Raw genomic sequence first — 71,178 nt, 5'->3', positions numbered from 1 at the left:
GATATACTTATGAAATACTTCTGGAAATATCTTTACAGTGTAACTCCCATCTGCCTAAATATCTAGACTAGATATCTCCTGTCCTTAATTAAAGTCATCAAATTGTAAACTGCTGTTGAAATGTAAAAAAAAAAAAAAAAAAAAAAAAAATAAGGAAAACTTAATATATTGAATGTGAAACCTGTACTAGGCTGGCTCTTTTAGCCTCAACAAGTGTAGCTGCTGTCTGCTGTCTACTATTGTGTGTGTGTGTGTGTGTGTGTGTGTGTTTCTATTTCCCGCCCTTTATCCCCATCTCTCCCCCCTCAATTCATTGCTTAAATCTAGGAAAATCATGGTCAGACACTGAGAATATTCTAAAAGCAGTTCTGCTTCCTTACATCTGGTATAAAATAAAAACACATTCTTGTAATATATCTGTTCTTTAAAAAGCCAGAATACCCTTCCGGTCCGACCAGCACCAGGGTAGCTAGGGTGCAGAGTCAGCTGACACCGGCCAGCTACCCAGGACACCTGCCATGGGAACTTAAGACTTCTGGTGAGTGGAACACAGCCTCTGCTCCAATCCAATACCGCGGGACCTGAGACTGCATTAGTTAGGGAAGCAGAAAACCGGCCTGAGTAGGGGCACAAGCCCCTTCCAGTCTGACTAGCACCAGAGTAGCTAGGGCAAAGAGTCAGCTGACACCCGCCAGCTAACCAGGACACCTGCCATGGGATCTTAAGACTTCTGGTGAGTGGAACACAGCCTCTACTCCAATCCAATCCCACGGGACCTGAGACTGCATTAGTTAGGGAAGCAGAAAACCGGCCTGAGTAGGGGCACAAGCCCCTTCCAGTCTGACTAGCACCAGAGTAGCTAGGGCAAAGAGTCAGCTGACACCCGCCAGCTAACCAGGACACCTGCCATGGGATCTTAAGACTTCTGGTGAGTGGAACACAGCCTCTACTCCAATCCAATCCCACGGGACCTGAGACTGCATTAGTTAGGGAAGCAGAAAACCGGCCTGTGTAGGGGCACAAGCCCCTTCCGGTTCGACCAGCACCGGGATAGCTAGGGCGCAGAGTCTGCTGACACCCGCCAGCTACCCAGGACACCCCCCAAGGGATCTTAAGACTTCTGGTGAGTGGAACACAGCGTCTGCTCCAATCTCTAAATAGAGACAACTATAACAACTAACTCCAGCGATTACCAGATGGCGAAAGGTAAATGTAATACCTTACTAACAGAAACCAAGACCACTTACCATCATCAGAACCCAGCACTCCCACTTCGCCCATTCAAGGGCACCCCAATACACCGGAAAAGCTAGACCTGGATCTAAAAGCGTATCTCATGATAATGGTAGAGGACATCAAAAAGGACTTAATAACACACTTAAAGAAATACAGGAGAACACTGCTAAACAGGTAGAAGACATTAAAGAGGAAGCATAAAAATCCCTTAAAGAATTGCAGGAAAACCAGACCAAACAGGTGATGGAATTGAATAAAACCATCCAAGACCTAAAAAGGGAAGTAGACACAATAAAGAAAACCCAAATTGAGGCAACACTGGAGATAGAAACCCTAGGAAAGAAATCTGGAACCATAGATCCGAGCATCAGCAACAGAATACAAGAGATGGAAGAGAAAATCTCAGGTGCAGAAGACTCCATAGAGAACATCGGCACAACAATCAAAGAAAATACAAAATCCAAAAAGATCCTAACTCAAAACATCCAGGAAATCCAGGACACAATGAGAAGACCAATCCTACGGATAATAGGAGTAGATGAGAATGAAGATTTCCAACTCAAAGGACCGGCAAATTTTTTCCACAAATTCATAGAAGAAAACTTCCCAAACCTAAAGAAAGAGATGACCATGAACATACAAGAAGCCTACAGAACTCCAAATAGACTGGACCAGAAAATAAATTTCTCCCCACACATAATAATCAGAACAACGAATGCACTAAATAAAGATAGAATACTAGGGCTGTCGAGATGGCTCAGTGGTTAAGAGTGCCGACTGCTCTTCCGAAGGTCCCGAGTTCAAATCCCAGCAACCACATGGTGGCTCATAACCATCCCTAACGAAATCTGATGCCCTCTTCTGGAGTGTCTGAAGACAGCTACAGTGTACTAACATATAATAAATAAATAAATCTTAAAAAAAAAAGAATACTTAAGATAGAATACTAAAAGCAATAAGGGAAAAAGGTCAAGTAACATATAAAGGCAAGCCTATCAGAATTACACCAGATTTGTCACCAGAGACTATGAAAGCCAGAAGGGCCTGGGCAGATGTTATACAGAAACTAAGAGAACACAAATTCCAGCCCAGGCTACTATACGCAGCCAAACTCTCAATTACCATAAATGGAGAAACCAAAGGATTCCACGACAAAACCAATTTCACACATTATCTTTCCACAAATCCAGCCCTTCAAAGGATAATAACAGAAAAAAAAAAAAAAACAATACAAAGACAGAAACCACGTCCTAGAAAAAGCAAGAAGGTAATCCCTTAACAAACCTAAAAGAAGACTGCCACAAGAACAGAATGACAACTTTAACAACAAAAATAAAAGGAAGCAACAAATACTTCTCCCTAATATCTCTTAATATCAATGGACTCAACTTCCCAATAAAAAGACATAGACTAATAGACTGGCTACCCAAACAGGACCCAACATTTTGCTGCTTACAGGAAACTCATTTCGGAGAAAAAGATAGACACTACCTCAGAATGAAAGGCTAGAAAACAATTTTCCAACCAATGGTAGGAAGAAACAAGCTGGAGTAGCCATCCTAATATCTTATAAAATCGACTTCCAAACAAAAGTCATCAAAAAAGAAAAGGAAGTGCACTTCATACTCATCAAAGGTAAAATCCCCCCAGAAGAGCTATCAATTCTGAATATCTATGCTCCAAATACAAGAGCAGCCACATTCATTAAAGATACTTTGGTAAAACTCAAAGCACACATTGCACCTCACACAATAATAGTGGGAGACTTCAACATACCACTTTCACCAATAGACAGATCATGGAAGCAGAAATTAAAAAGAGACACAATGAAACTAACAGAGGTTATGAAACAAATGGATCTGACAGATATCTACACAATATTTTATCCTAAAAAAAAAAAAGGATATACCTTCTTCTCAGCACCTCACGGTACCTTCTCCAAAAAGGACCACATAATTGGTCACAAAACAAGCCTCAACAGATACAAAAATATTGAAATTGTCCCATGCATCCTATCAGATCACCATGGACTAAGGTTGATCTTCAATAACAAAATAAATAATAGAAAGCCAACACACACGTGGAAACTAAACAATACTCTTCTCAATGATAACTTGGTCAAGGAAGGAATAAAGAAAGAAATTAAGGACTTTTTGGAGTTTAATGAAAATTAAGCCACAACATACCCAAACTTATGGGACGCAATGAAAGCATTTCTAAGAGGAAAACTCATAGCTCTGAGTGCCTCCAAAAAGAAACTAGAGAGAGCACACATTAGCAGCTTGACAACACACCTAAAAGCTCTAGAACAAAAGGAAGCAAATTCACCCAAGAGGAGTAGACGGCAGGAAATAATCAAACTCAGGGGTGAAATCAACCAAGTGGAAACAAGAACTATTCAAAGAATCAACCAATCGAGGAGCTGGTTCTTTGAGAAAATCAACAAGATAGATAAACCCTTAGCCAGACTCACTAGAGGGCATAGGGAAAGTATTCTAATTAACAAATTCAGAAATAAAAAAGGAGATATAACAACAGATCCTGAAGAAATCCAAAACACCATGAGATCCTTCTACAAAAGGCTATACTCAAAACTGGAGAACCTAGATGAAATGGGCAACTTTCTAGACATATACCAGGTACCAAAGTTAAATCAAGATCAGGTTAATGATCTAAATAGTCCCATATCCCATAAAGAAATAGAAGCAGTCATTAATACTCTCCCAACCAAAAAAAGCCCAGAACCAGATGGGTTTAGTGCAGAGTCTATCAGACCTTCAAAGAAGATCTAATCCCAGTTCTTCACAAACTATTCCACAAAATAGAAACAGAATGTACTCTACCCAACTCATTCTATGAAGCCACAATTACTCTGATACCTAAACCACAAAAAGATCCAACAAAGATAGAGAACTTTAGACCAATTTTCCTTATGAATATCAATGCAAAAATCCTCAATAAAATTCTCACTAATCGAATCCAAGAACACATCAAAACAATCATCCATCCTGTACAAGTAGGTTTCATCCAAGGGATGCAAGGATGGTTCAATATACGGAAATCCATCAATGTAATCCAGTATATAAACAAACTCAAAAATAAAAACTACATGATCATCTCGTTAGATGAGGAGAAAGCATTTGACATGATCCAACACCCATTTTTGATAAAAGTCTTGGAAATATCAGGAATTCAAGGCCCATACCTAAACATGATAAAAGCAATCTACAGCAAACCAGTAGCCAACATCAAAGTAAATGGTGAGAAGCTGGAAGAAATCCCACTAAAATCAGGGACTAGACAAGGCTGTCCACTCTCTCCCTACCTATTCAACATTGTACTTGAAATCTTAGCCAGAGCAATTAGACAACAAAAGGAGATCAAGGGGATACAAATTCGAAAAGAAGAAGTCAAAATATCACTCTTTGCAGATGATATGATAGTATACATAAGTGACCCTAAAAATTCCACCAGAGAACTCCTAAGCCTGATAAACAGCTTCAATGAAGTAGCTGGATATAAAATTAACTCAAGCAAGTCAATGGCCTTTTTGTACACAAAGGATAAACAGGCTGAGAAAGAAATTAGGGAAACAACACCCTTCTCAATAGTCACAAACAATATAAAATACCTTGGCGTGGCTCTAACTAAGGAAGTGAAAGATCTGTATGACAAGAACTTCAAGTCTCTGAAGAAAGAAATTAAAAAAGATCTCAGAAGATGGAAAGACCTCCCATGCTCTTGGATTGGCAGGATCAACATTGTAAAAATGGCTATCTTGCCAAAAGCAATCTACAGATTCAATGCAATCCCCATCAAAATTCCAACTCAATTCTTCAAGGAATTAGAAAGGGCAATCTGCAAGTTCATCTGGAACAACAAAAAACCTAGGATAGCAAAAACTCTTCTCAAGGATAAAAGAACCTCTGGTGGAATCACCATGCCTGACCTAAAGCTGTACTACAGAGCAATTGTGATAAAAACTGCATGGTTCTGGTATAACAACAGACAAGTAGAGCAATGGAACAGACTTGAAGACCCTGAGATGAACCCACAAACGTATGGTCACTTGATCTTCCACAAGGGAGCTAAAACCATCCAGTGGAAAAAAGACAGCATTTTCAACAAATGGTGCTGGCACAACTGGTGGTTATCATGTAGAAGAATGCGAATTGATCCATTCCTAACTCCTTGTACTAAGGTCAAATCTAAGTGGATTAAGGAACTCCACATAAAACCAGAGACACTGAAACTTATAGAGGATAAAGTAGGGAAAAGCCTCGAAGATATGGGTACAGGGGAAAAATTCCTGAATAGAATAGCAAAGGCTTGTGCTGTAAGATTGAGAATCGATAAACGGGACCTCATAAAGTTGCAAAGCTTCTGTAAGGCAAAAGACACTGTCAATAAGACAAAAAGACCACCAACAGATTGGGAAAGGATCTTTACCTATCCTAAATCAGATAGGGGACTAATATCCAATATATATAAAGAACTCAAGAAGGTGGACACCAGAAAATCAAATAACCCCATTAAAAAATGGGGCTCATAACGGAACAAAGAATTCTTACCTGAAGAATACCGAATGGCAGAGAAGCACCTGAAAAAATGTTCAACATCCTTAATCATCAGGGAAATGCAAATCAAAACAACCCTGAGATTCGACCTCACACCAGTCAGAATGGTTAAGATAAAAAATTCAGGTGACAGCAGATGATGGCGAGGATGTGGAGAAAGAGGGACATTCCTTCATTGTTGGTGGGATTGCAAGGTTGTACAACCACTCTGGAAATCAGTTTGGCAGTTCCTCAGAGAATTGGACATAATATTATCAGAGAATCCAGCAATACCTCTCCTGGGCATATATCCAGAAGATGTTCCAACCAGTAATAAGGACACATGCTCCACTATGTTCATAGCAGCCTTATTTATAAGAGCCAGAAGCTGGAAAGAACCCAGATGCCCCTCAACAGAGGAATGGATACAGAAAATGTGGTACATCTACACAATGGAGTACTACTCAGCTATTAAAAGGAATGAATTTATGAAATTCCTAGGCAAATTGATGGACCTGGAAGGCATCATCCTGAGTGAGGTAACACAATCACAAAGGAAATCACACAATATGTACTCACTGATAAGTGGATATTAGCCCAAAAACTTAGGATACCCAAGATATAAGATACAATTTGTTAAACACATGAAATTCAAGAAGAACTCAAAGTGTGGACACTGTGCCCCTTCTTAGAATTGGGAACAAAACACCCATGGAAAGTATTACAGAGATAAATTTTGGAGCTGTGACGAAAGGATGGACCATCTAAAGACTGCCATATCCAGGGATCCATCCCATAATCAGCTTCCAAACGCTGACACCATTGCATACACTAGCAAGATTTTGCTGAAAGGACCCAGATATAGCTGTCTCTTGTGAGACAATGCCAGGGGCTAGTAATCACAGAAGTGGATGAAAACACATGAATGAAAACACATGGATAGGGCTTGGTGCCCATTGCCCCTGGTATCCATGTGTTTTCATTCAACAATGGCTTCCGTGGTTGTTTTAAAACAGAATGTTGTGCCCCATGTTCACCAAAACGTCTATGTGTTACTACTCCACTCTTGTGCCTTATTTGTCTAGATACTGAGGCCTAGTGAGGAAGCCTGAGCCTTTTCTCAAGTTTAGAGACCTGTCTCATTCACTTCCATATTGGAGTGACTCAGAACAACCTGCCTAAGCCTGCCTTGGCCTAGCTACCACTGATGAAGATTAACTTTATTGGCCCTGTCAGTCACCCCATACCCTCCATCAACCTTCCCCATCCCGTATGTCAGCTCACCTCACCAAAATTCCCCACTTCCTTCCTCAACTCTATATAAACAAAATGAGTTCCTGATTTGATAGACTCCCAGCCCAGGTATGTTTGTTTTAGGCCGTGACACTCACCATCCTGTTCAACCGCGGAAGAAAAGACCTATGCTGGACTGGGTTCTGTCCTCTTGCCTAGACCTGCTGCCAGAGAGAGGACACTCACCTTTAGGGTTACCCAGGGCCCATGAAGGGAGCTTGAGCCCTAATGCCTCCATTCATCTAATTCTTCTAATTCCAAAGTCTTTGGGCCCTCTCTACAAATTTTGTTGGACATCTATGCTTCCAACAGCCTTTTTTTTTTTTTTTTTTTTTTTTTTTTTGCAGTAGGCATATTGGATCCTCTCCAGCTGATCCTTTTTGGATAGAGGACAAGTCTCCCTATTAATGGAAAGTGACTTACATCTGCCTTTCCTGTAAGCTAGATCTTTCAACTTTCTTTCATTGAAAGAGCTGCAGGTTGTGGAGACAATTAGCACTTTTGCTGGTCCTCTGGTCTTTCGATCCTCAAGGATCTCCTAGTTGTTGAAAAGCTTCTCAGCTATAGCTACTAACTAAGTCCGTTTCTGATCAGCAAAAACATCCCTGATATATATCAGGCTCATTTTGGTTAACATAAGCTATATTCACTGCTGACTGACTTTTTCTTGCTTCTAGGTCAAAGGCAGTGTATGCCTTTAACCTTCAATGCCTTTGTAGATATTCTCTAGGGCTCTCCTTCTTTACCTGCATCACCTGGCTATCCTTAAATAAATTTTTGGGCAGTGTAGCAGCTTCTCGGGGTCTCTCATCAGACTCTGGCAGTAGAACCAGAGCCTCTCCCTACATCCAGTAGTGTTTGATTGGGTCAAAGAAAACTGTCAATATCTGCCTGGATTTGGGTGGACATCCCATTCCTTCTCAGAATCAATTTTCAGGTATCTATCAGGATTCTTACTTTTCTCGATTGTGAAGAAGTCCTGGAGCCATAGCTGACAGTCATCAGGTGAGTTGGTGAGTCAGCATGATGGAATCTAGATCCATAAGAACTGAGGTTCTTTCTGAAAATGGGGGGAGGGAGGGGAGTTGCAGTTTCCAATGATAAAGGTCATTACTGGCAAATGGTACGTAGGGCATAATCTGTCTTCCCTATACCCTGGGAATTCTGCAGACCAAAGGGATAATGTTATACTAGAGTCAGCTCTGTGGGAAATATGAGCTCAAGTGTGAGGTGGACTCTAAGTGAAATCAGGAGAGTCAAGAGAGTCATTGGCAGCTCCCTTTTCTGCCAGTGCCAGTTGGGCAGAGTCAGTGGTGGCAGAAGCAGAGATAGAAGGAGGTGGTCTAAAAACCTCCTTGGGTTCAGAGAAGCTAGGCAGCAGTAGAAGCCAACCTTCCTTCAGAGGAATTAGAGCAGGGTCTATTACAAAAAGGCAGGTCACAAAAAGGGTTTCAATAGGGGACTTTTCTACCAGGTACTGCCATGTGATGATATAAGGCACTTGCTCCTCTTAGACAATAACTTTCATCTTGTAAGTTGTAGGGAGATAAAAAGTTCCCTCCTCAGGCCATTGTACATTAAAAATGGGCCATTCATTCCTACAAAAGATGTTTGCTGGGATGAATAACCAGACCTGAGTCTTTTTTAGACTTGGTGGATGTCCTTGAAAGGATTTAGGACCAAACCTAGTAGGGTACTCTGAGCCTATCCCATTTTAGAGATCTAAGAATCTTATACACAGGGCCAAACCAAAGAAAACAAAACAAAAACATGAAAAATATTCACAGAGACAGAAAAAAAGAACTTGTACACTAAACCAAAAGTCACAGAATAAGTGCTCATGGACAGACACAGAATGTTGATCCCAGGAAAGCATAACCAGAAAGAAAAAGTTATCTCAGATATTCTTTCTTCTTGTGCATGGAAGACCCACAGACCCACAGCCAATCCAGAAATCACATGAGAACTAGCACGTTCTCCCAGATGGGGTTCAGGAGAATCCTCCATAGTCCCAGGTTGGGTGGCAGAATATGCTTCTGAGTCTCCAGATTGTACCAAAACAAGAAAACAAAGAAGTGACTATTGATAAAACAAGAAATAGACACCGGGCACCTAGACTTACAGATTTAAAAAGAAAAGGTACTCAAATATTTTGGTCAGATGTCTTCAGCAAATCCCAGATGAACCCCCAAATGTAAGGGTCTATGATTTGCCAAAGAATGATTCTCCTGACTCCGAGTATATAACAGCAAAGAGCCTTTATTCTGCAAAGAACCAGGGCACAGGTGTCTACCATATGTCAGGATGGAAGAGAGAGGTGTGTGCATGCAATGTTAATTTAAAGTCTATTAGTGAAGGAGTGAATGAATTTGATCTCTCTTTACCTTGATTGGTTGTTTCTATCTCCAGGGTTATGGATGGCCTTGTGATTGATTGGTTAAGGCTCTGGGGGATTTGGGAGACTTCTTTGGATTAAATATACTTGGCTAAGGCTAGGTAATGGGTCAGCTCCTGACATCTCTGGATAGCCTGCCCATGATGGGTGACTCAGACTAGGTGATGGGGCAACTCCTGATAGCTCTTGATTGGCTGCCCATGAGAGGCGATTTTTCCTGGAACTGACTTGTTTAGTTCTGGGGAAAAGATACTTAGTTGTAGTCTCCCAAATTGCCAGTTTGCAGCCTGTCATGGAGTTTGCCTGGTCTGGCTAACTCAGTCCTCTCAACAGGGAACATGAATTTTGACGTGAAATTAAGTAGATAACTTGGAAATGAGGAATGCTACAGGACTATTGACTTTTCCAATGTGCAAAATTAGATTATTATTTTGGGTGGACACATATTGTTCTACAGATATGAATGTATCATTGAAGAAATATTTGAAACACTTAAAGTCAATAGGAAGAACATAGTCCACTGACTGTTTTTAGTTTGAAAGAGCATGGTTCAATTATTTTGCTTGTGTATGAGTGCTGTAGGAATTTTCAGGCTTTCTCTTATCATGGAAACCTCTGGTGTAGACTGTTTTCATCAGCTGAAGTTGTTTTCGTGGGAAAAGTATCTGGAATCAAACTTGGCCAAAACACCCCATTTGGGATGTTGATCCCTGAGGTCTTGCTGTCTGTTTTCTCAGCTGAAATCATTGTGCCTGTGGCTAGAAAAGACAATCTAAAACATATTTTTCAACTTGTTTTTAAGCAGAACACAGGGCATCAGGTGCAGAGCCTAAGGGCAGAGTTTCAGAATTCTCAATGACAGTAAAGGTGGGACCAGTTAGAGCTTGAGGTAAATAGTGAGACAATTACACTCATTAAAAAACTTAGGAGCACAGGTTTTAATAAATATTTGAGCTGAACATAGACCTGATGAATATCATTAGATATGTATACACTAGTCTTATGACAGGATATACACATATATTAAGATGTTCTGGATTTTGATTTTTGGGCTCTTGTATATTCCTAATGTCGTTTGTGCCATTACTAACGATAACTGCTATACAGCAATCAAGGACAATTTTCATGTTAAAGGAGATGTGAAGATTGGTGCATTTTTTTCGCTTCATATTTACTACACTGGCAATAATATTCCTGATACAATAGCCCCATACTATTTCAAGGATTTGCACTTACAGTAAGTACAATTATTACTTTTTAACTTCAGATAATTTTTAAATTAAAGTCTGTATGGATTAAAACTTCACCACATTCCCTCTTCCCCCTGCCTCAGAGAGGGTACTCCCCCACCCTATCTCTCAATTCCAGCTGCATCTCTCTTTGCTGGGGCATCACGTTTCCAGAGCATTAAACACACTCTCTCCTGCTGAGGCTAAACAAGGCAAGTCCTCTGCTACAAGTGTGCCCTGGTTCCCAGAGGCACTCCATGTATGCTCCTTGGTTTTGGGCTTAATCTCTGGGAGCTCTGAGGGTTCCAGGCAAGTTGATAGTGTTGTTTTTCCTATGGGGTTGCAATCCCCTTTAGCTCCTTTAGCTCTTCTCCTAACTCTAACATATGAGTCCCCAACCTCAATCCAATGGATGACTTTATGTATCTGCATTTGTCTCAGTCTGTTTCTCATAGAACTTCTAAGAGGACAGACATTCCAGGAACCTATCTGCAAGGACAATATGGCATCAGTAATAGTTTCTGGGTTTGGTATGCAGGTATGACATGGATCCTATGTTGGTCCAGTCACTGGGTGGCCTTTCTTTTAGTTTTTGCTCCATTTTTCTGTCCCTGCATTTCCTTGAGACAGAAACAATTCTGGGTTAAATTGTTTGAAGATGGATGGGTAGCCCCCTGCTTCAACAGGGACAATGTCTATATAAGGGAGGTGTTCTCTTTAGGTTCCATCTCCCCACTGGTAGGTACATCAGCTAATATTCTCTCAACAGAGTCCTGGTAGCTTCTCACATCCCAGGTCTCTGGGACTTTCTAGAGGTTCCTCTTGCCCTCTACTCCTCATTGCTGCATATTTCTATTCATTCTCCTGGCCCTCGGTATTTCCTGTCTGCCCCATACCTGATCCTGCCCCCTTCCCTGTCCCCCCAGGTTGCTTTCTCCTTCTGCCTTCCCATGATTATTTTGTTCCCCCTTTTAACTGGGATTGAGGTATCAAAACTTTGGTGTTCCTTCTTATTAAGCTTCCTACTATCTGTGAATTGTATCATTGATATTCTGACCTTTTTGTCTAATATTGACTGATCAGTGAGTACATACCATGGATGTTTTTTTGGATCTGGCTGAGTTACATCACCCAGTATCATATTTTCTATTTCCATCCATTCGTCTGCAAAATTCATGATGTCTTCATTTTTGATAACTGAATAGTACTCCCTTTTGTAAATGAACCACATTTTCTGTATCCATTCTTCCACTGAGGGATATCTGTGTTATTTACAACTTCATGCCATTACTAACATGGCTGCTATGAACATAGTGGAGTACTTGTCATTTTGGTAGGGTGGAAAATCTTTTGGTTATAGTCACAGGGTATAGCATGATCTTCATATAAAAGTATTTCCAACTTTCTGAGTAATTGCCAGGTTAATTTTTAGAATGCTTGTACTAGTTTGTACCAACATTGGAGAAGTGTTCCTCTTTCTCCACATCCTTGTCAGTGTACTGTCACTTCAGTTTTTTATTTTAGCCATTCTGATTGGTGTGAGGTGTAATCTCAGGGTCTCTTTGACTTACATTTCCCTGATGACTAAATGATGTTGAACATTTCTTTAAGTACTTCTTAGACACTTGAAATTCCTTTCTTGATAATTTTTAGTTTAGCTCTATACCCATTTTTAATTGGATTATTGGGTTTTTTGGAGTATAACTTCTTGGATTCATTATGTAGTTTGGATATTAGCCTTCTATCAGATGTAGAGTTAGTGAAGATATTTCCTACTCGGTAAATTGTCATTTTGTCCTATTGACAGTTTTCTGGGGTAGTCATTCTAATAATCAATAAAATAGAGTTTCAACCAAATTTATCAAAATAGGTGGCGAAGGACCCTTCATAATCATCAAAGGAACAATACTCCAAGAAGAAATCTCTTTTTTTTCTTATTTTTAATGAGATATTTTCTTTACTTACATTTAAAATGTTATCACATTTCTTTATTTCTCTTCCTAAAAAGCCCCTATCCCATCTCCCCACCCCGTGTTCACTAACCTACTTACTCCCATTTCCCTGTTGTGGCATTTCCCTATTCTGGGGTATCACTCCTTCACAGGATCAAAGACCTCTCCTCTCATTGATGTCCCACAAGTCCATCCTCTGCTACATATGCAGCTGGGGCCATGGGTCCCTCCATGAGGACTCGTTGTTTGGTGTTTTAGTCCCTGGGAGCTCTGGGGGTACTGGTTGGTTCATACTGTTGTTCCTCCTATGGAGCTGCAAACTCCTTCAGCAACTTGGATCCTTTCTCTAGCTCCTCTTTTGAGGACCCTGTGCTCAGTCCAATGAATGACTGTGAGCCTCCACTTCTGTATTTGTCAGGCACTGGCAGAACCTCTCAGGAGACAGCTGTATCAGGCACCAGTCAGCAAGCACTTGTTGGCATCCACAATAGTGTCTTGGTTTGGGAACTGTATATGGGATGAATCCCCAGGTGGGACAGTTACCTCATGGCCTTTCCTTCAGTTTTTGTTCCACATTTTGTCTCTGTATCACCTTCCATGCTTATGTTGATCCCCCTTCTAAAAAGTACCAAAGTATCCACACTTTGGTCTTCTTTCTTCTTGAGCTTCATGTGATCTGTGAATTGTATCTTCGTTATTTCCAACTTCTGAGCTAATATCCACTTATCAGAGAGAAAATATGTGTGTTCTTTTGTGATTGGGTTACCTCACTCAGGATGATATTTTCTAGTTCCATCCATTTTTCTGGGAATTTCATGAAATCATTGTTTTTAATAGCTGAGTAGTACTCCATTGTGTAAATGTACCACCTTTTCTGTATTCATTCCTATGTTGAGAGACATCTGGGTTCTTTCCAGATTCTGGCTATTGTAAATAAATCTGCTCCAGATATCAACAGAGGAATGGATACAGAAAATGTGGTACATTTACACAATGGAGTAGTACTCAGCTGTTACAAACAATGAATTTATGCAATTCTTAGGCAAAAGGATGGATCTGGAGGATATCATTCTGAGTGAGGTAACCCAATCACAAAACAACTCACATGATATGCACTCAATGATAAGTGGATATTAGCCCAGAAACTTAGAATGCCCAAAATACAATTTGTAAAACACATGAAACTCAAGAAGAAGGAAGACCAAAGTATGGATACTTCTTCCCTCTTTAGAATGGGAAACAAAATACCCATGGAACGAGTTACAGAGACAAAGTTTGGAGCTGAGATGGTAGGAACGACCATGCAGAGACTGCCTCACCCAGTGATCCATCCCATAATCAGCCACCAAACGCAGACACTATTGCATATGCCAACAAGATTTTGCTGACATGACCCTGATATAGCTGTGAGGCATTGCCAGTACCTGGCAAATACAGAGGTGGATTCTCACAGTAGTCTATTTGATGGAACACAAGGTCCCAACTGGAGGAGCTGGAGAAAGTACTCAAGGAGCTGAAGGGGTCTGTAACCCTATAGGAGGAACAACACTATGAACTAAACAGTACCCCCTGAGTTCTTGTCTCTAACTGCATATGTAGCAGACGATGGCCTATTTAGCCATCACTGGGAGGAGAGGCCCTTGGTCTTGCAACGATTATATGCCCCAGTACAGGGAAAGGCAAAGGCCAGGAAGTGGGAGTGGGTGGGTTAGGGAGCAGGGCAGGGGTAAGGTATAGGGGACTTTTGGGTTAGCATTTAAAATGTAAATGAAGAAAATATCTAATAAAAACTTTTTAAAAAGATACAACATCTGCTAAATAAAAAATAAAAAATAAGTAAGTAAGTAAGTAAGTAAATAAATAAATAAATAAGGCTGCTATGAACATAGTGAAGCATGTGCTCTTATTACATGTTGGAGCATCTTTTGGGTATATGCCCAGGAGTGGTTTAGCAGGGTCCTCAGGTAATAATATGTCCAATTTTTGGAGGAATCGCCAAACTGATTTTCAGAGTGGTTGTAACAGCTTGCAATCTCACCAGCAATGGAAGCGTGTTACTATTTTTTCACATCCTATCCACCATTAAAGGCATGTTCTCCCATTTCCAGCTAAATGTTTTACTCTCTCTAATTCTCTCTTCTCTTTCATTCTTTTGTCCTTCCTTTCTTTCCTTGAGTTAGGGTTTTCTTGTATAGCCCTGGATATCATGAAACTCTCAATTATGTTAGGCTTTGTTAAATCCCTGAGTGCTGGGATTAATGCTGAGCCCCATGATACATGTCTTCCCTGTTTTTTTTGTATGTTTTCTTAATAATAATGATTTGCTAACTTATACATTTTTAACTGATTGTATTCTAAAGACAGAGAGAGGAGTGTGGCATGAATTTTGAGGGAGAGAGATGTAGAAGTAAAAATTTTAAAAAATTAAAAATATTTTGTTTATAAAAGAAAGATATTAAACATGCTCATACACAGGCTATGGAAAGTAGAATACAAACCCACTGTATGAACACAATATGGAAGAATCAAATAAAACTGTATTCAATTTGAACTACAAATTTTTACTATAGTATAGGAATTGTCCATTTTATGACATACTATGTGTTGTCAAAACATGAATCTAAAAAATGGATGAAATCTCCATTATAAAGTTTCCATCTCCAACATTGCTTTGTGTTTGGAAGGTTGGAGTCCTTCTTCGGGTTTATCATGAAATATGTAGTAATAATAGCACCCCAAATTGTTTGTAAACCTTTGTTTATATGCTTAAAGTTGTCAAAATGATACTCACCATTATAAATATATATATATATATATATATGGATAGATAGATAGATATGCATTTGAGTGTATACTATCCAATGGCCAAAACTGTATTTATTTTTCGTATTTTTCAAAATTCTGATAAATGACTTATTTATTAGAAATAAATTTTGTTGTATTTTGGCATTTTAAATTATTTTATTAATTCTCTAAAAATTTCGTCCAAAATATTTTGAGCATATGCATGTACACTGACACCTCCTCCTATAACCACTCTTTCTGCCTTTACCTCTCTACCCAACTATTTGCACTTCTTTTATTTTTTCCAATTTATTGCAGTTTATGTTCGCTAAGTATATTGTAATTGGTGACATCCCTTGAGTGTTGTTTACCTCCTTGGGGGTCACAAGAGTGAAGAAAGTGAATATCTTTCTCCCAATAGCTATCAAATCTTGATAGCATCTCAGATAGGGGTGAGATTTTGTGCCCTCCTCCTTCTCCATACTTCTATTTTATTTTCTGTGGCCACACATGGTCTTGTGCATCCTTTTATAATCATTGTATTCAAATGTGCAACTACCCTGCTGTGGACAGGAAATATGGTTTCCTCAAGGTTATCTTAGCCAGCCTTTGGACCTTACATTCTTTTAAGTTCTTTTTAGCTGTGGTCTCTCAGCCTTGTTGGGAGGGGTGTTATGCACAAGCTCTGTTTATGACCAGGCACTTCATAGTCTACTACTCTCTATGTTATGATCACTCATTGCTTTCTTTGTTATTTGCCATTTATTGGGGAAACAAACTTATAAGGGCTGAGGAATGCAGTCAATCCACAGCCATAGCAATAAGTCACTAGGGGTTAATTTTATACTGAATCCATTTAGAAGAATAAGATTACTAAGTTCACTGCTTGGATCTATGTCTCATCTAGTCACAGAGACTTGGCCATTTTTATAGTGATGAGCATGTGTTCCATACCATGGAGGGACCCTTATATCAAATTGGACAAAGGTTGGTTCCACATACGCAAGTGTCTATTTTTGTTACAAAGGGCATATTGTAGAAGACCATTCATTACTTTATCTCTCATGTATCAAAGATTAGTGAGAGTAGTGGTTACTTTAATTTTATTTTCCTTGATATCATGCATAGCACCTTTTCAGCACCATGAGTCTAGCCAAGAAAAAATAGAAAGCCCATTTGAATAGCAGCTCTTTTTTTCCATGTTCCATAATTAAAGTCTGTAGTATAATCAGCATTGGAGTTTAAAATCAAGTTCTGCAGAACCTAATCTTGTACATTCTTGATATATTCTAGATAATGACTATGAAAGATGTATGGTATTTTACTTTCTTTTTAATTTATTAATTTAATTACATCTCAAATGCTGCCCACCTCGAGCCCCCCTCACAGAGTCTATCTCCTACCCCCATTTTCTCTGAAAGAGTGACACTGCCTCTGACCTCCAGCTATCCTCCTTCCTGGTGCATCAAGTCTCTGTAGAGTTAGGTGTATCCTCTTCCCATAAGACCATACAAAGCATCCCTGTTAGGGAACATTTTCCAACAGTCAGGAAACAGCTTTAGGGACATTCACCACTTCAATGGTTGGGGGACCCACATAGATACTGAGCTGTACATCTGCTACATATGTTATGAGGGCATTGGTCCAGCCTATGTATGATCTTTGGTGGGTGGTTCTGTAAGACCCCCGAAGCTGGGCCTCTGCTCAAGTCCCAGGATGAGCTGGCCAGCACCCCAATGTTTGGAGAGAAAAAACACACCTGATGCAAACTGCAAGAGGTTTTATTATCAGCTAGCTGAGGATGAACCCCTTGTGCCTTGCAGGGTCAGGGGAGTTTGACTCCAAGCGGTGACAGTAGGGCGCTTTTAACAGCTAGCTGAGGAATTGGGAGGTGTTGGGAGGAGAGTTGGGAGGATTTGGGAAGAGTTGGGAGGAGAGTTCTTCTCTTCTGGGTGTCCATGGTGAAATTTACAAGGCAGAAATGGGGAGTGAGTTCTTTCTGAATTTTTATCTGTGTCCTCTACACAGGAAGGCAGGTATCTCTTGTTGTACAGTCTAGAAACAAAAAGGCTTTTTGCTATCTATAGAGAACAAAGAGCTTCTTTCTAGCTGTATTTTTAAAGATCAGGGAGAAACAAGCTTAGGGAAATGTTTTAGGGGCTCTACCTTTCAGGGAGAAATGCTTTAAGCCAGAGTTTCACAGTTCAGTCTCTTGGAATTCTCAGTGGTCCAGGTTAGGTAACATTGTTGGTCTGCCTATGGTGTTAATGATGTTAATGTCTTCAATTCTGTTCCATTGGCCTACTTGTCTGTCATTATACCAGTAACATGCAGTTTTTATCACAATTGCTCTGTAGTTCAGCTTTAGGTCAGGCATGGTGATTCCTCCAGAGGTTCTTTTATCCTTGAGAAGAGTTGCTATCCTAGGTTTTTTGTTGTTCCAGATTAATTTGCACATTGCCCTTTCCAATTCATTGAAGAATTGAGTTGGAATTTTGATGGGGATTGCATTGAATCTGTAGATTGCTTTTGGCAAGATAGCAATTTTTATAATGTTGATCCTGCCAATCCATGAGCATGGGAGGTTTTTCCATCTTCTGAGATCTTTAATTTCTCTCTTCAGGGACTTGAAGTTCTTGTCATACAGATCTTTCACTTCCTTAGTTAGAGTCACGCCAAGGTATTTTATATTGTTTGTGACTATTGAGAAGGGTGTTGTTTCCCTAATTTCCTTCTCTGCTTGTTTATCCTTTGTGTACAGAAAGGCCATTGACTTGCTTGAGTTAATTTTATATCCAGCTACTTCACCGAAGCTATTTATCAGGCTTAGGAGTTCTCTGGTGGAATTTTTAGGGTCAGTTATGTATATTATCATATCATCTGCAAAAACCGATATTTAGACTTCTTTTCCGATTTGTATCCCCTTGTTCTCCTTTTGTTGTCTAATTGCTCTGGCTAGGACTTCAAGTACAATGTTGAATAGGTAGGAAGAGAGTGGGCAGCCTTGTCTAGTCCCTGATTTTAGTGGGATTGCTTCCAGCTTCTCACCATTTACTTTGATGTTGGCTACTGGTTTGCTGTAGATTGCTTTTATCATGGTTAGGTATGGGCCTTGAATTCCTGATCTTTCCAAACTTTTATCATGAATGGGTGTTGTATTTTGTCAAATGCTTTTTCAGCATCTAACGAGATGATCATGTGGTTTTTGTCTTTGAGTTTGTTTATATAATGGATTACATTGATGGATTTTCTAATATTGAACCATCCTTGCATCCCTGGGATGAATCCTACTTGGTCAGGATGGATGATTGTTTTGACGTGTTCTTGAATTCGGTTAGCGAGAACTTTATTGAAGATTTTTGCATCAATATTCATAAGGATAATTGGTCTGGAGTTCTCTATTTTTGTTGGGTCTTTATGTGGTTTAGGTATCAGAGTAATTGTGGCTTCATAGAATGAGTTGGGTAGAGTATCCTCTGATTGTATTTTGTGGAATAGTTTGTGAAGAACTGGGATTAGTTCTTCTTTGAAGGTTTGATAGAACTCTGCGCTAAACCCATCTGGTCCTGGGCTTTTCTTGGTTGTGAGACTATTAATGACTGCTTCTATTTCTTTAGGGGATATGGGACTGTTTAGATCATTAACCTGATCTTGATTTAACTTTGGTACCTGGTATCTGTCTAGAAACTTGTCCATTTCATCCAGGATCTCCAATTTTGTTGAGTATAGCCTTTTGTAGAATGATCTGATGGTGTTTTGGATTTCTTCTGGGTCTGTTGTTATGTCTCCCTTTTCATTTCTGATTTTGTTAATTAGAATACTTTCCCTATGCCCTCTAGTGAGTCTGGCTAAGGGTTTATCTATCTTGTTGATATTCTCAAAGAACCAGCTCCTCGATTGGTTGATTCTTTGAATTGTTCTTCTTGTTTCCACTTGGTTGATTTCACCCCTGAGTTTGATTATTTCTTGCCGTCTACTCCTCTTGGGTGAATTTGCTTCCTTTTGTTCTAGAGCTTTTAGGTGTGTTGTCAAGCTGCTAATGTGTGCTCTCTCTAGTTTCTTTTTGGAGGCACTCAGAGGTATGAGTTTTCCTCTTTGAAATGCTTTCAGTGTGTCCCATAAGTTTGGGTATGTTGTGGCTTCATTTTCATTAAACTCCAGAAAGTCCTTAATTTCTTTCTTTATTCCTTCCTTGACCAAGGTATCATTGAGAAGAGTGTTGTTTAGTTTCCATGTGTGTGTTGGCTTTCTATTATTTATTTTGTTATTGAAGATCAGTCTTAGTCCATGGTGATCTGATAGGGTGCATGGAACAATTTCAATATTTTTGTATATATTGAGGCTTGTTTTGTGACCAATTATGTGGTCAATTTTGGAGAAGGTACCGTGAGGTGCTGAGAAGAAGGTATATCCTTTCTTTTTAGGATAAAATGTTCTGTAGATATCTGTCAGATCCATTTGTTTCATAACCTCTGTTAGTTTCACTGTGTCCCTGTTTAGTTTCTGTTTCCATGATCTGTCCATTGGTGAAAGTGGTGTGTTGAAGTCTCCCACTATTATCATGTGAGGTGCAATGTGTGCTTTGAGCTTTACTAAAGTATCTTTAATGAATGAGGCTGCCCTTGTATTTGGCGCATAGATATTCAGAATTGATAGTTCCTCTTGGAGGATTTTACCTTTGATGAGAATGAAGTGCCCTTCCTTGTCTTTTTTGATGACTTTGGGTTGGAAGTCAAACTTATCAGATATTATAATGGCTACTCCAGCTTGTTTCTTCCTACCATTTGCTTGCAAAATTGTTTTCCAGCCTTTCATTCTGAGGTAGTGTCTATCTTTTTCTCTGAGATGAGTTTCCTGTAAGCAGCAAAATGTTGGGTCCTGTTTCTGTAGGCAGCCTGTTAGTCTATGTCTTTTTATTGGGGAGTTGAGTCCATTGATATTAAGAGATATTAGGGAGAAGTAATTGTTGCTTCCTTTTATTTTTGTTGTTAGAGTTGGTGTTCTGTTTTTGTGGCTGTCTTCTTTTAGGTTTGTTGAGGGATTACCTTCTTGCTTTTTCTATGACGTGGTTTCCGTCCTTGTATTGGTTTTTTCTGTTATTATCCTTTGAAGGGCTGGATTCGTGGAAAGATAATGTGTGAATTTGGTTTTATCGTGGAATACTTTGGTTTCTCCATCTATGGTAATTGAGAGTTTGGCTGGGTACAGTAGCCTGGGCTGGAAATTGTGTTCTCTTAGTTTCAGTATAACATCTGTCCAGGCCCTTCTGGCTTTCATAGTCTCTGGTGAAAAATCCGGTGTAATTCTGATAGGCTTGCCTTTATATGTCACTTGACGTTTTTCCCTTACAGCTTTTAGTATTCTGTCTTTATTTAGTGCATTTGTTGTTCTGATTATTATGTGTCGGAAGGAATTTATTTTCTGGTCCAGTCTAATTGGAGTTCTGTAAGCTTCTTGTATGTTCATGGGCATCTCTTTCTTTAGGTTTGGGAAGTTTTCTTCTATAATTTTGTTGAATATATTTGCTGGTCCTTTGAGTTGAAAATCTTCATTCTCATCTACTCCTATTATCCGTAGGTTTGGTCTTCTCATTTTGTCCTGGATTTCCTGCATATTTTGAGTTAGGATCTTTTTGGATTTTGTATTTTCTTTGATTGTCGTGCCGATGTTCTCTATGGAGTCTTCTGTACCTGAGATTCTCTCTTCCATCTCTTGTATTCTGTTGCTGATGCTCGTATCTATGGTTCCAGATTTCTTTCCTAGTGTTTCTATCTCCAGTGTTGCCTCAATTTGGGTTTTCTTCATTGTTTCTACTTCCCTTTTTAGGTCTTGGATGGTTTTATTCAATTCCATCACCTGTTTGGTCTGGTTTTCCTGCAATTCTTTAATGGATTTTTGTGCTTCCTCTTTAATGTCTTCTACCTGTTTAGCAGTGTTCTCCTGCAATTCTTTAAGGGATTTTTGTGCTTCCTCTTTAATGTCTGCTACCTCTTTAGCAGTGTTCTCCTGCAATTCTTTAAGGGATTTTTGTACTTCCTCTTTAATGTCTTCTACCTCTTTAGCAGTGTTCTCCTGCAATTCTTTAAGGGATTTTTGTGCTTCCTCTTTAATGTCTTCTACCTGTTTACCAGTGTTCTTTTGTATTTCTTTAAGTGTGTTATTAAAGTCCTTCTTGATGTCTTCTACCATCATCGTGAGATATGCTTTTAGAACCGAGTCTAGCTTTTCCGGTGTGTTGGGGTGCCCTGGACTGGGCGAAGTTGGAGTGCTGGGTTCTGATGATGGTGAGTGGTCTTGGTTTCTGTTAGTAAGATTCTTACGTTTACCTTTTGCCATCTGGTAATCTCTGGGATTAGTTGTTATTGTTGTCACTGTTTAAAGATTGGAGCAGACTCTGTGTTCCACTCACCAGAAGTCTCAAAATCCTGTGGCGGGTGTCATGGGTAGCTGGCAGGTGTCAGCCAACCCTGCGCTCTAGCTACCCAGGTGCTGGTCAGACCCGAAGAGGCTTGTGGCCCTACTCAGGCCGGTTTTCTGCTTCCCTAACTAATGCAGTCTCAGGTCCCCTGCGCAATTGGATTGGAGCAGAAGCTGTGTTCCACCCACCAGAAGTCTTAAGATCCTGTGGCGGGTGTTGTGGGTAGCTGGCGAGAGTCAACAGACCCTGCGCCCTAGCTACCCTGGTGCTGGTCTGACCGGAAGAGGCTTGTGGCGCTACTCAGGTCGGATTTCTGCCTCCCCAACCAAAGCAGTCTCAGGTCCTCTGCGATTGGACTGGAGCAGAAGCTGTGTACCACTCACCAGAAGTCTCAAAATCCTGTGGCGCGTTTCGTGGGTAGCTGGCGGGTGTCAGCCGACCCTGCGCTCTAGCTACCCAGGTGCTGGTCAGACCCGAAGAGGCTTGTGGCCCTACTCAGGCCGGTTTTCTGCTTCCCTAACTAATGCAGTCTCAGGTCCCCCGTGCAATTGGATTGGAGCAGAAGCTGTGTTCCACTCACCAGAAGTCTTAAGATCCTGTGGCAGATGTTGTGGGTAGCTGGCGAGTGTCAACAGACCCTGCGCCCTATCTACCCCGGTGCTGGTCTGACCGGAAGAGCCAAAGTGTTATTTCAATCTTGTATCTGTTGAGGTTTGATTTGTGATTAATTAAATGTTCAATTTTGAAGAATGTTCCATATGCTGAGAAGAAGGTATATTCTTTTGTGGTTGATTGAAGTGTTCTATAGATATCTGCTATTTGAATCATAACCTCTGTTAGTTTTGGTATTTCTCTGTTAAGTTTCTGTCTCAATGATATGTTCATTGGTGAGAGGTGACAGGCAAATGAATGGAATTAGAAAATATTATCCTGAATGAGGTAACTAGACACAAATGGACGTGCATGTTATGTACTCCATGAGAAATGGATATTAGCCAAAAAGTTCAGAAAGTCCATGATACACACCATAGACCCGTAGATGTAAAACAGAAAGTAAGGCTGCCATGAGTAGCAGCTACTTTCCTGGATGTGACTAATCCTTCAAAGAACTGAAGCACCTGGCTGGGACTTAAGGTGTAGCAGTATTTGGGGTGTAAATAATTATATGAATAATTTGAAAAATTAAACAATAAAATTTCTCTGAAAGCAAAAATAAAATATTAAAGTTAATTGAAAAAAATGAGTTGCATTATAAAGTTAAATGCTTTTAATGTGAGTACAAGTGTAAGGGCATGAGTGAAAAACTTCCAAAACACATGAATGTACTCTTATCATCTCATGATCATATGGAAGGTACAAACAAGAATATGTGATGCCCTAAAAGTGTTGTGGACAGAGTGCTAGGTTTATGAGCTGAAAACAGTGAAGAAAATGGAGGTTCAGATGATATGGTTCTCTCTTCTTCAAACCACTGGAAACAAAGAGACAGAAAGGATCTTAGTGATTTCCAGGACAGATTGGATTTACATAATGTGTACCATGCCAGTCAGTGCTACATGGTCAGATTCTTGTCACAACCAGTCAATTATATCAGTCAGTCAGTCAATAACTAAACAAATGACTAAGAGATACTGTGTGAAATAATGTGTATAGTTTTGACCATCTATATCTTCTCTATCTTTTACTCATAGTTATTGAGACTCCTGAACCTGTACCTTCACAAAGACTCACATTGACATAAATAAAGCACACAGCTCATAAATACACAAAAAGTTAAAATAAATTTGGGTGTAGAGTCACATGAATTAATCCCATCAATTGAGATGCAGTGGCAGGAATATCCCTATGAGTTCCAGACCCACCTGGTCTACATAGTATATTCCAGGCTACCATATTCAAATTATCATAGAATTAACACCTGTATTAATTCATTGTTTGAATGAACTTTGTGCTGTTCTTTAAATAAGATATTGTCAGAGAAAAGTGTGTGATTGCATGAAGATAAGATGATACTTTATAATTGTAGATTTAGTGGGATTTTAATCTAGCAATATGACTGGTCTGGCTAGAATACAGACATGCCCTTAGTATAAGCCTTTAATCTCAGGAAACAGAAACGAGCAGATATCTGAAATCAAGGTCAGGCTGGTGGACAGCACATTTCAAGAAAATTTAAAAAAAAGTTACGTCCATCCAGGAGAAGTGAAACTAACTCCTGTACTCAGGAGACAGATACATGGAAGTCTCTGAGTTCTAGCCATTTATATTTGGTTTTGTTAGTGAGTTGAGAGGCAATTCAATGGGGTGGAGTTCATGGCAGTTCAGTTTGTGGAGCACAGAGGCAGGTTTTACAGGGACAGTTTAACAGAGATAGGTTGCAGAGTGAATAGTCTACAACAGATGAAGGAAGAACAAGCTGAAAAAATGAGATGAAGCATGAGGATTAGAAAAGACTGAGAGAATTAATTTCAGCACATGTAGAGCAACTTAGTGAGAAGCTGAGAAGTCAGATTGAATCACTCAGCTAGAAGAAGACTTTTGAGCCCAAACAGCTAAGTTGAACTAGGCAACCACTGTTCAGAAAGAACCAGAAAAGCTGAGCTTACTCAGCAGAAAGCCTCAAAGATGATAATTACATCAAAGAAATAAAAGTTACATTTACAGATAGAGGCATACAGAAACCAAGACACCAAGATATATGATGTTTTCTCAGAACCTAATTCCTTACTCATTGACATTCCTTTTTAAATTTTACCACACATAAATGATAAATAAAGCAACATAATAAATTAGATTCCCACAAATCATAATGATTGTTAACACTGTAGATATTACTTAATCCTATCTACTTAAATTGCCAATTCTAATTTCAGTCAATAAGAAGAAGAGATTAAAATAATGATTTTATAGGAACATTGACATGTAAATCATGAAAAAGTGATAAAATATGAAGGTTGTATGGTCTAAGTCTTCTCCCTGCATAATTTTATGAAATCTGTGCAGGTATAAATTCAAAAACTACCAGTTTCTTCTGGCCCTGTTATTTGCCATTGAGGAGATCAACAAAAACCCTCATCTTCTACCCAATATAACTTTGGGCTTTGATTTCTATAATGTTCGATTTACTGAAAAATATATTCTCGAAGGTCCTCTGATTTGGCTCACAAAGTTTCCATATGCTATACCTAATTATAGCTGTGAAAATAAGAGTAACCCCCCTGCTGCCCTCACAGGAACATCATGGTCAACATCTGCTCACATTGGGACACTGTTACAACTCTACAAAATACCTCAGGTAAGGAGTGGTGTGTAAGAACTAAGTCTGAACTATACTTTGTTGATGTCAGAGGTGTCAGATACTGTAAAATAGGGCACTTTGAGTTAATCTGCTATCAAAGCAAACTATGAAGGTGCATTGTGATTTTAGAACTTGAAGTATGAATGAAGGATAGGAGGATGAGACCATCTAGGTTATTTAAACTGGAGATCTGTCCATAATTTGGGAGGAAAACTCTGTAATGGGGTTGTATTTAAAACATGGTAAACCCATTTTCATCTTTTCCCTTCCCATCCTTTGATTCAAAACTGAGATTTGTTGGATGACAATATTCTTGCCCTTGTAACCAATTTTGTTTTCTGCAGCTCACTTTTGGGCCTTTTGATTCTATTTTAAATAACCAAGAACAGCTTAATTATGTCTATCAGATGGCCCCCAAGGACACATTTCTTTCTCTTGCCATAGTCTCTTTGATGCTTCATTTCGGTTGGTCCTGGGTTGGTCTAATTATCCCAGATGACCACAAAGGGACACAGATTCTGTCTGACTTGAGACAAGTTATGGAGAGAAATAACATTTGCATAGCCTCTGTGCAAATGATCCCTGGTGTCTGGAATTCATTTTCAAATGCATTATGGAAAAGTCTGGTCCAGACTAAGGATTCATCAGCAAATGTGACAGTTGTTTGTGGTGACATTGTTTCTCTACAAGGTTTAATGCGACATATTGCACAGTTGCTAGTGACTTGGAAAGTCTGGGTCTTAAACTCTCAATGGGATGTTGACATCCATTCTGATTATTTCATGTTAGAGTCACTACATGGAAGTTTAATTTTTTCACACCACCATGAAGAGATGGCTGAATTTACAAATTTTATTAGAACAGTTAACCCCGACAAATACCCAGAAGACAATTATCTTCCCAAGTTTTGGTATTTATTCTTCAAGTGTTCATTTTCTGAGTTTGATTGCCAACTTTTGGAAAACTGCCAACCCAATGCTTCTTTGGAGTTACTGCCAAGATCCCTTTTTGACCCAGTCATGAGTGAAGAGAGCTACAATATATATAATGCTGTGTATGCTGTTGCCTACAGTCTCCATGAGATGAATCTTCAGCAAATACAGATACAAAGACTTGCTAAAGGAGAAAAAATGGTAGCCTTCCCTTGGGAGGTAATGTCTTTTCATGAGTGTAGTTATGTCTACAGTGAGACATTTTTATTATTTCCCAAGCCACTCAAATTGTGCATCCTAAATTTGAGAATGTTATCAATACTTACTGGTCTAAATACTTATTTCCCTGTCTTGAGGCCAATGCAAAATCCTAAGTAAGTGTCATAAATGGAGTTCCAGCCAGGAATTTGTGGTTCATACATTTATTTCCAGCACTTGGGAGGCAGAGGCAGGCAGATGTCATCCGCGCTGGATCCTGGTAGCTTTTCGAATCCCTGACACCTGAGATTTTCTGGTGGTTCCCCCAGTTCCACAGCCCCCACTCCTACTGATATCTATTCATTCTCTTGGCGCTCTGAACTTCTCTCTTGTCTCTTTCCATACCTGCTCCTGCCCCCCGACATTTTCTCTCCCCCTCATGCTCCCCTTTTCCACCCAGGTTCTCTAGAGAGTAGAGAGCTTTGTCTTGTCCTTCATTTTAATGGGATTGCTTCAAGTTTCTCTCCATTTAATTGGATGTTGGTTGTTGGTTTGCTGTATGTCCCTTAGTCATATTCCTTGAATTTCTGATCTTTCCATGAAGGCATGTTGTATTTTGTCAAAGGCTTTTTCAGAATTTTATGAGATGATCATGTGATTTTTTTTTCCTTAGAGTTTGTTTATATAGTTCAGGGCTGTGGGTGTTAGGGAATGAGGGAAGAGGAAGAGGGCCCACCTTCTTCCAGAGTTCCAGTGCTCTGGGAAGGCAGACGCTGGAGGACTGCTGGACACTTTCCATGCAGCCCCATGCAAGTGGGCATCTGGCTGTTTGAAGCCATTGACCCCACACGGCAGGGAATGGACAAGGGGCAGTTCCTGGTTCCAGGTTCTCAGTCTCTGGCACTTACACTGGATAAGGCAGAGGAGCTGAAAACATAGGGATCCCGGGGAGGCACTAGACCCCAGAGATATGGGAAGAGAGGGCAGGAGGAAAGAGGAAGGAAGCTCTGGGTAGGTTCCCATGCAGGCAAGAGTCTTTAGTCCTTTATGTGGCTGGAGCACAGGAAGGCCTTCTGATGGAAGGTTAGAAGCAGCTCATTAGAAGAAAGCCTATCACATCGTCCAAGCATGGCATGCCTTGATGAACAGAGACAGTCTATGGCTTTAGAGCTTTGTTATAGAAAAGCAGGGGGAAAGAGAGAAGGTAAAAAGAGAGAGACCAGCCCTGGCCAAGAGGAGAGAAAGGGGAAGAGAGAAAGAGAGTTAGAGAGTAGGAAAGGTGAAGGCTTAGAGAAAGAGAGGTTAAAGCTTAGAGAGAGAGAGAGCTTAGAGAGAAAGAAAAGAGAATGAGGAAGGGCCAAACAGCCCCTTTTAAAGCGGGCTTGTTATTGTGCTGTTGCTAGGTAACTGTGTGGAGGAGTCTAGCCAGAAGGCCAGAAGCTTGGGACATTGTGTGCATGACTGACAGCCACGAGCCTCTCCTGTGAGGGCTGTGGGGTGGTAATATTGACAGGAGCCAGGGTGAAGAACCACCTTCAGGCCCATGTAGATGAAAATTACCACCACTGGGTGGGTCAAGACCTCAACTTGACTGGAGACTAAGCTGTCTGTGCATAACCCATTGCCCCACAATATAGTGGATTACATTGATGAATTTCTATGTATTGAACCATCCCTCCATTGCTGTGATGAAACCTACTTGATCATGGTAAATGAGCATTTTACTGTGTCCTTGCATTCAGTTTGGGGGAATTTAATTAAGAATTTTTACATTGATATTCATAAGGTAAATTGTTCTCAAGTTCCCTTTGTTGGGTCTTTGTACAGTTTTAAGTATTCATAAAATAAAATTGGTAATTTTCCTTCTGTTTCTAATTTGTGGAATACTTTGAGAAGTATTAGTATTAGGTCTTCATTGAAGGTCTGATAGAATTTTGTACTAAAACCATCTGGACATAGATATTTTTGGTTTGGAGACTTTAAATTTGTGCTTCTGTTTCCTTTGGGTTTATGTGGCTGTTTAGATGTTTTATCTGATCCTGATTCAAATTTAACTCTTGGTATATATCTAGAAATTCATCCATTCCATCTGTACTACCAGTTTTGTTGAGTACAGGCTTTTGAAGTAGGATCAGGTGATTTTTAAAAGATTCCTCAGTTTCTTTTATTATGTCTACCATTTCCTTTCTGATTTTGTTGATTTGGATACTGTCTCTGTGCTCTCTAGTTAGCTTGGCTAAGAGTTTATTATCTTGTTGGTTTTCTCAAAGAACCAGCTCCCAGTTTTGTTGATTAATTTTTGTACACTTCTTCTTTCTAATTGGTTGATATCCCCACTGAGTTTGATTATTTCCTTCCTTATACACTTCTGTATTTTCCAGGCACTGGCATAGCCTCATAAGAAAAAGCTATATCAGGGACCTGTCAGCAAAGGCATATGCAATAGTGTCTGTGTTTGGTGGCTGATTATGGGATGGATCCCCAGGTGGGGGAGTCTCTGGATGGTCTATCCTTCCATCTCACCTCCAAACTTTGTAACTCCTCCCATGGGTATTTTTTTCCCTATTCTAAGGAGAAATGAAGTATCCACAGGTGGGTCTTCCTTCTTCTTGAGTTACATGTGTTTTGCAAAGAGTATCTTTTTTTTTTATACACTTTTTGCCTTATAGAAAAAGTTGGCATATAATGTTTAAAATGGATACAAGATAACTTAGATTTCATTTGAGTTTAGCTTTATCCTGGCATTCCATATACTTTTAGAAAACCATACATTCTACAGAGGGGGACAGAATGCTTATTTCTTCCAAGTCTAATTTTCTCTGACTCTTCTCTCCCTCTGGGTACTTGCTTCTAACTTTTTAAAAAAAATTTTAATTAGGTATTTTCTTCATTTACATTTCCAATGCTACCCCAAAAGTCCCCCATACCCTCCTCCCCACCCCCATATCCTCCCACTCCCACTTCTTGGCACTGCTGTTCCCCTGTACTGAGGCATATAAAGTTTACAAGACCAATGTGCCTCTCTTTCCAATGATGGCTAATAAGACCATCTTCCTATACATATGCAGCTAGAGACATGAGCTCAGGGGGCGGGGGGAGGGGAGGGTTACTGGTTAGTTCATATTGTTGTTTCACCTATAGGATTGTAGACCCCGTTAGCTCCTTGGGTACTTTGTCTAGCTCCTCCACTGGGGGCCCTGTGATCTATCCAATAGCTAACTGTGAGCATCCACTTCTGTATTTGCTAGGCCCCTGCATAGCCTCACAAGAGTCAGCTATATCTGTGTCCTTTCAGCAAAATCTTGCTAGTGTATGCAATGGTGTCAGTGTTTGGAGGCTGATTATGGGATAGATCCCCGGGTATGGAAGTCTTTAGATGGTCCATCTATTCTAATATTCTGCCCTAATATCCACTTATCAGTGAGGGTATATCATTTGAGTTCTTTTGTGATTGGGTTACCTCAACCAGAATGATATCCTCCATATCCATCCATTTGCCTAAGAATTTCATAAATTTATTGTTTTTAATAGCTGAGTAGTACTCTATTGTGTAAATGTACCATATTTTCTGTATCCATTCCTCTGTTGAAGGACATCTGGGTTCGTTCCAGCTTCTGGCTATTATAAATAAGGCTGCTATGAACATAGTGGAGCATGTGTCCTTATTGACAGTTGGAACATCTTTTGTGTATATACCCCAGAGAGATATTGCTGGATTTTCCAGTAGTACGATGTCCAACTTTCTGAGGAATCACCAGACTGATTTTCAGAGTGGTTGTACAAGTTTGCAATTACACCAGCATTGGAGGAGTGTTCCTCTTTCTCCACATCATTGCCAGCATCTTCTGTCACCTGAATTTTTGCTCTTAGTCATTCTGACTGGTGTGAGATGGAATCTTAGGGTTGTTTTAATTTGCGTTTCCGTGACGATTAAGGAAGTTGAACATTTCTTTAGGTGCTTCTCAGCCATTTGGTATTCCTCAGTTGAGAATTCTTTGTTTAGCTTTGTACCCCTCCCCCCCCCCTTTTTTTTTTTGGTTTTTCGAGATAGGGTTTCTCTGTAGAGCTCTGGCTGTCCTGGAGAGTAGACCAGGCTGGCCTTGAACTCAGAAATCCACATGTCTCTACCTCCCATGTGCTGGGATTAAAGGTGTGTGCCACCATGCCTAGCTGGAATTTTTTTCTGGTCCAGTCTATTTGGAGTTCTGTAGGCTTCTTGTACTTTCATGGGCATCTCTTTCTTCAAGTATGGGAAGTTTTCTTCTACAAGTTTGTTGAAGATATTTTCTGGCCCTTTAAGTTGAAAATTTTCATTCTCATCTACTCCTATTATCTGTAGGTTTTGTCTTCTCATTGTGTCCTGTATTTCCTGGATGTTCTGAGTTAGGATCTTTTTTGCATTTTGCATTTTCTTTTATTATTGTGCCGATGTTCTCTATGGAATCTTCTGCACTCGAGATTCTCTCTTCCATCTCTTGTATTCTGTTGCTGATGCTCACATCTATGGTTCCTGATTTCTTTCTTAGGGTTTTTATCTCCAGAGTTGTCTCCCTTTGGGTTTTCTTCATTGTTTCTACTTCCATTTTTAGATCTTGGATGGTTTTGTTCAATTCCATCACCTGTTTGGTTGTGTTTTCCTGTAATTCTTTAAGGGATTTTTTGATTCTTCTACCTGTTTAGCAGGGTTCTCCTGTAATTCCTTGAGGGATTTTTGTGTTTCTTCTTTAAGGACTTCTACTTGTTTAGCAGTATTCTCCTGTAATTCCTTGAGGAATTTTTGTGCTTCCTCTTTAAGGGCTTCTACCTATTTAGCAGTGTTCTCCTCTATTTCTTTAAGTAAGCTATTAATGCACTTCGTAAACTCTTCTACCACCATCATGAGATATGATTTCAAATCTGCGTCTTGCTGTTAGGGTGTGTTGGGGTATCCAGGACTCGCTGTGGTGGACGTACTGGTTTCTGATTATGCCCACTGTTCTTGGTTCCTGTTAGTAAGATTCTTACATTTGCCTTTTGCCATCTGGAAATCTCTGCTGTTAATGTTCAAGCTGTCTCTGGTTGGAGCTTAATCCTCCTGTGATTCTGTTAGTCTCTGTCAGCACTCCTGGGAGTCCAACTCTCACCTGAGTTACAGTGGTCAGAGCAATCTTTGCAGACAAGCTCTCCTCTTGCAGGACAGGTATCCAGCAGTGTGGAGCTCTGATCCACCTCCTGAGTTCTGGGGTCAGAATCCTCCCTGTAGACAGACTCTCCTTTGGCAAGGAATGTGCCCAGGGGTCTGGGTCTCAGCTCTGCCTCCTGGCTGAGGATGAAGGCCCAATGTGACCCTGATCAAGAAGCTCTGTTGCTTCCATCGCCCACATGCTCTCAGGTGATAAGGAGGTTTTGGGTGTGCTAGGAGGTCCTGGGGTGTGGAGAGTCCTCTGGTGTCCTAGATGCCCTCAGCTGGGTTCATTCAGAAGATGGCAGGCAGGGTTGGCTCCGACATGAATGGATCACAGCCTCTTGTTTGGCAGGATTCCTTTGTCCATGGAGAGGACTCTGGAGCCCTTAGAGGCCTCCGCTCTGTTCAGAAGGAAGATGGTGGGGGTGGCCCTGACCTGAACGGATCCCAGCCTCTGGTTGTGCGGGGTTCTTTTGTCCCTGTTCTTGTGGGCAAAAGACCCTCCGCGATTTTTGAAGCTGGTGTTGCATTCCACACACCTGTGATCCCGAGGTGATTGCACGGTCCTGTGGTGAGGAGAGCACTCTGGAGCCCTTAGTGGCCTCTGCTGGGCTCAGAAGGAAGATGGCGGGGCTGGCCCCGACCGAAATGGATCCCAGATTTATTATTATTATTATTATTATTATTGTTGTTGTTGTTGTTGTTTCATTCTTTTCTTAAAATTTTTGCTTAAGAATTATCCATTTATTTTTTAAAACTTCATTTATTTATTTATTTTACACTCCATATTTTATTCCCCACTCTTGTCTACCCTCCTAGTGCTCCACATCCCATACCTCCTTCCCACCTCCTGTCTCCATTTAGATGTCCCTACCCCCCACCCTATCTGACCTCTAAACTCCCTGGGGCCTGCAGTCCCTTGAGGTTTAGGTGCATCATCTATGAATGAACACAGACCCAGCAGTCCGCTGCTGTATGTGTGTTGGTGACCTCATAATAGCTGGTGTATGCAGCCTATTTGGTGGTCCAGTGTTTGCGAAATGTTGGGGATCCAGATTAATTGAGACTGCTGGTCCTTCTAAAGGGTCACACTCCTCCTCAGCTTCTTTCAGTCTTTCCCTAATTCAACCACAGGAGTCAACTGCTTTTGTCCATTGGTTGGGTGCAAGTATCTGATTCCTACTCTTTCAGCTGCTTGTTGGGTATTCTGGAGTTCTGGGCCTTGGAGCTGGGACTCTTAACCTTCTTCTATTCCTATTATTCTTAAGTTAGGTCTTTTCATACTATCCCAGATTTCCTTGGTGTTTTGTGTCAAGAATCTTATCTTTTCTTTGACTGAGGTATCGATTTCTTCTATTGTATCTTCTATGCCTTAGAGTCTATCTTTCATTTCCTGTATTCTTTTTTTTTTTTTTTTTTTTTTTTTTTTTTTTTTTTTTTTTGGTTTTTCGAGACAGGGTTTCTCTGTATAGCCCTGGCTGTCCTGGAACTCACTTTGTAGACCAGTCTGGCCCCGAACTCAGAAATCCGCCTGCCTCTGCCTCCCAAGTGCTGGGATTAAAGGCGTGTGCCACCACCGCCCGGCATTTCCTGTATTCTTTTAGTGATGCTTGCATCTGTTGTTTCTGTTTCCTTCTCTAGGTTTTCCTTCTCCACAATTCCATCAGTCTATGTTTTCTTTATTGGCTTTACTTCTACTTTCAATCTCGCACAGTTTTTTTCTTATTTTATTTATTTGTTATTAGATATTTTCTTTATAAACATTTCAAATGCTATCACAAAAGTTTCCTATACACTCCCTCTGCCCTGCTCCTATACCCACACACTCCGACTTCTTGGCCCTGGCATTCCCCTGTACTGGGGCATATAAAGTTTGCAATACCAAGGGGTCTCTCTTCCCAGTGATGGCTGACTAAGCCATCTTCTGCTACATATGCAGCTAGAGATATGAGCTCTGGGGGTACTGATTAGTTCATACTGTTGTTCCACCTATAGGGTTGCAGACCCCTTTAGCTCCTTGGGTGCTTTCTCTAGCTTCTCCATTGGGGGCCCTGTGTTCCATCCTATAGATGACTGTGAGCATTCACTTCCGTATTTGCCAGGCACTGGTATAGCCTCATAGGAGACAGTTATAACAGAGTCCCTTCAGCAAAATCTTTCTGGCATATGCAATAGTGTCTGGGTTTGGTGGCTGATTATGGGATGGATCCCCAGGTGGAGTAGTCTCTGGATAGTCCATCCTTTCATCTTAGCTCCAAACTTTGACTCTGTAACTCCTTTCATTGGTATTTTGTTCCTAATCTAAGGAGGAATGAAGTATCCACCCATTGGTCATTCCTCTTCTTGATTTTCTTGTGTTTTGCAAATTGTATCTTGGGTGTTCTATGTTTCTGGGCTAATATCCATTTATAAGTGCATGCATATCTAATGACTTCTTTTGTGATTGGGTTACCTCACTAAGGATGATATCCTCCAGATACATCCATTAGCCCAAGAATTTCATAAATCCATTGTTTTTAATAGCTGAGTAGTACTCCATTGTGTAAATGTACCACATTTTCTGTATCCATTCCTCTGTTGAGGCACATCTGGGTTGTTTCCAGCTTCTGGCTATTATAAATAAGGCTGCTATGAACATAGTGGAGCATGTGTTCTTATTACCAGTTGGAACTTCTTCTGGGTATATGCCCATGAGAGGTATTGCTGGATGTTCTGGTAGTGTTTTGTCCAGTTTTCTGAGGAACTTCCAGACTGACTTGCAGAATTGTTGTACAAGCTTGCATTCCCATCAGCAGTGGCGGAGTGTTCCTCTTTCTCCACATACTCGCCAGTAACTGTTGTCACCTGAATTTTTGATCTTAGCCATTCTGACTGGTGTGAAGTTGAATCTCAGGGTTGTTTTGTTTTGCATTTTCCTGATGATTAAGGATGTTGAACATTTTTTCAGGTGCTTCTCAGCCATTCGGTATTTCTCAGTTGAGAATTCTTTGTTTAGCTTTGAAATAATATAAAAAAATGGCGTTATTTGAATTTCTGGAGTAGAGCTTCTTGAGCTCTTTGTATATATTGGATATTAGTCCTCTATCAGATTTAGGATTGGTAAAAATCCTTTCCCAATCTGTTGGTGGCCTTTTTTTTTTTTTAATTTATAGTGTCTTTTGACTTGCAGAAGCTTTGCAATTTTATGAGGTCCCATTTGTCAATTCTTGATCTTACAGTACAAGTCATTGCTGTTTTGTTTAGGAATGTTTCCCCTATGTCCATATCTTTGAGGCTTTTCCCTACTTTCTCCTCTATTAATTTCAGTGTCCCTGGTCTTATGTGGAGGTCTTTGATCCACTTAGACTTGAGCTTTGTACAAGGAGATAAGAATGGATCCATTCGAATTCTTCTACATGATAACCACCAGTTGTGCCAGCACCATTTGTTGAAAATGCTGTCTTTTTTCCACTGCGTGGTTTTAGCTCCCTTGTCAAAGCTCAAGTGACCATAGCTGTGTGTCTTAAATTCTGTTCCATTGATGTACCTGTCTGTTACTGTACCAGTACCATGCAGTTTTTATCATATCGGAGTACAGCTTAATGTCAGGCATGGTGATTCCACCAGAGGTTCTTTTATTATTGAGAATAGGTTTTGCTATCCTAGGATTTTTATTTTTCCAGATGAATTTGCAAATTGTCCTTTCTAACTCAGTGAAGAATTGAGTTGGAATTTTGATGGCGATTGCATTGAATCTGTAGATTGCTTTCGGCAGGATAGCCATTTTTATTATATTAATCCTGCCGATCCATGAGCATGGGAGATCTTTCCATCTTCTGAGATCTTCTTCAATTTCTTTCTTCAGAGACTTGAAGTTTTTATCATACAGATTTTTTCACTTCAATTGTATTTTCTGGTGCATCATTAAAGGGTTTATTTTTCTCTTCTTTAAAGACATCTACCTGTTTGATTGTATTTTCCAGTGTTTCTTTAAGTGAATTATTCATTTGTTCTTTAAAGGCCTGAGGCTATCATCTTCATAAGATTGAATTTAAGGTCATTTTCTTGTATTTGGATTGTGTTAGGATATCCGAGGCTTGCTGTAGAAAAAGAAAGATAGCTGTGCTCTGAAGGCACCATATTTCCCTGGATATATACATAGTGGAGCATGTGTTCTTATTACCAGTTGGAACTTCTTCTAGGTATATGCCCATGAGAGGTATTGCTGGATCTTCTGGTAGTATTTTGTCCAATTTTCTGAGGAACTTCCAGACTGACTTGCAGAATGGTTGTACAAGCTTGCATTCCCACCAGCAGTGGCAGATTGTTACTCTTTCTCCACATACTCGCCAGTAACTGTTGTCACCTGAATTTTTGATCTTAGCCATTCTGACTGGTGTGAGGTGGAATCTCAGGGTTGTTTTGTTTTCCATTTTCCTTATGATTAAGGATGTTGAACATTTTTTCAGGTGCTTCTCAGCCATTCGGTGTTTCTCAGTTGAGAATTCTTTGTTTAGCTTTGAAATAATATAAAAAAAATGGCGTTATTTGAATTTCTGGAGTCCAGCTTCTTGAGTTCGTTGTATATATTGTATATTAGTCCTCTATCAGATTTAGGATTGGTAAAAATCCTCTCCCAATCTGTTGGTGGTCTTTTGTCTTATTTACAGTGTCTTTTGACTTGCAGAAGCTTTGCAATTTTATGAGGTCCCATTTGTCAATTCTTGATCTTACAGTACAAGCCATTACTGTTTTGTTTAGGAATTCTTCCCCTGTGCCCATATCTTCGAGGCTTTTCCCTACTTTCTCCTCTATTAATTTCAGTGTCCCTGGTCTTATGTGGAGGTCTTTGATCCACTAAGACTTGAGCTTTGTACAAGGAGATAAGAATGGATCCATTCGCATTCTTCTACATGATAACCACCATTTGTGCCAACACTATTTGTTGAAAATGCTGTCTCTAATACATGGGATGGTTTTAGCTCTCTTGTCAAAGATCAAGTGACCATAGCTGTGTGGATTCCTTTCATGGTCTTAAATTCTGTTCCATTGATCTACCTGTCTGTCATTGTACCAGTACCATGCAGTTTTTATCATAATTGCTCTGGAGTACAGCTTAATGTCAGGGATGGTGATTCCACCAAAGTTTCTTTTATTATTGAGAATAGTTTTTGCTATCCTAGGATTTTTATTTTTCCAGATGAATTTGCAAATTGCCCTTTCTAACTCAGTGAAGAATTGAGTTGGAATTTTGATGGGGATTGCATTGAATCTGTAGATTGCTTTAGGCAGAATAGCCATTTTTATTATATTAATCCTGCCGATCCATGAGCATGGGAGATCTTTCCATCTTCTGAGATCTTCAATTTTTTACTTCAGAGAGTTGAAGTTCTTATCATAGAGATTTTTCACTTCCTTAGTTTTTCTTCACCTGTTTAATTGTATTTTCTGGTGCATCATTAAAGGGTTTACTTTTCTCTTCTTTAAAGACATCTACCTGTTTGATTGTATTTTCCTGTATTTCTTTAAGTAAATTATTCATTTGTTCTTTAAAGGCCTGAGGCTATCATCTTCATAAGATTGAATTTAAGGTTATTTTCTTGTATTTGAATTATGTTAGGATATCTGAGGCTTGCTGTAGAAAAAGAAAGATAGCTGTGCTCTGAAGGCACCATATTTCCCTGGATTTTCTTGGTTGTGTTCTTTTAAGGAGCTTTAGACATCTGGATGGCTTTGGTCTCTAGATATTCCTATTGTAGTATATTCCTATTGGGAGAGGGATTAACCATGGTTGTCCTGGTGTGGCAGGCCTCCTTGTGTTGTATGGTTCTGGCTCTTCACATCTGTAATGTTCAGGATCTGCAGGTGTGTATGGCTCAGGAGCCTCAGATTCAATGAAGATGAGCAGTGAGGTGATAGGAAAAAGGATTATCCACTGGAATAGCAGGCTGCTCAGGGCAGTTTGGCTTGCTCCAGAGGACCCAGGAAGCAGGGAAGATGGATCAAGAAGGAAAGTTCACCTGTATGGCTCACGATCAGCTGCCTGACTAAAACGGAAGGGAGGTGGTAGAAAAAAGGTCTCAGTGGGATAGGAGGTGGCTCAGGGCAGGTAGGCTTTCTCCAGAGAACTCAGCAAGCAGGTGACTATATGTTTTTTAGTTAAAGATAAGAATCACAAATGTTTAAAAGCAGAGTATTAAAAACTTGGTCATTTTTTTTTTGAGAACCTTGAAATCTTTTAATAGTTCTTTCTCTACATGTTAACAAAATCATGCTATAGCCAAATGTAACAACATAGTAATATGGAATTATTTAAGATTCAAGATTTTAATGGTATTTTCTATTTCAAACTCATTTAGAGTATGAGCTAAATTAGAGGACACAGTGGATTCAATGAAAATAAGTAAATATGGGTCCTAAATCTAACAACAAAATATAGGAAATGAATTTCAAAAATGTATATTCTATAAAACATGTAATCTAGAATTAAAAAGCTTTGTAAGATAAGTCAAATTAGAAGCATACTGTATAATTCTGCAATATTATGACTTATCAAATAGATGCAACAAAGTGAAAATTATGAAAAGCATACAAAAACATAGGAAAGGCACTGGCCATTTTTTAATTTACTTGTGACTGTATATGTAGTGAGGGTAGTAAAGATTTGAAATGATTCAAAGAATATGTAAATACTTCTTTCTATGATAATGAAAAAGGGTGATTCAGGAAGGATTTCAAAGAGCTGGAGCTGAGTATCACCTTAGGAAAAAGGAGACATCCTGGGGATTGACTCACACTTATCTTCATTTCTGCACAGATATGGATGAGTGTATGACGTGTCCAGAAAGTCACTATGCAAACTCAGAGAAGAACCACTGCCTCCAGAAATCTGTGAGCTTTTTGGCCTATGAAGACTCCTTGGGCATAGCTCTCACCACTACAGCACTGTGCTTATCTGTGCTTACAGCCGTGGTTCTTGTAGTCTTTCTGAAGCACAGACACACACCCATTGTCAAGGCCAATAATCGGACACTCAGCTACACACTCCTATTGACACTCATCATGTGCTTTCTCAGTTCCTTGCTGTTCATTGGCCAGCCAAACACTGCAACTTGTATATTGCAGCAGACAGCATTTGGAATTTTTTTCACTGTGGCTCTCTCCACAGTGTTGGCCAAAGCTATTACAGTGGTTATTGCATTCAAGGTCACTGTTCCAGATAGAAGGGTGAGGCGGTTAATGATATCAAGGGTGTCTAATTTCATCATTCCCATCTGCACACTCATCCAACTTCTCTTCTGTGGAATCTGGATTATTACTTCTCCACCCTTCATTGATCAAAATGCTCATGCTGAACATGGTCACATCATCATTTTGTGCAACAAGGGTTCATCAGTTGCCTTCCATTGTGTTCTGGGATACCTTTGCTCCCTGGCACTTGTGAGCTACACCCTGGCCTTCTTTTCCAGGAATTTGCCTGACACATTCAATGAAGCCAAATTCATATCATTCAGCATGCAAGTATTCTTCTGTGTCTGGATCACCTTCCTCCCTGTCTACCATAGCACAAAAGGAAAAGCAATGGTGGCTATGGAAGCCTTCTCTATGTTGGCTTCCAGTGCAGCTCTCCTTAGCTTGATTTTTGCCCCCAAGTGCTACATTATTTTATTAAGGCCAGATAAGAATGTCTGTGTTGACATCAGACATAAATCCCATTCAAAAAGGAATAATGGTTTAAATTTTATTTAAAAATCAAACTATGATAATAAATTAAATACAATGGTTGAAAGCAGTGCCACTCCATTCTAAATCTCTTAATTATGTATAATATGATGTGATTCTGTTGGTTCATAATACACCATCTCTGTATTCAAATCTCTGTGCTGGAACTATAATTTTTATTTCATGTTTGAGATTCATGTTATACTTTTTTTCTGTATGGAACTATTACAAAGTATTTTTTGTTGGCCTGCAGTGCAGTATGGCATAAGCAAATGTGTGTCTGCCTTCCTTTGCCTAAAAGTTCCTAGGGCTTAACATGTGTCACCATTTGAAGCAATGCTGTATTTATTTTATCCTCCTTTGATTAAAAAAAGGAAACATTAAATATTCTGTCATTGATTTCATTTGTTTTTGAACTCCTGAAGAATCTCTTATATTTTTCTGTGTAAATTGAATATTATATGAGCAGATTGTCTCTCAAGCATCCATTTAACAGGCTCCTTTTTTATGTTTTTGAGAAAAATTTCATCATTTAGAAAGAAAGTAGAAATATTTTAGTATTTTGATATCTCATGATTTTGTTATGAGGAAAAATGAAAACTTTTGATGTGGGGTATTGCTTAGAAATACTCAGCTCAGGAAAAGGATGTGTGTCCTAGGCTGTTATGATTATATTGCATTTGGGGTATAAGCAAGTAGGATGAGCTCAGTTTAACAACAGGCATTATGGAAGATGGTGTTCCTAAAATTATACAGCAGAATAATATTGAGAATATATAGTTCATTGAAAAAATTAAGTCTTTTTCTTGGAAAAGTAGATGTCATGAGTAATTGACAGTGGAAGTTAAAATATTATTTATAATAACTTCAGGGAGAGACTTTGAACATGATCATACTAACAATGTTTGGATACTCAGTACCCTTGAGAAATACTATGGCTCTGTGAAAAAAGATGTTAAGCTCTCTTATTCAACTAACATCCTAAATGTCATCAATGCAAATCAGTTTTAGCTAATGTAGTTTGAACAAGTCAAGCCCCTTATAGTTTATCTGATAGAGGGTTTGCTACCTTTGTGGTATAATTGAAACGTTAGGATTTTGAGATGCACAATAGATGATCTTAACTTCATGGACTGTTGTGTTTCTGAGGCAATGTAGAAAGAGAGAAGGCAGAAAAAGATCGGTCTGCTCTCAGCAGAAGAGTTTGTTTATTTCCAATAACAGACATAAACATTTTCCAGTGGGAAATGAGGCACCTGTGAAAAGGAAAGGGGATTTCATAGAGATGCAATTTTATTTTATTTTATTTTATTTTATTTTATTTTATTTTATTTTATTTTATTTTATTTTATTTTATTTTATTTTGAGACAGGGTTTCTCTGTATAGCCCAGGTTGTCCTGGAACTCACTCTGTAGACCAGGCTGGCCTCGAACTCAGAAATTCGCCTGCCTATGCCTCCCAAGTGCTGGGATTAAAGGCATGTGCCACCACTGCCTGGCTTTTTGTTTGTTTGTTTCTTTGTTTTTGTTTTTTGTTTTTGTTTTTTTTTTTGTTTTTTTTTAGATGAAATTTTAAGTGCAAATTCAGATGCCTACATAATCATCTCACTTTCTTGTCATTTCTTCACATATGTCTATTATAATTTATAAATTACCATGTCCTGACTCCCATGATGTATGTGGTAGTTGGTTACTGATTTTGAAAATGACAGCAGGTCAAAATGGGCTACAGTTTCAACATAGAATCAATAGATATGAGCAAACCTTAGGAGACTCCAAAGTTCCTTGGCTTGGTGTAAGCATAAACACTTACCAAGCCAGGTTACCTTATTATCATCTGAGGGAATTTTATCTATCTGGCACAGGATAGAAGGACAACACAAAGCATGAGGTTGTCACAAGTTTATTGCATGTAATCAGATTTTTTACACCTTCATTAGAAACAAAATATGATGGTTGTTTCCAGGAACAATACAAATGTAGTTGGAGGGTACAACAAGGGTACACAAGATTAATGTATAAGACTAATTGTTCTAGAAAGATTCTATATGCTTTCCCCATGTCTAGGCAATGAAAAGAGACACAGGTGGTATGATTACTCTACTACTGAGGAAGTGTTTCTGATGTCAGGATCTAAAATCCTACAGTTTCACAGGAGCTATGAACTCTAAACTGAAAGCCATACGGCAAAAGCAATTCCATCCAGCTAGACAAGACCAATATCACTGCCACATATAATTTAAAAGTATGCAAGTCAAATTTAAAGTAGACATGGAATTGTAAATCAAAATTCCCAAAGGCATTCTTATGGACCATGTTGTAAAAGACCAATTAGACATTTTTAAAAAAATGACTAAAAATCTTTGCTAGGTTTTGTGCATCAATAAAGGAGGAAATCTAAATTTCACTGCTGAATAGTTAATATGTCAATGTGTAAGGCCTGAAATTAATACTTGACATATTAACATCACTGCGTAGGGTGTATTATTATTAGCTGTACCAGATGCATTAAATAGTGACCACATAGCAAGGAACACAATTCAGCACTTCATATAAGGCATAAGTGCTTCATGTTCAACACTATGAGTGAAAAAAAAAGAAACACAAAACATAAGCCCAGCTCTAGTAAATTAGCCAGTGCTCAGCTCTGGGCACTTTCAATGACCTGACATAAGATCTCAACAAAGGACATTGACCTTAAATTTGTTTTGAAGAGGTCAAAAATATTATTCAGCAATATACCATCTTTATACAATTTTTAAAAAGGCATAAAAATATGAAATATATTATAATGGAGTAGCCATCCTACTCTCCTCCCCTCATTCATTTTTAAATAATGCTTAGATTGTCCATTATCTGTTTTCAGAAAATAATGTTTCTGGGCATTATATTGAATGCTTGTGACATAAATTACAGCATATTTTTGGGAAAATCCCTGAAAATGCTTGGTAATATATGGAGAATTGTCAGTTTTCACAGGGAAGTGATATAGCAAAGGCTCTAAGTAAAAGGTTGATCACATATATTCATAAGATTTTACCTACATATTTTGACTTGCCCAAACTGCAGAAATGAGTAACATCCACATGCCAAATATGATTTGACAGTATTCCTGCTGGAGTTATACCATCTGACGGTTGAGGCTTGATAATAAACCTTACATAGGAAATACATTCATTAACTATCATATGATGAAGAAATCCACACTGATTCTAGATGCTGCACTTCAAGCACTGCATATTGTCTGTCAGAATATAAGTTTAGATATTTTTTTCATTTAACAAAATACCTGGACAAATACATATCAATGAAGCATCCCAAGAAAGCAAGGAACCCTTACTTTCTTTGGTAACATACAAATACTGCTTGTACAGAAGGCATTACCTGAAGCCTGGTAGGTTAAGGAAATAAGTCCATGATATTTCCGTATTTTAATTTTCCTATTGGATGAATGTGAATAATTGAGGCATGGTTCAGATTAGAAGACTAAAGAAAAAGATCTATGCATTCTTGAGTATGCAAAGGTTCAAAGGTTTCAAAACCCTGTCTGAAAAATCAAAAACCAAAACCAAACAAACAAAACCTAATCTCAATGATAAAAGTGTTGGGGAATACAAGGGCAGGGAGGCAGGAATAGGTGGGTGGGTGGGAGGGAAAGAGATCCATAAAATAGGGTAGAGTAGCCATTCTAATATCTACCAAAATTTACTTTCAAGCGAAATTTCTCAAAAGAGATACAGAACGACACTTCATACTTATCCAAGAAAAGAAATCTATCAAGATGACCTCCTTTTGAACATGAATGTCCAAGATACAAGGACATCCACATTTGTAAAAGAACTATTGTCACAAAACCCAAACACTATTGCATATGCCAGCAAGGTTTTGCTCACAGTCATCTATTGGATGCAACACAGTTCCCCTAAAGAAGGAGCTAGAGAAAGTAACCAAGGAGTTAAAGGGTTCAGCAACCCTATAGGTGGATCAACAGTGTGAACTAGCCAGTACCCCACAGATCTGTGTCTCTAGTTACATATTTAGCAGAGGATGGCCTAGGTGGCCATCAATGGGAGGAGAGGCTCTTGGTCTTGCGAAGGTCATAAGCCCCACTACAGGGAAATGCCAAGGCCAGGAAGTGGGAGTGGGTGGGTTGGGGAGCAGGGTAGGGGGAGTGTATAGGGGACTTTTGGAATAATATTTGAAATGTAAATGAAGAAAATATCTAATAAAAATGGAAAAAGAAAAATAGGAGACTTCAACATACTACTGTCACCAATGGAAAGAAATACAAAAGTCCTTCTCAACATTTTTTTCTACTTCTACGTTCTTTACCTGTATTTCTTGATGCTACCCTCTATAATACACCTCTAAACCTTGCACCACATTGTATTTGTTTTACTTCCTTGTTTCATGCTTATTTTATGTTTGAAACTCAGAACTGAATACTCATAGATAAATGCCTCAAATGAGAAAAAATATGCAGCATTTGTCTTTCCAAGTCTCAGTCAATATACTTTCTAGTTCCATCTATTCCCTTTAATCCTCAAGATTATATTTCCAATTACAACTCAATGTTCCATATTGCATATGTACCAATTTTTATCATTCATTTGCCATTTGAAGTATATGTAGACTGTTGCTAGTTTCAAGATATTGTGAATAGAATATCAATAAATGTGGCTGAGTGGGTGTAAGAAGAATATGATAGGAATTGGAGTCATCTGGGCATATGTTAACATGTGATAATGGTGGTCATATGAAAGATTTTTTAAAGAGTTCTCTACCCTTGCCAAGAAGTGCATGCTGAAAGGAGCCTGATATGGCTGTCTCCTGAGGGGCCCTGCCAGACTCTTACAAATACAGATGCAAATGTTCACAGTCAATCATTAGACTAAGCGCATAGTCCCCAATAGAGGAGTTAGAGAAAGGACTGAAGGGGTTGAGGGGGTTTGCAACCCCATAGGAAGAACAATGATATCAACCAACCAGACCCCCTCCCCCCAGAGCTTCCAGGGACTAATCCATCAACAAAGGATTACACATGGCTCCAGCTCCATATGTATCAGAAGATGGCCTTGCCATGCATCAGTGGGAGGAGAGGTCCTCGGTCCTATGCAGGCTTGATAGATGCCCCAGAGTAGAGGAATCGAGGTCAGGTAGGTTGGTGTGGGTGGGTGGGTAGAGGCACACCCTCATAGAAGCAGAGGGAGGGAGGATGGGATAAGGGGTTTTCAGGAGGAGAGGAAAGAGAGAAAGGGGATAACATTTGAAATGTAAATAAAGAAAGTATCCAATAAAAAACAAAATGGATATATTTTTAAAAGAAATAACAATAAAAAATTATGTTTCTATCTTCCATATATAACTTTAAAAAAATAGTTCTCCACTTTAATTTCCATAGTGGTTGGAAGATTTTATAGTACCATGAACAGTAAATACAGGTTCCCTTTTTTCAGACTTCTGCTTTGGTGTTGCGAGCCAGCCAGCAGTTCACATGTTCAGGTTTGAGTTTGGGAGGCAACCTGGAGCTGAAAGAAAAGAGGGAACCTAGGCGGGTTGAGAAATAATGGAACCAAGACATGCTAGTCTGTTCAAGGTTCAAATGTTTAATGGCAACTATGCTTATAAAAAGGGGGGGGGGGCGGAGAAGCCCATTCCCACCAATTCATCCTTGGAGCCTGGAACCAGCTGCAGGTGATGACTTGCAGGATAGGGCATAATATCCGGAATAGCTCTGGGGGGTTGGCTTTCAGCAGGTAGCAGTATCTTAAAGAGGAACAGAGACAGTGGATGAACATTAGAGTAATCTAGGGAGGAAGGCTCCACCCTAGGTAATCTCCATATTGGCAGCAAAGTCAAGGTCTGGCTCAGCCTGCTTCAGGCTTGTTGGAGGTTATATCTCCTCCCTGTTGTTAATATTTTAAAAAAGGCTGGACTGAGGCATAAAATTTATTTATGCTCCATAGTCCTGCCCAGGAGTTATGGTGGCTGGCGGCTCCGCCTGTCTTAGGAAATCTTAGATTTTCCCAAATCATCCTTATTTGTCATAGGAGAGTACATGCAGCTTGTGTTTATTTTACACAAAACATGACTCTGTGGTGTTTATTAACAGCCACAGCCTCTTGGCATGTACCCTTGTTTTAGATTGGTATGATTCGGAGATCTGGGTGCCCATCATTGACTGTCAAGCCCTCATTAGCACACCTTACTCCCAATTCAGACCAAAGCCACAGTTAGTACTTAGAATGCTTCTTCATGAAGATTAACAACTGCCACCTGCACTGTTGGAGTTGAGGCTGTATGACTGCTACAGTCAGGCTGAAGGGAGTTGACTGACCTGCTTGAAACACAAAGTTGAGACAGTGAAAGGCACAGTACAAAAACTTCTTTTGGGGAAGTCCAGGTACTCCATTCAATTGCAAATTAGCAATGATCAGGCTTAGACTTAGAGCTCCTGCTCTGGAAGAGGTGACATTGAGAATTGCAAAAAGGCTACAGCTGACCTGGGAGTGGAGGCTGTGCTCCAATTTAACTTTTCAGCTAAAGAGGATTTTAGCCATAATCAAGGTTAGAGTCATACTTACTAGAAGATTCAGGGTCTGTGTCCAGTTGATGAACTAATCTTTCAGGCAGCCATCATACTCCATCTTCTTTTTGTGAAAAAAGACAGACAGAGCCCCTTTTCCAGATTAGGACCTGGTCTGGACCCTTCCATTCGTTAGTTAATGGGTCCTGCCACTTTACCATGGCATAAGAACCAGAAGTAACTGGATGCCAGTGGCAATCCGCTGCAGACTGACCTTTAACATCAGTTTGCAAAAAGTTTAGAACAAATAAAGCAAAAGCAAGATGTGCCTCTGTTGACCTTGGGGGATATAACTGCCCTTGTTTTGTTTTTAAAAGTCAATTATTTAAAGTGCGATGAGCACATTCAACTACTCCTTGTCCCATCGGTTACAAGGAATTCCAATTTTATGTTTGATTCCGAATTCTTTACAAAATTAAGTAAAATTTTTGCTAGAATAGGATGGCCCATTATCTGTCTTAATAAGTTTAGGCAATCCCATAGCATTAAAGGCTTGTAAGCAATGACCAATTACATTTTTGGAGGCTTCTCTAGTATGCAGAGAAACAAAAAGAAATCCTGAACAAGTGTCAATACAAACATGTATATATTTTAATTTTCCAAATTCTGCATAATGAGTTATATCCATTTGCCAAATATGATTAGGCATAAGACCTTGTGGATTAACTCCTAAATGTGGCACTCGAGATAATGTAATACATTTAGAGCATTGTTTTAAATCATTCTTGCCTGCTCCTTTGTGATCTTATATTGGAGCCTTAAGGTATGGCTAGAGAGATGAAATTTTTCATGATCACATTTGGCCAAAGCAACAGGATCTGAAATTAAGGCTTCTCCTATTAGAGCTCTGTTGATGCAATCATTGCCTTCACCTAAAGGTCCAGGAAGACCAGAATGAGATCGTATGTGGCCAATATAGAACGGGTGTTTTTGTGCAAGAATGATGTTTTGCAATTGTGAAAACAGGGATCCTGCTGGCATATTAAAGTTAAACGTACCACAAGTCTCCAATAAGGGTACTAATTGTGCAACATATAAACTATCAGTAAAAATATCAAAAACCTCATGCACAGACTGAAAGACATTCAGTACTGCTGTTAATTCTGCTAATTGAGCTGAGAGGCCAGGAGTCTTTATGATTACCTGTTGATTATTTATAATAAATTCAGCTCGCCCTTTAGAGGAGCCATCACTAAACACCAGAACAGCATTCTGTAAGGGTTGTAAAGAGGTCATATTAGGAAATATCACCTCATGTACATTAAAAAAAATTATCAACCTATCTTGAGGGTAGTGGCTGTCTATAGTTCCATTAAACCCTATTTGAGCAAGCAACCAATCTCTACTGTACTGCTTCAGCCAAGTGTCTTGACTTACGCTGTAAGGCTGAACAATAATATCTGGCTCTTTGCCAAAATAAGTTAGTGCCTGCTTCCTTCCAAGGATAATCATCTGGGCTACTGCTTCATAATATGGCAAGATATTACGTTTAGGAGAAATCCTTGAATGTATGCACATTAGAGGAGACTTTTGCCATAAAAATCCTGTAAGCACATGAATCGTATTAAAAATTACAGATGTAAAGTCAAAGAGTAATATGTATATAAGTGACAAATTGATGTTCAATAGCTTTTTTCCACTTGTTGTAAGGCCAACAATCCTTCTGAGGTTAGAGATCTAGGGGAGGTAGCATCAGAACTCCCTTTAAGAATATCAAATATAGGTTTCAATTCCCCTGTACTAAGCTTTAAATAGGGGAGAAGCCAATTAATATCACCTAACAATTTTTGAAAATCATTCAAAGTCCTTAAGTTGTCTCCGTGAATAACTATCTTCTGGGGGAAAAGACAGCTTGATTAGTAAGTCTAAAGCCCAAATAATTATAAGGATCCTGAGTTTGTATCTTTTCTGGAGCTCTCTGTAATCCTTTTTCAGCTAAAGCTTTTTGTATACATTTATAACACAAAAGCAAATCCTGGGGGCCTTTTCCAGGCAACCCAGGACATTTTCTTAACTGTCCAAAAACAGACTTCTTAAAGGAACAGTATGTTTTCTTATGAGTTGGATAAGCAATTGCAAGCTTGAGAATTAATAGCATTTGAGGGATGAACAATTTTAAGCAATTGTCAGCTCTGATGTGTATATATATATATATGTATATGTATATGTGTATATATATATATATGTAGTATATTAATAAAGATACAAATTAAGTTTGATTATTCAACATTTTAAAACACCATCTACAGCACACAATTTTATTATCTGTGTTGAAGGAGGGGGAAGCTCAAAAGAATAAGCATGTGATCCAATTCATATATACTTTTCTCCCATAAGAGGGCTGTTTTTAAACACAGTAAATGGAATGCATGTATGCATGAATTTATAGAAGATACAAAAGTATGCATAAAAACAAAATTTTAACTTATCTTTGGGATAATGATTGTCAATTTTATTGAAAATGATGGTATGCAGTAGACCAATTATTAATATTCTGTAATAACCAATTTAATTGCTGTTTGGAACAATGAACAGACACTTTGTCAGGTTCTTTTTTTTAAGATTTATTTATTTTTATAATATGTAAGTACACTGCAGCTGTCTTCAGACACTCCAGAAGGGGGCGCCAGATCTTGTTACGAATGGTTGTGAGCCACCATGTGGTTGCTGGGATTTGGACCTCGGACCTTCGGAAGAGCAGTCGGGTGCTCTTACCCACTGAGCCATCTCACCAGCCCTGTCAGGTTCTTAAGACACAATTTCTGTTATAGTTTTTCTAAAATATATGAATTTTTCTTTTTTTTCTTTATTAGCACCACAGTGGCCTTAATAGGGTGTTAAAACTTTACTTGGAAGTGAAGAAGGATGATTTTACAACAATGTTTTCTCTTGCCAAAGATTTGTTGTGGGCACATAAATAAAATAAGCAGGCAATATTTAATTACCATTGATTATAATTGATAACAATTGATCACAGTAGTTTCCTCTGCTTTCTGTGAAACCTTTTTGTTTCTCACCAGTAATTTTTAATCCAACTAGATAGCACCTAAAAAAAGGTTTAAGTTGCTTTAAGGCCTCAAGATGAGGTCTTAGCCAATTAACATCTCTTGTAAGCTTTTGAAAATAAAATTTTGAAGCAAGTCAATTTTTCCTTCTTAGATTTTTCTGGACCATGATTTTCTAGTATAGCTAAAACCCTAAGTATTAAAAGATATTGCCTCTGAATCTTTTCTGGAGCAACAGATACTCTCCAGCACTTAAAAGCTCCTAGTGTGAGAGCAAGGATTTAAAGTAAACTTCCTTTGAGAGGCATTAGCTAATAAAATACTTTCCACTTAGAAAACAATATACACGGAAAGATTCAAACTCTTAGCTTCCTGTATAGAGTTTTCACATAACTCTAAACACATACACAAAAATACACAAGAGACCAACACATCCAGACACATGTGACCCTTTATCATCCTCCACAAGCAGGCAAAAGAGTCAGATGATTTTGGAAGGGTAATCTTTCACTTCAGAACTCCTTCTCTCTGACCGACCGATCTCCAGAGACTACCAGGCATCCCTGGCTCTCCCTGCTTCCCAGGGTGTCACCCAGGGCGGTGGCAGTCTTCCTAGCACATCTGCTGACCACAGTCCTCCAGTCCTTACAGCCCAAAAGGACAAAGGACAGCTGCAAATACCAAGTACGCATTTCAGAAAACCCCATCATCTACAAAAACCAGAGAAACCAATTTCAGACAGATCCAAACTCAGACTGCACCATGCTTCAGAGACAAGGTCCAAAACATGGACAACAAACCAACAAAACTAGCACATGTTAGTTTCAGAAAACATAAGACAGACACTCAGAACAAAGACACTGGCCAGCATGCACACAGGAGGGGATTCCCCCGATTTTCTCTGTCTCTGGGAGAGTTTCAAAATCCACTTTCCTCCCCCATGATGCAGTTTCCAACTGCGGCCATCCACTTGTTCCATTGATTTACACCCTTTTATTTCTCTCGCCTAAAAAGCAGCTTCTGAAATCTGAGGCTGACTGCCTGCTGTGTTCCTAGATCCTGATATCACTGCTGAACCTAAGCGAATCCAGCGTGCAGGTCTGCACGCTGTTCCAGAATAGACAGTACCACACCCTTAGCAACCTTTTACCTGTTGCTTCGTGCCCATTTCCTATCTCTGGAGCTCCATACAGGCAGTGTTTCTTCGGGCGTCTTCTGCCATTCGCAATCCTGTGTTGGTACTCTAAAATGTTGCGAGCGGGCCAGCAGCTCACATGTCCAGGTTTGAGCCTGGGAGGCAACCTGGAGCTGAAAGAAAAGAGAGAACCTAGGCAGGTTGAGAAATAATGGAACCAAGACATGCTAGTCTGTTCAAGGTTCAAATGTTCAATGGCGACTGTGCTTATAAAAGTGTGGGGGGAGCCCATTCTCACCAATTCATCCTTGGAGCCTGGAACCAGCTGCAGGTGATGACTTGCAGAATAGGGCACAGTATCCGGAATAGCTCCAGAGGGCCTCTCAGCAGTTAGCAGTATCTTGAAGAGGAACAGTGACAGTGGATGAACATTAGAGTAATCTAGGGAGGAAGGCTCCACCCTAGGTAATCTCCTTAGTGGCAGCAAAGCCAAGGTCTGGCTCAGCCTGCTTCAGGCTTGTTGGAGGTTACACTTTGGCATTTTTTGTGAATTATTTCTGTCTGTATGTTTGTATTTATTGTTTTTTACATTATGACTGAAGTAAGTTGTAAACTCAAAGTTGGCTTAATTAGAATTCCCCTAATTACTAAGTTATTATAATGACTTTTTGAGGTATTTATCAGTCCTTCTTTTATACATGAAATATCTGCTCAGATTGCAGGCCCTTGGTTCAGTATATCATTAGTGTTTTGACTACTTGCTTTAAATATTCTTTATAAATTCTGAATATGAGTCCCCTGTTAGATATACACATTTTCAAGGTTTTCTCCCACTCTGGGGGCTTCATTCTTTACTCAAGAGTTTCTTTAGCTATGCAGAAGGTTTTAGGTTTCAGGAAATCTCACTGATCAATTATTTTTAATTCCTGGACAAATTGAGTTATCTTAAGAAAGTCCATATCCACAAAAATATCACTTTGGGTTCAGCCTACATTTACCTTTTTTGTTGTTGTTGCTTGTTTTCTTTTGTTTTTTTGTTTTAAGTTTTTTTTTTTTTTTTTTTTTTTTTTTTTTTTTTTTTGAGACAGGGTTTCTCTGTGTAGTCCTGGCTGTCCTGGAACTCACTCTGTAGACCAGGCTGACCTTGAACTCAGAAATCCGCCTGCCTCTGCCTCCCAAGTTCTGGGATTAAAGATGTGCACCACCACTGTCCTGCTCTACATTTTCTTCTAGCAGTTGTAATGTTTCAATTTTCACATTTAGGTCTTTGAGCTATTTGAAGTGAGATTCAATATAAGGGAACTGAGTTGGATCTTATTCTATTGTTCTGTTGCAGTAATATTCACCCCCACCGATAAACCCATATTAAAACACACACTCCAGTTATTATATTTATAAACTGTAAGACTAGATTGGGCAGCGATATCACCACACTAAACTATCTCCCATCTATGATACCCTCACTACTTGCAATTTGTCCTGGCACATGGTTCATGCTACTCCATTTCACCTTTTATTTCCCCTGCCCAATTACAGGCTCTAGTCTTTATATGACCAGTAAAATGGTCAAAAGATTCACATGATATCACATGAGTATATGAGCAAGTGCTCATCAGAAGGCAGCCCCTTCGAAGGAAGGAAAATTAACATCAGAAATTAGCATCAGAACTACCCACAACATTTCTCCTTTTTGTTCAATAAAAAAGGTTCCTCTCCATCAGATATAAATTGAGCACAACTATAATAATTATGCAAATTATGGAATGTGATATACACATAACATCCAGTCCATGATATTTGTCAATTTAGATAAAGTTGTTTACTACTTGTCTTAACTTAAAGAATTTACAATTCTATACTATAATTATGTTTTGATTTTTAACTCGCATTATGTTCTGAAAATCATGTTTTCAAATCTATATCATCTTCCTCAATGTTAACAACTTAAGTATGATAATAAGACTATAACTAATATTCAACCCCATCAGAAATCTGAGAACTAGTATTAAATATTACCAGAATATATAGGAAGCACAAAGCATAGCTTCCAAAACTTAACCAAATTGGAGAGTCAGTTGACTAAGTGGACAGCTGTGGGAAGCCGTTTCTGCTGTGCCTGCATGGCCTAATTGGTAAACAAGCAATGTGCACATGTGCAAGAGTGTTTTCGTGCCAAGTCACGGCCCATCCCAGGGCGTGGTGATGAGGCTCTGGGAGAGCAGCCGATCAGGTGTGGACATGTCACACTAAGGTGTATATAAGCAGCACCTTTTTGGTGCTTGGGGTCTTCCTCTTCATGTTGAAACTGATATAATAAAGTTGCTGCAGAAGGATCCGGTTTCTCACGCGTGTGTTCTTGCTGGCAAGACAATAGTACGTGTGGGAATTGGCGCTGAAACCCGGGAATTGCCTACCATCGCCAGCGCTGAGGAGACCCTCCGTTCGCGGGGCGGATTCAGAACTGCAGTCAGGTTGGTTTTTTAAGGTTCTGAGAGGCATGTTTGGTTCTGGTCTTTCATAGTGGGTGTGAGAGACAGCCCCTAATTTCTCATAACTTTAGAACATCTGTCTTCAGTCTTAAGAGCCAGAACCATTTGGCAGACTTTAGATGAAGCAGGAAATATGAAGGAGTCACTTTCTCTGTATTGGCAGAGCTTAGCAGTTGACTATCCCACATCTGTTTGTCCCTTTTGCACAGTATTTTGTCTGCAGATGATATAGGCAATCTCTGCCCAGTGGCTACCTTGTCATAACTGGAACAACTGCATATGGAGGTTATGATGCTCAATTTCTTCGTTGAACTGTGAAGAGAGTATTGTCAGATATGTCTCAGTCAAAATTTCTAATAATGATGAAAAGATTGTAAATGTCAGATTCTGTGGACTTATGTTTTTGAAGAATATATGTAAATACACACACACATATATATGTGTGTGTGTGTGTGTGTGTGTACTATTACACCCTAAGTACTTTTAGCTATTTCTAAATGAATAATATTGAAAACACTTTACTATAATTAAATCAGAATCTAATATAAACATGAGGTTATTATCTTGCCCTTAACTTAATCATACTAAACAGTTTTTATTAGCAACTATGAAAGAACTGGGTCAAAGCCTTGTGTTCTTAAATGAGTTGCATAGGTACAATGTCTATCTAAGAGTAAAAATAATAATTTCAAATTTTGTATCTATATGCAAAGATTTATATCATGAAAACCTTAAATTTGTATCAACATATAGATTCTGTACCAATGTAAATATTGTAAATTCAATTTGGATCCATTATAAAGATTTCTACCAGTGTAAGATTTTTGGGTATACAATGCTTTGTTTAAGAATAAATCTAATATTATATCTTTTGTTGTCTACTTCTCTAGTTTCTAAAATACTACTAACCCCCCCCACGCCCTTTCTTTTTCACTCCCCCTCCCTTTACCTAATAGCGAAGGATAGAAAAGAGAAAAAGGAAAGTAGAAATCCCCGAGTCTAAGCTCTCTACTTTCCTCTTTGTCCAAGTTTACAACATTTTAATGTTACTCCTTAAAATGACAATATATCTATAATTTATAAAATAGCCAGAACTATACAGCCCAACCTATGGGACTGTGATGACAATCTTCTATTGCATTCTTGTAGCTAAATTGGGGCAAAGCATTCCCTTCTGGGGGCCCAACCATAAATAGGGAAACTGGTTTTGTCAAAGGAAGGTTAGCTGGCATTTGCCTTCAAGTCTCTATGTGCTGAGAACTTTCATGGCTTAATGTAAGAGTTTGAAAGGCTGGGTGGGAAAGCTATCTGTTCTAGAAATATCCTGGACGCAAGTCTTGAGAGGGAACAACTTCGATGTATTTGATGCAAAATCAAGCAAGGGGCTGGAATGGAAGGTCCTATATTCTCAGCACCCTAGAGTGTGAATCTTGTCAGGGCTGTCTTTCTCTTCTTCTCATCTGCAATACACAAATGTTACAAGCAACACATAGCTCTGTAAAGGCACCCATATAGAACATGTAGGGAGCCCATATCAGTTAAGGAAGATCAATAACAAAAGACAACTGCCTTTCTTTAGAAGGTAGTTTGATCATATAATCAAACTACCATACAAGTTTCCATTCATGCCATCTTTAAGGATGGTATGTAATAAGTGATGAGAATTTTGTACCCAACAAGTGTTATTGGCTGTATATAGACATTTAAGTCTCAGCTGGTCCCAGAGATATCTCTGTGTACAGAGTCATATACATCACCACAAATACCTCATTTGATCTTTTGATCTTGTCACTCTTTTTCTTGTCCATAGCCAAGGTCTTCTGTGGGTCTCCCTTTGTCATGTCTGATTTTAATCAACTTGGAAGGAACCCATTGCTTTCTTTTCCTATGGAAATACAAGCATAACCTTTCTTCCAATGTAACACATCTCCTGTTTTCCATTCTGGTGTCAGAACATCCTAAAAATAAACAGGCTGGTTTTGCTCAGCAGTTCTTCCCCACAGTCCAATGTCTTTTAGCAGCCACAGTTTTTTGCACATTAGCATTTAAAATGTTTAAGGTTAATTAAATACTATGTACTTTATCTCTGGGGGTTTTTGTTGCCCCTGTTTTATATGTTAAGCATCTCTTTTAGAGTCTGATTAGATCTCTCCCAAATTGCTTGTCATGTAGGATTATATTTTATATTATAATGCAACGTTTTATATTACATTATGTTAAAAAGTACTCCATCTCATTAGAGATCTATTCCAGAGCATTGTCCATTTTAATTTGTGTGGATATTCCCATTATGGCCATAACTTCTAGTATTTGTGTAATTACAGGATCAGCATTTTCAGAAGCTAAGGCCATTGCCCATTGAAATCCTGAATAGGTTTCTATAGTATAATGCACATATTTCAGCTTACCAAACTCTGAAAACCTGGGACACATCCCTTTGTCAAATATTGTTCTTTTGGGTACCTTTACGGTTAGTTCCTGTAGGCAATAGAGTTTAGTTATATAAGAAGCAAGTAGAATATTGCCTCACAATTTCTTTTGCTTGTTGCCAAGTGATAGAAAATTCTTTCTTTAAATCTTTGCTATTACCATGGTGCTTTTTATGGAATTCAGAAGGCTCTAGTACACTTCCTATCAATAACTGATCAATTTCATTATTATCTTGTGCCAGAGGGCCTGACAGACTTACATGGAATCTTATATGTGTTTTATACTGCAGATGCCTCCTATTTCTGATCATTTTTGAGCTGAACAAACATTGAAGTCCATTCAGAACCATCTTGAATAAGTTCAGCATATAACCCTGTCTGCATATCGAGAGTCAGTTTCTATCTTAAGAGACTCTTTTTTTTTTTTTTTTTTTTTTGTGGTTCGTTTGTTTTGTTTTGAAGACAGTGTTTCTCTGTACAGCCCTGGCTGTCCTGGAACTTACTTTGTAGACCAGGCTGGCCTCGAACTCAGAAATCTGCCTGCCTCTGCCTCTCGAGTGCTGGGATTAAAGGTGTGTGCCAACACGCCTGGCTTGAAAATCTGATAATATCATAAGTATTGCATATAATTCATATTTTAAAACCAAATTATAGGGATTAGCAACCACCTTATTTACAACTTCTTATTTTTTTACCCTGAAAATCCTGATTTATTAGCATCAGGAATTGGAGTTTTTTTATTATATGAGAGAGTTCAATAATTTCTTTTTATGAACTGACATCACTTGCTTTTAGGGGATTTGTTGTTAATCTCTCCTAAGAAATTACTGAATGCTTTTTGCCAATGTTCATCTTGTGCCCATAACGAGGAAATCTCTGCATGAGTAAAAAAAATCCACAATTTCAGCTGGATTTATTCCAGCTTGTTGTCAAAGTCTCGTTTTTCCTTTTATTATCAATTAAGAAAAAGTTTCTATGTAGGTTTTTAATTTCTTACCCTAGTTATGTGTGATAAATATCCATTCTAATATATAATCTTTGCTCTGTATAAGAATTCCAGTAGGAGAATGAGTAGAAGGCAAGATAACTAAGGTGCAAGTGGTTTTTTGATGAATATGATATAGATATCTATCCTGCAATTTCCTTTCCTACAGAGCTAACTGGTTCTCAGCCTTGGCTGGTAATTTCCTCAGGCTATTTAAGTCTTAATCACCTTGTAAAGTCTGAAATAAATTTCGTATCTCCTTAGTAGCTAAGACAATTGCTAACCACAGCCAGTTCATATCTCCTAGTAGCTTCTGAAAGTCACTAAGAGTCTTTCATTTTTTTCCCCAAATTTGCACTTTTTGTGGTCTAACCTTTTGTAGGCTTATTCTATATCCTAGATAATTTATAGAATCCCCTGTCTTAGTCAGGGTTTCTATTCTTGCACAAACATCCTGACCAAGAAACAGTTGGGGAGGAAAGGGTTTATTCAGCTTACATTTCCACATTGCTGTTCATCACTGAAAGAAGTCAGAACTGGAACTCAAGCAGGTCAGGGAGCAGGAACTGATGCAGAGGCCATGAAGGGATGCTCTTTACTGGCTTGCTTCCCCTGGCTTGCTCAGCCTGCTCTCTTATAGAACAAAGACTACCAGCCCAGAGATGGTCCCACCCACAAGGGGCCTTTCCCCCTTGATCACTAATTGAGAAAATGCCTTACAGTTGTATCTCATGGAGGCATTTTCTCAACTGAAGCTCCTTTCTCTGTGATAACTCCAGCTGTGTTAAGTTGACACAAAACTAGCTAGTACACCCCTCTTTGTATTTTTTTCAGGGGTGATTTTCAATCACCAGAAGCAAGGTTATTTTACTTTCTCAAACATTCTTTCTGGATTACTTATGTCTGAATCAGGAAGTGGGATACCATCCATATAATGATAAATAATGGAATGAGGGATTTATTTGTGAATCATCTCCAATGGATGTTGAACAAAATATTGACACAAGGTAGAGCTATTTAACATTTTTTTGTGGCAGGACCTTCCAATGATATGTTTCTATTGGACAACATCTATTAAGATAGGTACTGAGAAGGCAAATCTTTTCTTTTCATGTTCATATAGAGGAATTGTGAAAAACCATCTTTTAAATCAATCACTTATGCAACAAGGAAAGCAATGGGATTCCAGGCTAGAGAGAAACCATTAGCTGAATAATCTTATTAATTGCTTTGAGATCTGTCAACATCCTCCATCTGCTAGCCTTTTTTTTTTTTTTGTAAAATGGAATAACAATTTTTATGTGTAGCATATAACAATTTTTTTTAATTTCTGGACTTTATTCTGTTCCACTGTCTTTCCCTATGACATTACTACAGTGTAGCCTTGCAGTATTATTTTTTCTTGGATATTTTCTTTATTTACAGTTCAAATGTTTTCCCCTTTCCAGGTCTCCCTTTTGGAAACCCTCTTTCCCATCCTGCTCCCCCTGCCTCTATGATGGTGCTCCCCCACCTACCCACTCCCATCCTCCCACCCTTGAATTCCCCTACACTGGGGCATTGAACAACTTCAGACCCAAGGTCCTATTCTCCCATTGATGTCCAACCTGGCCATCTTCTTCCACATATGTGGTCAGCGCCAGGGGTTACTCCCTGTGTGTGTGTGTGTTTAATGACAAATACTAGAGAATTCCAAGGGCTGGTGGACTTCTCTATATGTGGAGTCTCCAGCTGTTCCTGGACAAGCTGTTCTAGTGCCTGAAGTTTTTATTTTATCATAGACCATTAATCAATCTAAATGGGTTGGTCTGATAACTACGTTACTGGTAAGGCTTTTGGAGTTTTAACATCAGTGTGTCCTTGATGTAAAGCTTATTTGTCAGACCCTGCTGTGTCTCATTTATGGACAGCCTGCACAGTCTGTAACTGTCTTTGATAACATTCCTTAACTAATGGGCAGCCTCTGCGACTGCAGGGTTATTAATATGTGCTTTCCACTGTTGTAACAGATGTCTTCCCCATAATTTTATGGCTACTTTAGCCATGTATTGGTTAATTTTCCTATCTGACTCTCAGGCCCTGTACATTTAAGTCATCTGATACTTTGCTTTATTTGGGATGAAGTTCTAACTCTTGGAAAATGGATGTCTACTTTGTGAAGTGGTCAATCTGAAGGCCAATATTTTGAAGAGATAATGGTGACATCAGCTCTAGTATTGACTATTCCTTCCAATTTCAATATTGTTCAATAATATTCTAAGGTTAGGCCTTTGATCCTCTATAAAAGTTTGCCAAAATACTTGGTTTTGGCCCCCATTTACATTTTTTGAATTGTCTGTAGAATCTGCCTTGGCCTTATCTGGATTCACATTTGCCTTCAGAGCAGTGTTGTTTAATTGTTTTGAGGAAGAGAACTCACCCTGTCTGGCACTAGGGCCTGCAAGAATGCCCTCCCCCAGGGTTTTCTTGGAAAAGTTTTTCCCAATTTGTCTGTTTTTTGCTTTACATTCCCTAGTCTAAAGTCAGCCTTTGCCACATCATTTACATATTCCAGGAGGCATGGGCTCCCTTTTGAGATTAATTTGGTTTTCTCTGATTATTCTGAAATGATCCTGCTCACTACAATTAAGACATCTGAAATTTTGGGTTATTTCAAGGCCTCTAGTAGCAGCTTCTCCCATTAAGGTCATATCAGGCAAACCAGGTCTAACATCAACTGAATTATCTAATCCACTCATCTATTGATCCTGCCCTTGTCCTCAATGGTCTGATTACTTCCTTGCATTCAGCATTCAAGGTTTTGAAAGGTAAGGACTCAATTATTGCCTTTCTTGCTGATAGATTCTATATACTTTTTTCCACAGCAGAAGTCAACCATTGTAAACACCTTGAATACCCTGAGAAAATGGTTCAAATCTTTTCTCTGAATTTTCAGCTTTTTCCCAAGCATTTAAGACTGCCAAGTGACACAATGTCAAGATTTCTTCATCAAATACAACCTGCACCACTATCTCTGCAAATTGGCCTCCACCAAGCAGCTGGTCTTTGGAAATCTCTCTACCCCTGGCTCAATTTGGTTGTGCTATATCGTTTGCCTATTCTCTTCACCATAAAAACCATTGTAAGTATGATGCGGGTTCTAGTATTGCTTTTGCCATATCCTTTCAGTCTTGGGGGATTATTCTATTTTTAGTAGCCCAATAAGTCAGGATTTGTTTGACAAATGTTGAATGAATTCCAAAATTAGTAATACTCTCCTTAAATTTTCTCAGTCCTAACACATCCATGGTTGCCATTCGAATTCTTGATAACCCTGTGGATGCTCATTGTATGGTGGTCTTTGTTGTACACTAACTGGATAAACTAAAGTTTGTTTTCTAACAACCTTTGGTTGGCTTCCTCTAATTTTATCTTCTGTCTCTAGCTGGGTATTTTCCCTAATTGATAATTTAAATTCCTCCTTTTCTGTAAGTCTGTGTACTCTCTCTGTTCAAGGTTTTGCTTCTACATTTTTTCTATATAATTATGATATTCTGCTATTTAGTTTTGATTAATTTTAAAAGGTTCTTCTCCAATCCTTGCTTCCAATTCTCATTATTTTCTCTCTATTACGGAGTCTGTTCTGTGAGCTTTTGCATCTTTTGTTCTAGCATCTTTTCCAGCTCCTGTCTGTAACTTTCATTCTCCTCTCTCTGTTGCTTAACTTGACCCATAAATCCTTTTATCTGTAGTTCCAGTGGTTTCTCTAGGCCACGTTGCAAGGTCTTTTTTTTTTTTTTTTTTTTTTTTTAGAAAATACAACACAGCATTATGTATTTGACTTCAAGTTTACACATCTTGCTTTCCTTCACACTATTAATAATCTATGTAATTTTGACTCTTCCTAATATTTTATATTAGGTTCCTGCTTCTTTCTTTCTTTCTTTCTTTCTTTCTTTCTTTCTTTCTTTCTTTCTTTCTTTCTTTCTTTCTTTCTTTCTCTCTCTCTCTTTCTTTCTTTCTTTCTTTCTTTCTTTCTTTCTTTCTTTCTTTCTTTATAGGTATTTTCTTCATTTACATTTCCAATGCTACCCCAAAAGTCCCTCAAACCCCTCCCCCCACCCCTCCCCCCCACTCCCACTTCTTGTCCCTGAAGTTCCCCTGTACTGAGGCATATAAAGTTTGCAAGACAAGTGGGCCTCTCTTTCCAATGATGGCAGACTAGACCATCTTCTGATACATATGCAGCTAGAGACACGAGCTCCAGGGGTACTGGTTAGTTCATATTGTTGTTCCATGTATAGGGTTGCAGACCCCTTTAGCTTTTTGGGTACTTTCTCTAGCTCCTCCATTGGGGGCCCTGTGATCCATCCAATAGCTGACTGAGCATCCACTTCTGTGTTTGCTAGGCCCTGGCATAACCTCTCAAGAGACAGCTATATCAGGGTCCTTTCAGTAAAATCTTGCTAGTGTGTGCAATGGTGGCACCATTTGGAGGCTGATTATGGGATGGATCCCCGGGTATGGCAGTCTCTAGATGGTCCATCCTTTTGTCTCAGCTCCAGTCTTTGTCTCTGTAACTTCTTCCATGGGTGTTTTGTTCCCAATTCTAAGAAGGGGCAAAGTGTCCACACTTTCATCTTCGTTCTTCCTGAGTTTCATGTGTTTTGCAAATTGTATCTTGTATCTTGGCTATTCTAAGTTTCTTGGCAAATATCCACTTATCAGACATACATATCATGTGAGTTCTTTTGTGATTGGGCTACCTCACTCAGGATGATGCCCTCTAGGTCCATCCATTTGCCTAGGAATTTCATAAATTCATTCTTTTTTTTTTTTTAACTAACTAGTAGTCCATTGTGTAAATGTACCACAATTTCTGTATCCATTCCTCTGTTGAGGGGCATCTGGGTTTTTTCCAGCTTATGGCTATTATAAATAAGGCTGCTATGAACATAGTTGAGCATGTGTCCTTCTTACCGGTTGGAACATCTGGATATATGCCCAGGAAAGGTATTTTGTAATCCTCTGGTAGTACTATGTTCAAATTTCTGAGGAACCACCAAACTGTTTTCCAGAGTGGTTGTACAAGCTTGCAATTCCACCAACAATGGAGGAGAGTGTTGTGTCCATCTCGACCAGCAAGGAAAATGCAACCACTGGTTCTTCTTAAAGCAGTTTACTCAGGTAGCTTCTCTCTTTAAATCCCCGGCATCTCAGGTTACAAGCATTTTTATCCACTCAAGCCAAAACCACGCCTCAACCAATCACCACAGTTCACATCACCTCACCAGGCAGGCTTGCTCAGCCAATCTGGGATTAAGGGCGAGCCATCAACTAAATATGGGCTTGTTTACTGCCTGGCTTAGATTTCCGTCCGGCTGGCCAGGGAGTCTGGAATGGCTTTCCACAATTCCCCCTTTTATATTCTTTTGAAGCAAGCTCCGTGGGTGAAGATAGAGGTCAGATCCCCAGTGTGCAGAAATAGGGGCCATGTACAGGATTGACTCTTAGGCTCACAGGTTTTTCCCCAGGGCAACCCTGTCCTGCTCCCATGCCTTTTTTCCTGGGGGAAGGACACTAGGACACTCAACCCTCATGCAATCAGACATACCTCCCAGAGATTGTCAAACAGCTTCCAGACTAACCTCTGTGCAGTGCTTAGCCTTACAACCCTTCGGAGCGATGGCTTCATTGTTCATTCTTCATGGCAGCAAGCCAAATCTGAGGTGACTGCCCTGCTTCCACTGTGGCAAAAGCTTGCACCACCATGGCGGCAGTGTGGACCTGGGCATTCTGCAACATACACCATACACACAACATGCATGCCAAAACAAGGGCCACAGTGAGGGCACCTATCCCAGTCCATTCTTTCCCAATGCCAAGCCAAGATCCACTCGGGTAGAATTCACAGTGACAATCGCCGAGCGAAGCTCATTCATCTTGCCATCAAAATTTGCAGTCCAATTTAAACACCAACAGTATCCCCCATCTGGGTTCTGCACCCACCAGGGGCAGACACATGCTCATCACCAGCAAGATCAGTTTCTTCATTTTGACAGCGTTGCACTAGCTGCTCCGGAACCCACACTGGCTCTGCGCGATTCTGTGGAAACATGCAAACAGACCCTCTTGCCCAGGCCAACACGGGATCCGGACTATTCCATGATCCTGTAAGCACATCCTTTCATTTAGCATACCCCAGTTTACTGGGGCTGGTATTAACATGTCATTCAACAGCAGAGCGACATTCCTTATCCAATTGTAAAAAATTTAAGGTAAAAAGAGCTAAGGAGAGTCTTATCTTTGGGGTATGGACATAGCCTATTCCCCCTTTTTGTTTTATTAATAATTCTTTTAAGGTTCTATGTGCTCGTTCAATGATTCCTTGGCCTTGAGGATTATATGGCAGGCTGTGTTTAACTTGTACTTCCATCTGTTGACAAAAAGACACCAGGGTTTTGGCAGTATATGCAGGGCCATTGTCTGTTTTAAGTTGTTGGGGTTTACCCCAAGCTGCCCAGGCCTCCAAACAATGCTGTATAACATGGGAGGCCTTTTCCCCTGCCATGGGAGATGCATAAACTATTCCTGATCATGTATCAATGGATACATGAACGTATTTCAATTGGCCAAATTCTGAAAAATGTGTCACATCCATCTGCCACACCTGTAGAGGGAGGAATCCTCTAGGATTCACTCCATAAGAAGGTGGGTGTTGGAACTCAAGGCAACGTCCACAGGTAGTGACTACATCCCGAGCTTGGGCTCTAGAGATTCCAAATTTTCTCTGCAGAGTTTTAGCATTACCATGAAATTTAGAATGAAATTGGGAGGCTAACTACATAGGGCATGCTAAAAATATGAACTCCATACGAGTACAATTATCCACAATATCATTTCCCCTACTTAAGGGTCCTGGAAGCCCACTATGGGCACGAACATGTCCAATATATAATGGTTGGCATCTTTCTCACAGCAACTTCTGTAATTGTACGGCCAAGGCTTGGATGTTACTACAAGCTTTTATTTGGCCAGCCACGTCTAGGGATAGAACTAAATTAACTACATATTGTGAATCTGAAATTAGATTAAAAGGAAAATCACAATCCTTAACGACCTCAATAACTATTTGTAATTCCACCATCTGTGGAGTACAGGGATATTACTGCCTGACCACAGGATCTTTCCCCTCTACCACGTATACTCCACATCCGGTTTTTGATCCATCAGTAAACACGTTTACTGCTTCCTTAATGGGTGTTTTCCTCACCACTTGAGGAAAAATGACTGGATGTTCCTTAAAAAAGGTCATTAAAGGATGTTTGGGATAATTATTATCAAATGGGCCCTCATTAATACAGGCTAAAATAACCCACTCATCAATATTTGCTGTTAGGACCTTTTGCAGATACCCATCATAAGGGATTACAATAGAGCTGGGTTTTATACCAAAAAATTGTAAACAATGCTGAATTCCCAACAAGGCTAAAGAAGCCACTGTTGTAGGGTAATGATCTAATGTCCTCCCAGCGGATATTTTGGAATGGATTCATGTCAATGGGCCTTCTTGCCACAATAATCCTGTGGGTGGCATCTCAGTAGGTAATATTATCAAAATGATGGGTAACCCTTCTCTACAATGCTGAAGCTGGGCTTTAATCAATTCTTCTTCCACTAGGGTAAGGGCCTTTCTAGCCTCAGGTGTTAATTCCCTTTTGGAACTTAACTCTGAGACTCCTTCTAAAATTTGAAATAGAGGTTTTAATTTAACATTTGGGATCTTCAAATAGGGCCTAATCCAATTGATATCGCCTAACAAATTCTGAAAATCATTTAAAGTATGCAAGGAATCAACCCTCAACTGTATCTTTTGAGGCCAAACGGCCATAGGGGCGATCCTTGATCCTAAATAGGACACTATTTTCAACAAATCCCTACCCCCATAAGGTAATGGGCAGCTCAAGCACATATGGTTGAAACATCCCATCATGCCCTTCCTTATCTTTCCAAGGGAGCATCCTGGCACTTATGTCTGGGCTCTTTGCATAGCCCAGGCCTTGTAATATTTGTTCTGACTCCTGAATCGGTCATCCTTTTGGCCAGTCCTTAAACAAAAAGGCAGTAAGAAAAATTACCCAAATGGCTAGAAGAAGAAAGTAATCCATAGACTGTCCCTATTACCCTCTTACTTTCACTACCCTCTTACCTTCCCTTTCTCGTCTCCAGAGCCAGAGAGCCTTATTGTCTCTTACTGAGAACCTTATTGTCACTTTACCGAGAGCCTTATTGTCTCTTACTGAGAGCCTTATTGTCTCTTACCAAGAGCCCTATTGTCTCTTACTGAGAGCCTTATTGTCTCTTTACCAGGAGCCTAATTGTCTCTTTACCGAGAGCCTAATTGTCTCTTTACCGAGAGCCTAATCCCAACCCCAGGATGGTGAGTTACTTACCGTACTAATCCTGTCCACAGACCCTGACTGCAGAAAGTTCTGAACCTTTTCAGTGGGGGAGTCGGGTCCTGGGTTTCAGCACCATTTGTTGCGTCTAGCTCGACCAGCAAGGAAAACGCAACCACCTGTTCTTCTTAAAGCAGTTTATTCAGGAAGCTTCTCTCTTCAAATCCCCCGCCTCCCGGGATACAAGCGTTTTTATCCACTCAAGCCACAACCACGCCTCAACCAATCACCACAGGTCACATCACCTCACCAGGCAGGCTTGCTCAGCCAATCAGGGATTAAGGGTGAGCCATCAACCAAATATGGTCTTGTTTACTGCCTGGCATAGATTTCCGACCGGCTGGCCATGGAGTCTGGAATGGCTTCCCACAGGAGAGTTTCTCTTTCTCTACATCCTCGCCAGCATCTACTGTCACCTGAATTTTTGATCTTAGCCATTCTGGCTGGAGTAAGGTAGAATCTCAGGGTTGTTTTGATTTGCATTTCACTGATGATTAAGGATGCTGAACATTTTTTCAGGTGCTTTTCAGCCATTCGGTATTTCTCAGGTGAGAATTCTTTGTTTAGCTCTGAGCCCCATTTTTTAATGGGGTTATTTGATTTTCTGGTGTCCAACTTCTTGAGTTCTTTATATATATTGGATATTAGTCCCATATCTGACTTAGGATAGGTAAAGATCCTTTCCCAATTTGTTGCTGAACTTTTTGTCTTATTGATGGTGTCTTTGCCTTACAGAAACTTTGCAATTTTATGAGCTCCCATTTGTTGATTCTCGATCTTAAAGCACAAGCCATTGCTGTTCTATTCAGGAAATTTTCCACTGTGCCCATAATTTCAAGGCTTTCCCCCCACTTTCTCCTCTATAAGTTTCACTGTCTCTGGTTTTATGTGGAGTTCCTTGATCCACTTAGATTTGCCTTAGTATAAGCAGATAGGAATAGATTAATTCGAGTTCTTCTACATGATAACCACCAGTTGTGCCAGCACCATTTGTTGAAAATGCTATCTTTTTTCCACTGGATGGTTTTAGCTTCCTTGTCAAAGATCAAGTGACCATAGGTTTGTGGGTTCATTTCTGGGTTTTCAATTCTATTCCATTGGTCTACTTGTCTCTTTCTATACCAGTACCATGCAGTTTTTATCACAATTGCTCTGTAGTACAGCTTTAGGTCAGGCATGGTGATTCCACCAGAGGTTGTTTTATCCTTGAGGAGAGTTTTTGCTACTCTAGGTTTTTTGTTATTCCAGATGAATTTGCAGATTGCCCTTTCTAATTTGTTGAAGAATTGAGTTGGAATTTTGATGGGGATTGCATTGAATCTGTATATTGCTTTTGGAAAGATAGACAGTTTTACTATATTGATCCTGCCCATTCATGAGCATGGGAGATCTTTCCATCTTCTGATATCTAATTTAATTTTTTTCTTCAGAGACTTGAAGTTCTTATTATACAGATCTTTCACTTCCTTAGTTAGACTCATGCCAAGGTATTTTATATTATTTGTGACTATTGTGAAGGGTGTTGTTTCCCAAATTTCTTTCTCAGCCTGTTTTTCCTTTGTGTAGAGAAAGGCCATTGATTTGTTTGAGTTAATTTCATATCCAGCTACTTTACTGAAGCTGTTTATCAGGTATAGAGTTCTCTGGTGGAATTTATAGGGTCACTTATATATACTGTTATATCATCTGCAAAAAGTGATACTTTGCTTTCTTCCTTTCCAATTTGTATCCCCTTGATCTCCTTTTGTTGTTGAATATCTCTTGCTAGGACTTCAAGTACAATGTTGAATAGGTAGGGAGAAAGTGGACAGCCTTGTCTAGTCCCTGATTTTAGTGGGATTGCTTCCAGATTCTCAAAATTTACTTTGATGTTGGCTACTGGTTTGATGTAGATTGCTTTTATCTTGTTTAGGTATGGGCCTTGAATTCCTGATCTTTCAAAAACTTTTTTCATGAATGGGTGTTGGATTTTGACAAATGCTTTCTCCACATCTAACTAGATGATCTTGTAGTTTTTGTCTTTGAGTTTGTTTATATAGTGAATTACGTTGATGGATTTCTGTATTTTAAACAATGCCTGCATCCCTGGAATGAAGCCTACTTGGTCAGGATAGATGATTGTTTTGATGTGTTCTTGGATTCAGTTAGTGAGAATTTTATTGACTATTTTTGCATCGATATTCATAAGGGAAATTTGTCTGAATTTCTCTTTGTTGGGTCTTTCTGTGATTTAGGTATCAGAGTTATTGTGGCTTCATAGAATGACTTGGGTAGACTACCTTCTGTTTCTTTTTTGTGGAATAGTTTGTGAAGAACTGGGATTAGATCTTCTTTGAATGTCTGATAGAACTCTGCACTAAACCCATCTGGTCCTGGTCTATTTTTGTTGGGAGACTACTAATGACTGCTTCTATTTCTTTCGGTGATATAGGACTATTTAGATCATTAAACTGATCCTGATTTAACTTTGGTACCTGGTATCTGTGTAGAAATTTGTCCATTTCATCCAGGTTTTCCAGTTTTTTTGTGTATAGCCTTTTGTAGAGGGATCTGATGGTGTTTTGGATTTCTTCAAGATCTGTTGTTAACTCTCCCTTTTCATTTCTGAGTTTTTTAATTAGGATGATGTCCCCATACCCTCTAGTGTGTCTGGCTAGGGGTTTATCTATCTCGTTTATTTTCTCAAAGAACCAGCTCCTCGTTTGGTTGATACTTTGAATAGTTCTTCTTTCCACTTGGTTGATTTCGCCCCTGAGTTTGATTATTTCTTGTTGTCTACTCCTCTTGGTTGAATTTGCTTCCTTTTGTTCTAGAGCTTTTAGGTGTGTTGTAAAGCTGCTAGTGTGTTCTCTCTAATTTCTTTTTGGAGGCACAAAGAGCTGAGTTTTCCTCTTAGAAATGCTTTCATTGTGTCCCATAATTTTGGGTATCTTGTGGGTTCATTTTCATTAAGCTATAAAAAGTCATTAATTTGGTTCTTTATTCCTTCCTTGACTAAGATATTTAGAAGAGTATTGTTCAGTTTACACATTAATGTTGGCTTTCTATTATTATTATTTTTTTAATCCATTTTTCTTTTTAAAATTTTTTATTAGGTATTTTCCTCATTTACATTTCCAATGCTATGCCAAAAGTCCCTCATACCATCCCCCCTACTCCCCTACCCAGCCTCTCCCACTTTTTGGCCCTGGCGTTCCCCTGTACTGGGGCTTATGAAGTTTGCAAGTCCAATGGGCTTTTCTTTCCAGTGATGGCCGAGTAGGCCATCTTTGAATCATATGCAGCTAGAGTCAAGAGCTCCGGGGTACTGGTTAATTCATAATGTTGTTCCACCTATAGGGTTGCAGATCCCTTAGCTCCTTGGGTACTTTCTCTAGCTCCTCCATTGGGAGCCCTGTGATCCATCCAATAGCTGACTGTGAGCATCCACTTCTGTGTTTGCTAGGCCCAGGCCTAGTCTCACAAGAGACAACTATATCTGGGTCCTTTCAGCAAAATCTTGATAGTGTATGCAATGGTGTCAGTGTTTGGAAGCTGATTATGGGATCGAACCCCAGATACGGCAGTCTGTAGATGGCCCATCATTTCGTCACAGCTCCAAACTTTGTCTCTGTAACTCCTTCCATGGGTGTTTTGTTCCCAATTCTAAGAAGGGGCTTGGTCTTTGTTCTTCTTGACTTTCAAGCGTTTAGCAAATTGTATCTTATATCTTGGGTATCGTAAGTTTCTGGGCTACTATCCCCTTATCAGTGAGTACAATTGTATGAGTTCCTTTGTGATTGGTTTACCTCACTCAGGATGATGTCCTCCAGGTCCATCCATTTGCCTAGGAATTTGATAAATTCATTTTTTTTGCTTTTTTTTTTTTTTTTTTTTTTTTGCTTTTTTGAGACAGGGTTTATCTGTATAGCCCTGGCTGTCATGGAACTCACTTTGTAGACCAGGCTGGCCTCGAACTCAGAAATCTGCCTGCCTCTGCCTCCAGAGATCTGGGATTAAAGGCATGCACCACCACGCCCTGCATCAAATTAATTCTTTTTAATAGCTGAGTAGTACTCCATTGTGTAAATGCACCACATTTTCTGTATCCATTCCTCTGTTGAGGGGCATCTGGGTTCTTTCCAGCTTCTGTTTATTATAAATAAAGCTTCTATTAACATATTGAGCATGTGTCCTTCTTATCGGTTGAAACATCTTCTGGAGATATATGCCCAGAAGAGTTATTGCGGGATCCTCCGGTTGTACTATGTCCAATTTTCTGAGGAACCGCCAGACTGATTTCCAGAGTGGTTGTACAAGTTTGCAATCCCACCAACAATGGAGGAGTGTTCCTCTTTCTCCACATCCTCGCCAGCATCTGCTGTCACCTGAATTTTTGATCTTAGCCATTCTGACTGGTGTGAGGTGGAATCTCAGGATTGTTTTGATTTGCATTTCTCTGATGATTAAGGATGTTGAACATTTGTTCAGGTGCTTCTTTGCCATTCCGTATTCCTCAGGTGAGAATTCTTTGTTTAGCTCCGAGCCCCATTTTTTAATGGGGTTATTTGATTTCCTGGAGTCCACCTTCGTGAGTTCTTCTAATAGGATATTAGTCCCCTATCTGATTTAGGATAGGTAAAGATCCTTTTCCAATCAGTTGGTGGTCTTTTTGTCTTATTGACAGTGTCTTTTACCTTGCAGAAGCTTTGCAACTTTATGAGGTCCCATTTGTGAATTCTGGATCTTACAGCACAAGCCATTGCTGTTTTATTCAGGAAATTTCCCTCTGTACCCATATCTTCGAGCCTTTTCCCTACTTTCTCCTCTATAAGTTTCAGTGTCTCTGGTTTTATGTGGAGTTCCTTAATTCACTTAGATTTCACCTTAGTACAAGGAGATAGGAATGGATCAATTCGCATTCTTCTACATGATAACTGCCAGTTGTGCCAGCACCATTTGTTAAAAATGCTATCTTTTTTCCACTGGATGGTTTTTGCCCCCTTGTCAAAGATGAAGTGACCATAGGTGTGTGGGTTCATCTCAGGGTTTTTAATTCTGTTCCATTGGTCTACTATTCTGTCGATATACCAGTACCATGCATTTTTTTTTTTTAATCACAATTGCTCTGTAGTACAGTTTTAGGTCAGGCATGGTGATTCCACCAGATGTTCTTTTATCCTTGAGAAGAGTTTTCATATCCTAGGTTTTTTGTTATTCCAGATGAATCTGCCTATTGCCCTTTCTAATTCCTTGAAGAATTGATTTGGAATTTTGATTGGATTTTATTGAATCTGTAGATTGCTTTTGACAAGATAGCCATTTGTACAATGTTAATCCTGCCAATCCATGAGCATGGGAGATCTTTACATCTTCTGAGATCTTCTTTAATTTCTGTCTTCAGAGACTTGAAGTTCTTATCATTCAGATCTTTCACTTCTTTAGTTAGAGTCACGCCAAGGTATTTTATATTGTTTGTGACTATTGAGAAAGGTGTTGTTTCCCTACTTTCTTTCTTAGCCTGTTTATCCTTTGTTTACAGAATGGTCATCAACTTGTTTGAGTAAATTTTATATCCAGCTACTTCATTGAAGCTGTTTATAAGGTTTAGAAGTTCTCTGATGGAATTTTTAGGGTCATTAATATATACTATTATATCATCTGCAAAAATTGATATTTTGACTTCTTCCTTTCCAATTTGCATCCCCTTGATCTCCTTTTGTTGTCTAATTGATCTGGCTAGGACGTCAAGTACAGTGTTGAATAGGTAGGGAGAGAGTGGACAGCCTTGTCTAGTCCCTGATTTTAGTGGGATTGCTTCCAGCTTCTCAAAATTTACTTTGATGTTGGCTAATGGTTTGCTGTATATTGCTTTTATCATGGTTAGGTATGGGCCTTGAATTTCTGATTTTTCCAAGCCTTTTATCTTGAATGGGTGTTGGATTTTTTCAAATGCTTTTTCTGCATCTAACGAGATGATCATGTGGTTTTTGTCTTTGAGTTTGTTTATGTACTGGATTTTGTTGATGGATTTCCGTATATTGCACCATCCCTGCATCTCTGGGGTAAAACCTACTTGGACAGGATGGATGATTATTTTGATGTGTTCTTGGATTCAATTCAGTTAGTGAGAAGTTTATTGAGGATTTTTGCATTGATATTCATAAGGGAAATTGGTCTGAAGTTCTCCATCTTTGTTGGGTCTTTTTGTGGTTTAAGTATCAGAGTTATTGTGGCTTCATAGAATGAGTTGGGTAGAGTACCTTCTGTTTCTATTTTGTGGAATAGTTTGTGAAGAACTGGGATTAGATCTTCTTGAAGGTCTCATAGAACTCTGCACTAAACACATTTGGCCCTGGGCTTTTTTTGGTTGGGAGACTATTAATGACTGCTTCTATTTCTTTAGGGGATACAGACTGTTTAGATCATTAACCTGATCTTGATTTAACTTTGGTACCTGGTATCTGTCTAGAAACTTGTCCATTTCATCCAGGTTCTCCATTTTTGTTGAGTATAGCCTTTTGTAGAGGGATCTAATGGTGTTTTGGATTTCTTAAGGATCTGTTGTTGTCTCCCTTTTCATTTCTGATTTTGTTAATTAGAATGCTTTCTCTGTGCCCTCTAGTGAGTCTGCCTAGGGGTTTATCTATCTTGTTGATTTTCTCAAAGAACAAACTCCTTGATTGGTTGATTCTTTGAATAGTTCTTCTTGTTTCCACTTGGTTGATTTCGCCCCTGAGTTTGATTATTTCCTGCCGTCTACTCCTCTTTGGTGAATTTGCTTCCTTTTGTTCTACAGCTTTTAGGTGTGTTGTCAAGCTGCTAGTGTGTGCTCTCTCTAGTTTCTTTTTGGAGTCACTCAGAGCTATGAGTTTTCCTCTTAGAAATGCTTTCATTGTGTTCCATAAGTTTGGGTATGTTGTGGCTTCATTTTCATTGAATTCTAAAAAGTCCTTAATTTCTTTCTTTATTCCTT

At 39.3% G+C, this 71,178-nt stretch overlaps 1 protein-coding gene across 1 annotated transcript; it reads left to right on the top strand.

Moving 5' to 3' along the window:
* The first annotated feature begins 10,457 nt into the window (after window positions 1-10,457).
* LOC147000513 (vomeronasal type-2 receptor 116-like) lies at window positions 10,458-39,653 on the top strand. The gene is made up of 4 exons (XM_085832676.1): window positions 10,458-10,717; window positions 24,867-25,158; window positions 25,506-26,346; window positions 38,252-39,653. The coding sequence occupies exons 1-4, from the start codon at window positions 10,509-10,511 to the stop codon at window positions 39,181-39,183; spliced, it is 2,274 nt and encodes a 757-aa protein (XP_085688802.1). The 5' UTR covers window positions 10,458-10,508; the 3' UTR covers window positions 39,184-39,653.
* The last annotated feature ends 31,525 nt before the right edge of the window (window positions 39,654-71,178 follow it).

The sequence above is a fragment of the Mus caroli genome, unplaced genomic scaffold (genome assembly GCF_978045245.1).
Source record: "Mus caroli unplaced genomic scaffold, Mus_caroli_1 scaffold_18, whole genome shotgun sequence".
NCBI lineage: Eukaryota > Metazoa > Chordata > Mammalia > Rodentia > Muridae > Mus > Mus caroli.
Note: the sequence above shows the minus strand (reverse complement) of the source record. Positions and strands in the feature narration are given on the sequence as shown.

Bases quoted from the DNA above. Each gene is read 5' to 3' on its own strand.
- LOC147000513 (XM_085832676.1), top strand. From the start codon at position 10,509: ATGTTCTGGATTTTGATTTTTGGGCTCTTGTATATTCCTAATGTCGTT. The intron at 25,159-25,505 runs GTAAGGAGTGGT...TGTTTTCTGCAG, and splicing joins AACTCTACAAAATACCTCAG to CTCACTTTTGGGCCTTTTGA. The intron at 26,347-38,251 runs GTGAGACATTTT...ATTTCTGCACAG, and splicing joins TGAGTGTAGTTATGTCTACA to ATATGGATGAGTGTATGACG.